Here is a 72,089-nt window from a genome sequence, read left to right on the forward strand (position 1 = left end):
TGGATATGAGTATTACAAGAGTTGATCTACCACGAGATCGTAATGGCTAAACCCTAGAAGTATAGCCTGTATGACTATGGTAATGAGTCCCTCCCTTTCCGGACTAAGTCCTCCGGTTTATATAGACACTGGGAGGATCTAGGGTTACACAAGGTCGGTTACAAAGAAAAGGAATCTACCTATTTGGTCGCCAAGCTTGCCTTCCACGTCAAGGAGAGTCCCATCCGGACACGAGTACAGTCTTCGGTGTTCGTATCTTCACAGCCCATCAGTCCGGCCCATGGCTAACAGGTCGGACGCCCGAGGACCCCTTAGTCTAGGACTCCCTCATTTATCGCCGGTCTACCCTGGACTCACCGAGGCAATGATGCTATATGGGTCATAGTGGACACGCTGACTAAAGTGGCTCACTTCATTCCTATCCGCACCACCTTTCGCGCTGATTAACTAGCGCAATTATATGTATCCCGGATTGTCAGTTTGCATGGAGTGCCAAAAACAATCACTTCAGACCGAGGTTCATTGTTTACATCCGCATTCTGGTCCCGACTCCATCAAGCTTTGGGGACCGCTCTCAAATATAGCACTGCCTATCATCCTTAAACAGACGGTCAGACTGAGCGGGTAAATCAAATCCTTGAAGATATGCTTCGAGCATGTGCCTTAGCCCATGGACCCAAATGGGAAGATTGTCTGCCATATGCGGAATTCTCATACAACAACAGTTTTCAAACCAGTTTGAAAATGTCACCCTTTGGAGCTTTATACGGCCGTAAGTGCCGCACTCCATTAAATTGGTCTCAAACCGGAGACAGTCGCATCTTCGGTACTGATCTGATATTGGAGGCAGAGAAACAAGTCAGGGAAATCCGAGATAGACTACAACTGGCTAAGTCACGACAGAAGAGTTATTATGATGCCAAACACCGACAAGTCAGTATTGAACCTGGTGAACACGTGTATCTCCGGGTAACACAATGAAGGGAATCAAGAGATCTCAGACCCGAGGAAAATTGGCACCAAGGCATATTGGTCCGTTCCTAGTTATGACACAAGTTGACACAATTGCTTATCAGTTGGAATTGCCACCCGAATTGTCGGATGTGCACAACATGTTCCATGTATCACAGCTGAGAAGGTGTATTTCGCCCCCCCCCCCCCCCCGAGAAGAAGACGGATATGTCAGAAATTGAGCTTGCCAAGGATTTAACTTATGAGGAGAGACCATTCAGAATCTTGGATGAGGCGGAAAGGGTCACACGCAGCAAAGCGACTAAATTTTACAGGGTCCAGTGGGAGCATCACACCGAAGAGGAAGCAACCTGGGAAAGAGAGGAATTTTAAGGACAAACTACCCAGAACTGTTTTCCCAAGCAACCGAATCTCGAGGACGAGATTCATCTTAAGTGGGGGAGGTTTGTGACAGCCTAGTTTTTGCCTTCTCTCTTTTTTCGCACTTTGATTTGCATTTGCTTTGGATTTGGAGTTTTTGAATCAATTCAAATGGACTTGAACACTTGGGCCTATCCTTGATTTTCACCCAAGTGACACATCCATCTCTAACTCACTTTTTCTTCTCTGAAAAATGCCATAAAAGCCCAAGGAATATTTTTCATAAAAGAAAAATATTCATTTTCTTCCCTGAAAAGCACTTCAGAGAAGTATGCTCCAAAGCAACCCTCCTTTTCTTTGCCCACAAAAATCTGAGAAAATTCCAAAATATTCTTGGAACCCTAGGGCACCTTCCTGAGCAAAAATATTGCATAACTTTTTGTAATATTTTTGCTACAGAAAATCATTTCTGTTCTGGGCAGAATGACCACTTTCTACAGCAAGTATATTTTTCCTTGATCCAATAAGGCTGATTTTTCTTGAGCATCATTACCCTCCTAAGAAACTGCTAACCACCAAAAATCAGCCATAAACCCTCTCTGGATTGACCACAGTCAAGCTCACAAGTTTCTGTCCAGAAACTTGCCGGCAAGAGAGCCACTCCCACAGCGCACCTGTGACCAAGCCAACTATGCAAAACGACCAAAACCACTAAGGACTAGCTGCCAGACATGGTGTTTAAGCTTAGCTCGGCCTGATGCCAAAGTTCACGCGATGACCATGAGAGTCCAAGGGGTTTGGCATGCGGTTGACGCGCTCTGGATGCCGCCGCGCGCTCTGTTCAGCGCGTGCTCGCTGCCCCGACCGCCGCACCTTGCCAAACCGCGCCACCATCTTCGTTTGAACCTCCTTAACTGCACCCTGGCGCTCGCCGACGCCGGAGCCGCTGCAGCAAGCACGGGCACGGCGCGGCCAAGGCAACAGTGCACCCGTGCCGCAGTGCTCGTCGCGTACCGCGCTCCTGTGCTTGTCGCAGCTCGTCTACAGCCTCCGTGTGATCCCCGGCATCTTTACCCTCTCTCACTGACGCCATTCGTCGTCGAGCCACGCTCCAGAGAGCTCCGTCGAGCTCTTGATCCCCCCTCGGCCTCGCCTATATATAGCCCCCTCTCGAGCTCATTTCTCTTCACTCACACACTCAGCACATCTCCACGACCCCGTAGGAAGCCGCAGCTCGGCCGGGCAGGCCTCTGGCCGCCGTCCATGTGCTGAGCTCGCCGGCGATCCCTGTCCTAGGCCCCGCCCTCTCCAGAGCCGCTCGTGCTCCACCGACTCCTCAGGCGTGTTCGTGGTGATCCACTGGTGCGAGCTGGTGCCGTTGGAGCTGTTGGACCGGCCTTCCCTCGCCGGAATCGCCAACTCCGACGAGCCCCGCCCGCTGCCGCCGATGGAGAGCTCAGTTCCGACCCCGTCCGGCCACCTCTAGCTACGCTATGGGTACGGGCAGGTGCGTCTCGACCCCCTCTCCAGTCCCGTCCCTTTGGATCGGGCCAAGGAGCCCTCCTTGCCGGCGTGCGCTCCGGCGGAGCCTCGCCGTGCTCTGTCTCTCTCCCTCTCTCCCTCCGACCTGACCAGCAGGGCCCGCTGTCAGCCACTCAGGCCGCGCCCGAAGCGGTATGAGTTGTGGCACCCGGGCGTTTTACGCCTTAGACGTCACCCCTCTGGATTTTCTTTTTAATTCAAATTTAGTTCAAATTTGACCAGAACTTTGACCAGCTATAACTCTTATTGTACAAGTCCAAATGATTTGATTCTTTTTGCATTCTATTCTTACTAGAAAATCCAAGCAGCACACCCAAGATGGGATTTTTCCTTGCTGTCTAGAATTTCTGGTAATTTTCAGAAGTGTTCTTGATATTTTCTTTTTGTCATTTGAATTATTTTCCGAAGGTGAAGCTTGTCTTCAAGGCATCCAGGAAGAGTGTGAAGCTCCTCTACACTAAGGCAAGCCACAACAACATTGTCATGGTGTCTTTGCAATATTCATGATTTTCTACTTGAATATATATATTATTCATTGCATATAGTATTAAAATCAATAATGCTTGTGTTATTTTGTTTGTCATGGTCAAAAGGCTTAGTTAACAGAACTAAATGCTTGAACTAGTGAGATGTAGCCTGAGTAGTTGATCTAAGTAAGTTTGTCATGACTTTGGTCATATGATTATTGGTCTTATTGTTGCTATATTAATGCTAAGATAAGTTTTATTTGATTAATGCCAACTAAAGTGATGAGTATAAATAACAAGTAAGAAAGGACCAGAAATGTTGAAAGTTAAGATTGTGCAAGTAGAACTTGGAATGAAGTTGATCTGTTGTGATTTGTGATGCATGATATATGGTTGCATAAGCATGGCATATTTTTGACTCGAGCATTTTATTTCATGTTAAACCTAATGATAACTGAACTTGAACATAAAGTTGGTCGGGTCATGGTGCCACTCAATCGGGCTGACGAGTGCAACCACATTTGCCTTTATAGGGAGGCCGGTAGTCGTCCGTTGTCATGCCTTTTGTCGGTGTCTCCAAAGAGGGAAGGTTATGGGCATGCGTTACCCTGGCCCGGTAAGCAGAAATAACCTTGTGAACCTGTTGTTATTATGGTACCGTGTCCCCGTTTGGGACTGTTTGTTTGCCACGACGGTGGTAGTTTTGCCTTTGGTAGGCTGGGTCACCCAGGACTAATCCCAGTGGGGAGTTGGTCGGAGTGGCCGTAAGAGTGTCATGGCAATGGGAGAGTTCTGTCGGAATGCCGTTGGTCCACCCGATTTCGTGGTGTGGGTAAAGTGCGCTACCTCTGCAGAGTGTATTAATCTATCGATAGCCGCGCCCGTGGATAAGGGCCCAGTTCGTAAGTAAGTCACACCATGGATCAACTGCCATTAATGAATCTTGCACACTAATCAACTTGCATTGCACTGGTTGGATGATGATGAAGTTAGTGAGGCTTACTGTTGTGGTATCATTTGTGATCCGGGAATGATCACGTTTTGGTTACAAGGTAACCAGTTGGACCAAGCATGGTTCCGTTCGTGCTTTGTCGCGAGCACTGTTTCGGTTGCGAGGCAACCGGTTGGTAAGAGAGTCCGTGTGACTCGATACACAAGTTTGGTTTCACTGCATGAATAACATGATGTTGTTTGCATTTAACTTGATTAAATGTCATGATGTTGTTTGTCATTATGGTTCTGTTTGCTATGAGCTTGCAAGTACATTCAATGTACTGACCTGGCGTGTTATGAAAGATTTCAGGAAAGTCTAACTGGATCGGAGAGCTGCCGTGTCTAGACCGTGTCCACATCGGTGTCCCTGTGCTATGGAGTCCTGCTACGTCGTTGTTCCACCGCCGTGTAGATGTCGTGCTCGAGGCCCCCTTTATGTCCACTAAATAATGTACATATTATTCAGCCGCACCAAGTGTGCCGCTTGGCCTCGCAACTTGTTGTAATGTCACTCTATGCTTCCGCTAGTTTCAATAAAGCGGTGATTTCTATACCAAGATGTTGTGTGTTGCCAGAAGACATGATCTCTGGCTTGGCAATACAGGGTAAACCGGTCGCTCTTAGCCAGGGTGCCACAGGATGGAGAGGTAGCTAGAGACTTTCTTGCTTGTAAGGATAGAGATGATCTTAAGAAATTATTATGCAAGTTGAAAGAAAAATCTTTGAATGCTAGAATGAAATGTGATCCTAAGTTTGCTACTTCACCTATCTTTGTTATTGATAAGGATTATGAATTCTTTGTCGACCCAGAGTTAATTACTTTGGTTGAATCTGATCCTTTCCATGGCTATGAAACTCAAACTGTAGTGGCACATCTTACACTACAAAAAAATGCACTTCCGTGATGATACGTGTTTGTCACAGTAGGTCATGTTTTTCTTTCATGCATGTACATCCATGACAAATTTATGACAGAATCAAGATAGTCATACATGTGCTGTCGTAGAAGTGTTCCATGACATTACCAAAATTATCATCACGGAAGTGTCCACTTCCGTGACGATAAATCACGCGTCACAGAAGTGCTTTCGTCAAGGGTGACCGACACGTGGCATCCACCGTAACGGAACGCCGTTAAGCTATCGGGTCCGGTTTTGGATCCGATAACCCGTTAACAACCCCAACCAATGGGGATTTTCCACGTGTAAAATCATCATTGGCTAGAGGAAACACGTGTCGGCTCACCATTGGGACAGATGTCATCCACTCATTGGACCCAAAGCGCCTATGATACGTCGACACATGGCACGGCCCAACAGAGGCCCATATAGGTTAAAAAGGCCGGCCCAGTCAAAGGCCCGTAGTACTTAGTCAGGTACTAGTGGGCCAGCCCAATAACGGCCTACTTAATAAAGGCCCATATACGGCCCGAAGCCAGATCTGGCCCGTTAATTGTTCGCAGAATATTTGGGCCCATTTACGGCCCGAAGCCAGATCTGGCCCGTTAATTGTTCGCCGAATATTTGGGCCCAATTACAGCCAAGTGACTTTCGGCCTGTTAGAGGCCCGATGGACATGGGCCCATTTTAGCCCGGTGTGACTTTCGGCCTGGGAATGGCCCGTGCTGCCCATGGGCCATATATGGTCCGACGGGACATCGGGCCCACTAACGGCCCGTGATAAAGGTGGCAACAGTTAAGCCCAACGTGACTTTGGGCCTGTTAAAGGCCTGTCGCATAATTCGGCCCGTTGATGTCTGTACTAAGCTTTCGGCCTCTTAAAGTCCCATGATATCAGTGGGCCAACTAAGGCCCGAGATATGTTTCGGCCTGGTAACTGCCCGTGATATAACTGGGCCCAAAAAGGCCCGGTCTACATTTCAGCTTGCTGAAGGCATGTCGACGACTAGTGAAAATTGAGGCCCAATATGCATTTCGGCCTGCTAAAGGCCCATGGTTTCATCTGGGCCGTAATAGGCCAGTACAATATTCAGCCTGTTAATGGCCCAACGCTACCTGGGCCAAACTAAGCGTTGGGTCCACAAAAGGCCCAACTAAAATATAGGCCGGTGTAAGTTGTGGGCCTCACGCAAAGTGTGAAGGCCCCAATGATTCGGGCCCAAGAAAGATGCAGGCCGGCCCAATTGTGGCCTGCTAAACACCAGGCCCGTTAGAGGCGAATGTTTCGGCCCGGTCGACTACATCTGATTTTTTTCAGATAGCGAATGATGGCAGTAACTAGTAGGAATTAAGAACAAACCTACTCTATACAATAAAGAAATTACGGCATAGTAACTAAGAATGAACCTACACTATACAATAAAGGATTTATGGTATATTACGTCCACTGGGCATCGAAGTTCGCCACCAGTGATCATAACACGCAACGAAGAAGCAGATTACAAAAACTGGGCACCATTGCAGCGTAACAAAATAATACTAAATCGAGACCACTTCCAAGACAGTTCAAGAAAGGTTAGCCTTGCGCGGGAACTACTGCGCAAGCTGCTGAGCAAGGCTGTGAGACCGGCCTAGCATGTCGGTCATAGCTTCTAGGTGTAGCTGTTTAGCGATGAGGTTCTCATTGGTGTTCTCCGCAATCTTTCTCAGAGATAGGACTTCAAGTCGAAGTTGAGTTGCAGAATGCCTTTCTGCTAGAACTTGGGACTGAAGAAGTCGAACTGATACAGACAACGAATTCTGTGAGCTTGTCTGACTGCTAGTCTCAAGTAACTTGAACATTGCATCAAGACAAGACTTTGGGGTTGTCTCGCTATCTTCAAGATGTTTTGCCTTCTTTGCTGCAATATATGTTGGGTTTGTCTCACAGCCTTCAGCAGACTTGTGCATGCCATCAGGCATATCACCCTGAAACGAAGCAGAGAGATGACAGGTTTTGCACGTGTATAAACAAAGATGATAAATGTGCTGTCAATTCCATCCAATTTCAAATTAGAAAATAAAGAGTAAGTTCCAAAATATCAATAGCATAATTTGGCATTGTTCATAATGCGGGGAGCTTCACCACACTACTGTATTACCATGTCAACATAACAAGCATAGATGAAGGGCAAAGAAAATCATTGTATCTATTTTGGTTAATGTGCATGGCATGTTGTTCATATCATTAGCCACATCAGTAAGATAAAACAGGAGATGACAAGGTGCAAACGTGGGCTACTTCACCACACACTGGATTATAGATCCACAAAAACAAGCATACATATAGGGAGTATTGAGTAATGTGCATGGTATGAATAAGGAATTTGGTTTTACAAGTAAAACTTAGAACTTATGATTCTTGCGAACATGCATTTTGGTAGAAACAGCAAACTAAACAGCAGTAAACGATAGGGAGTATGAGCAAATTAAATAGCAGTTGAGGATAAAGGCTTTAGAAGGACTGACTTACATTAACAGTTAACACCGGCTTTATAATGCCCTTCTCCATGTCAAGGGAAGGATAACTCAAGAATTTCAGCACAAAATCTTCTTCATAAGAATTGCTTGTACTCTACATTTTGTAGAGAGTAATTATAGATATGATAATACTGGAAGGGATAGAGGATAATGAAGATCAGATGCAGATTGATGCTACATAATCAACTACCAATCCCTGGAAGTGCAAGCATTACAGGACAAAATGTACTGACAAGAGCATGGGCTACACTTCTGCACTGGCACTGACTGTGTATTCTACTTTTTGGTAAGATTAAATATATATCTGATCTTTTTTAGTAAATGGTGGGCGAGGGAGATAAGATGCAGAATGCTACACGATGAACCAATCCCTCTTCCCATAATACAAGAGTGTTTTGAGCACTGGTGTATTATACAAAACATTCTTATATTATGGGACGGAGGGAGTAGCTGTTAATGTAAGTACAGTGATAGACGACGTTCAGTCCTTACAAGAGGACTGCAGAGCTAAACCTCTTCAAAAGCATTGGGTTGATTCTAAATTTATGTAAGAGTCCATACGGATCTTATAATGTCCACCAAATGGATGATAATGAGGCTAACATGTGCAGTGATGCTACATAATCAAACAGCTATGAAAGTAAGTATGGTCATACAGGGCAAGAGGTACTCACAAGAGCAATGTAGTGTGCAGTATAGTTGTGAGATTCTGTGGGCCCTTGAGAATGAATGTTCTTCTGCTAACAGTTTTCATACAAGTGAGACGTTAAGGCAAATGCAGAAATGTAGTTCAAATTGTGATGTGATATCATAGATAGTACCTTACGCTGCAGCCGAGACCAATGTGTAGCAAGATTATTCCAGTCACCGTCGGATAAATGTAGCACCGGAGACTTTACAGAAATTTCATTTAGAGGCTTGCCATCGAAGTGTGCTTGCCTCCGGTAGGAACGATACTTCATCAACGAGTGCTTGTAAAGCGCAACCAACCCTTGCTCGTCTTCACAATCTAGTTTGGTCCTCGCCTATTTAAAAGAATGAAATCTTGTGTCTTCTGTCAACAGAAACATATGCAGTAATGACCATGAATAACATTAGTACATTACTTACGCGTAAGTTGCGGAGGAAGACTGGAAATTATTCTGTGTCTGCGGTATAATCTTTCCATGAAGGAAAGATGCGCACAAAGTTCCTGACAACAATATAAGCTTTGTCTTCTAAACTGGGAAGAAATGGAACAGGGGTCCTATTTGCTGCAATTAGGGCTCTCTCTGGTTCGAAAAGGGATTTGGCAACTGGATTTGGTGTACTCTTTGCTGGAATGGGGGTTTTGCGTCGTAGAGCTGGTGCTATGTCAACTAGCATAATCATAATGCTTGCTACAGTTGGGGTCTGCTGAGTTGGGGCATCAGAAATGACCAGTGTAGTAGGGCTAGAGTCTGCTAGAGTTGGGGTGTTTTGTGGGTCAGGTGATATTGCAACTACACCTAATGGGCTATTTGATTTATCAGGTGCCACTATCTTTTCCAAATACTTTGCTTGTGCTCCTCCATGATCAGCAATCGTCCTCTTCCTTTTGAACGTCTGATACACAAGAACAGCATTTGAATGGATAAATATGGTATGATGACAGATGGAATATGTATTGAAAATGGATAGGCAGGGCGTATTCACATACACGATGTGTAAACTAAGCTAATGGCAGTTCAACAAAGTAGAAGCAATGCAAAGCATCAGTTGCAAGATATGTGCGACAAATATAACCTTGGAAGGTTAGAGCAAGCACCTTGATGGGTGAATAAGATAGGGCATCTTCCTCTGACTCCTCCACTAGGGAGCTACATTGACTTAGGTCTCCCTCTAGCTCAGAATCACTGTTAGGATCATATTCTGAGCATGAATCTATATGTGGAGAGCGTTTGCATTGCATTGCATCCAGACTTGATTTTAGTCCCTTAATGCCAAGTTTAACAGCCATGGCATTGTTCTGCTTTATTCTTTTCATGCACGCAAGCTCATAATCATTATGATGCCGTTCAGAATCTGAGATTCATGAAAACATAAAAAGTAGTCAGATTATCTATGGAATGCATTGCGGATTCAACTCGAAGAGTGTCTCCCTATAAACCCTTGCATATGCAAAGTTCACCCCCCAACCGTGCTGACCAGAGCACACACAGAAATACAAACCCCTTATGTCTCTATAATAGGCAGACACACATTTCAAAACTTAAGTAGGAATATTAGAATCATATGAAATTCGTATTTGAACAAATAAACTAAGGAGTTATGAGTGGCATAATGTTTAGCTTCAAGGGTGGAGTGTTGGTAGTGCGACACAAAGCAAGTAGGCAGATTGTATTCCATGTAAAAGATCGAAGCCTATGTAAAAGCTGGAAATGACACTTTCTTTCTATACAATGCAGTGTTCGTTGCCCACACATGATGGAAGAGATCACATAGAGAAATACTATTCACTCATGTCTACGGTTGCAGTATTGAGAAACAGGGTGGTCCACCCTAAAAGAATATTGGCAACAAATATGACAAGGCAAGCATAGATGTAGTGAATCAATCATTTACTTGTGAGCTTACAAGGACAAGTATGCAGAATTGTAACTGCAGTAAGAGACCGTCCAAAATCTGAATCAAGAAGTTTGTCTAGCACTTATTGTTTGCAACTAATCGACGTGAATAATTGGATATTATATCGAATGAGTAAGAAAGACAAGTAAAATTGTCAACAAACCTGGCATGCAGTAGTAATCTGGGTTAATGTCACTACGACCAACAATCCAAAATGACTAGTGTCTGTTCCTACGGCCGGAATTTTGAAAACCCTGTGAACTTTACAGGTACTAAAGATTACCGAAATACATCTAAACCATTAAGTGTAGGTAGCACTGAGCACACAAAAAACCGTAATGACAGTCCTGCCTAATGAGTAATGAATCAATTAGAAAATGGGTGATGAGGAGTGGCTGCTGAGTGTTGAGGACTTATCTCAGGATAAATCGGGTTGGCTTAGTGGGTGTTCCACGCCTGAGCCCTGAACGGACTGGGAAGGTAGGCACGGTGGCGCGCCCGGGCAGCGGTGACGCTGTTGGGCGAGCGGCTCCTGACCTCCTGTTAGTCTGGCGTCACCTCCTAGAGTCATGTCGTCCGGGGACGGCAAGTCGCCGGCGAGGCAAGCGGCTGGGGGCGAGTAGAGATCGGAAGCGCGCAAAAGAACAGAGGGGAATCGGGGCCTGGGACGACCCAAAATCCCAGGGTGGGCCGGCCCACCGTGGGCACCCTGTAGAGATACACACCCGAGCGATGAACATGCATTGTCGAAACTAATTTAGGAACATTCAGCTGACCAATTAAACGAATCTGTTTTAATAATATCAGATTCGTATTTGAACAATTAAGCTTGTTTAGCTTGATGGGTCGAGCAGTGCTATTATGACACGAAGCACGTATTCTGATCGTATAGTGATCATAAAAGGGGGAAACCGGAGAAATGATATTTAGCAGCCATTGTTTGCTTCGAACTAAGAACTAAATTCTAAGAGCTGAAAAGAAAGTAGAGTAACCAAGTTAAGATCTATTTTTTGGTTGAGATCAAAAAGTTGAGGAGATATGAAGTACCACCTCTCTTGCGGTGTCGTGTAGGCATCAGGGGTGCGATGGCTGTCGGTGGCGTTGAAGCAGATCTGCGACGGTAAACGGGTGCATCAGGGGATAAGTCCCGTTGCGGTGGAAGAGAAGGTCGTGTGAGCGGCCCCGGCAAAGAGGACGACGGCGCTCCAGCATGGTGGAGGACGGTGGCGATGGATGTGGTGGAGGACGGCGGTGATGGATGTGGTGGAGGACGGCGACGATGGATGGGGTGGCGGACGGAGGCTGGTGTGGGGATGGTGTTCTAGCGCGGACGGTGTATGAATGGGAAAATGGAGGCAGAGGTATGGGGAACCATGTTTTTGGGACACGCCTTTCTGAAATATGGGAAAGTTACGAACTTAGCCCCGTTTAAAATTTGGACGTCTCGTCGGTTGGGGATACGACGGTAATCTCGCATCTCGCCAATATTTGCCCAGAGCGATTTCGGGTGAGGAGAGGGTGGTTGGCGCCCATGGTTGGCGCCCACGGTGTATGAACGGGGCTGACAGGTAGGGCGGTTGTGTCACGTCTGAGTGAAGTTACAAACATGCCCCTATTGAAAATATTTGCCTACATCGATTTCGGCTGAGTCGAGTTTGTTTTGCCGCCCACCGTGTATGAATGGGGAAATGGAGGGAGAAACAGAGGTCTTTCGGACGAGCTTGAATCAAATGTGTTTTGCCGCCCATGTTTGGCGCCCACCGTGTCGGAATGGGCTCAGAGGCGGTCGTGTCACGTCTAATTGAAGTTACTATCCTACCCCTATTTAGAGCAGTGGAAATCGGGCCGATGGATTGTCCGTGTAATGGGTAGACAGTAATTTCCTTCTCCCAAACACTTGGCTTCGGGCAGCCGACGTGGAAGTGGACATTTTGCAGCTTCTTTTGAATTTTGGGACAATAAGCATCCACGTTTACCATGGCAACTAAATTCGAATCCATTTTGTATTCCTATACGAATCTTTATAAATCATTATATGTGTTTTTATATATCTTCAAAAGGACGAAAAAGATGTATTCCACTGTCATATATGAATATGGTTTACAAGTGCCAATACTCAACTTCAGAAGCTAGAATCCAGTTTAAGGTGAATTCGAATATTTGGAACACTTCATGTCCAACTCAAATGTCACACGCAGCATAATGTGTACTTCCAGTTAGATATGTACACAAGCGATGTATCTAGATTCAAATACCGAGTCAATCAACCAAGAATGTACAGAACTAACAGACATATAAACACTTATAGAGTATATGGATCAATAATATCAACTAACATACATAAGCCAGGCCGCTGTACTTTTCTTTGCTACAACAGCATTCTTTTTTTAGCCAAGCTACTACAGCATCTTGGCCCTTTCCGATGCGTGCCACTTATGGTCCATCTATACTATTATTTTTGTTGAATGCACATTCAGCCCAATTGGCATATTTGTAGGTTTGGCACAACAATCAAAATGAAATGTCTCCGAGTCTTATCAATTAATACAGACTTGTGCTCAAATAAAATTACAAACCAAAAAACAAAAAACAATTATTACATGATCTCTAAAACAAATGGTTTGATTGATTACATGAACAAACAACACAAAGGTTATTCAACGATGGAAAGAACATTTCACCTATGATTTACCAAGTGGGAATATAATTTCCTTTTTTCCTTTAAGACCTTAACAATGTGGTCAGTCTCAGCTTGCTTCGTTTTGAAATCCACCAAATATGTAATGGTTGTCTGAGTACTGCTACTGATTGTGCTGTTTGCTTCCTCAACATGTCAACTTCATCTCTAAGTGCAGAAGCAGAATCTCTTTCTACCACTAGTTTAGCCTCTAGAGCATCAGCAGTTGGCAATTCATAATGCATGATTGGGCCGGTGCCACTGCTGTGGGATGATACAACGTCCATGGGGACCTCGCTCTTTGATCTTGGGCTAACCTGTTTTGCCATTAAAGTTCCGATTGGATTCAGAAAAGTTGAAGTTAGCAAAACATCTCAACTGGGAGTTATAACAGCAAACCAGTTAAACAAACAAGGAATTAAAGAGTTTCAATTCGATGCTGAAAAGTAGTTATTAACATCATTGTAACCTGTTGTTGCAGCAGCAAAGCAGTTAAACAAACAAGTAGCCATTTAAGTTCAGGCAAACAGGTAATTCTTAACAGTAAGTATCAAACACATAGATAGGCGCGGTCTATAATAGGATTAACAGGCAGTGGCATTATGTAATCAGTAGCAAACTAAATTAAGCCAAGCAACGTAATTGAACAATTTTGCAATAAGTGGCTAACTAAAATTCCGAGAAGCAGGTAACTGAACTTACGCTGGTTCTTTCTACAGGCACACTGCAACTTCTTTTTCGCTTACAAGGTTGTATGAAGGAGTCCATGGCATCAATTGCTTGGATACGCAGTCCCAATACTTCTTTCTTCCCACACTGCATTGGTAAGTCGAATGGTTAATCTGGTAAGATGGTGCGTCCTTGATATGTTATATGAGGACGTGTAGTCAGACTAGTTGTAGCCACGCACATCACACTGGCTTTTACTGTATATTTCATGCGATTACTTTTGGCATATCGAGATCTAAGCAATCCACAATAGGATGAAAAGACCGGCATCCTTCACATTATTGGCGAACTCAGTTCATAGAAACAAGCAATTCAACCATTCTGTGGGTAAATCAAAAGCGCCACTGGAATATTTTTCACTACCCCTATCATACACGCAAAAAGGGGCGACGCCACCATAGGGGCTGGTATGGGCGGCCGCCTCGGGTGGCTCGAAAGTGTGCACCTAGTTTGAGTCGTCCAGGTTGGCCCAGGCTAGTTTTGTTCGTTCCAACGCACGAGCAAGCAATGTAAAAAATGAAGAAAAATGTTTCAATTTGGATAGGCCAATAACATAAGTGCAAGGCAGGCCCTATAGCAGGCTCGCGGCCCAAACGAGCGCCTCCCATATCGATCGACAGCAGGAAAAATCCCAATTCATCCGCTCCAGCCTGCAGTCTGGTTTGCTCCTAACCTAGCCGCCGCTGGACAGACTGACACAGCACTTCCTCGCTCCCTCGTTGGAGGCCGGCCGCCGGGCTTCAACCGAACGGAAGGACAAGAAGATGAAGATCCAACCCTGGGTGTAGCCTGCGTGGGAGGCAGCGGCGGAAGCACGGGCATGGCATCGAGCTTGCGCAAACGGACAGTCGCAGCTTGCAAGAGTAGCATGCGCAACGAGCAGGTACATCACATCCCTGATTATATCTAATTCAACTCTTCAATTTCTGGCCAATAGTTAAACCTGAAGGTGTTGTAAAACTGCTTGTATGTAGGGAATCTATGAGAAAATGAAACCAATTTCTACTTATTTTATAACTCCCCCAATCAATACTGAACTGACTGAATCTGATGTATCTAATCAAGTTTCCAGTGCAAACATCCAAGCTCATGTTGTTCTTGAGCCTGAAGTGTCTAATGAACGGACTGCTAATGAAGGATTTGATGCAAACATTTTACATGCTCCTGGTGATGAACATATAGTGTCTAATGAGGCATCTAATGCAAGCATTTTGCAAGCTCGCATTGAAGGATTTAGTGTCTAATGATGATCTGCTATGTTGAGAGAGACATAGAGATTTGCAGGCATTGATGACAAGCAAATTATAGTGCATTTTCATGGCTTGAGGAAACGTCGAGGCCATCTACCAGAAAGTCCCCGTATCATGACAATGTAGCATAAATACTTTTCTAATCTGTTGTTTGAACTATTGGCATACTTGTGCAGGATAATATATTGATATGCAGTTTGCGCACTGGTTATAGGTGCAATTACACTTCGATATTTTCAGCCAGAGAACGAATAATTCAAGCAGGTACAGACCATGTTTGTAGTCCTTGTACACCATGTTGCATTTTGTGTTTTTCGGTGCTTGCATCATTTAGTGTTTATAATCTGAACTACTTTGGATCATTAGCTGGTTTTCAAAGTGCATGTAGCTTCACATTTCTCAAGTTATGTTGATTTTTGGAGTGCAAGTGCCTTTGTATTTTTTAAGTTAAATGTTCGCCCCTGGTAACTTGAATTCGTGGATCCGCCACTGCACACAAATCATACACGAATGCCAGTACGAATTAATGAAATGCAGGGACTTACGCTAGCTCGTTGTACAGGCTCACTTCAGCTCTGCTCGCGCTTGGGATGTTCCATGTACAAGTCCATGTTACCACTTGCTTGGATGTGCAGGCCTTGTGCTCCTTGCATCCCCCTCTGCATTTTTGACACGGCGAATGGCTGATCAAATAAGAGGAATCGACCTTGCTATTGTACCGGAGGACAGGTACTTACAAGCTTATACGGGTGTGCAGGATGTGTACCAGATCCCGTAGCGCCGTCATGCTTCGCTAAAAAATGGATTTGCTTGTTTCAGATGATATCTCCAGAAGAAATAAGAGTTAAAGTCATAGTTGGATAGGCGTGTAAGCTAAGAGAGCAGTGAAAGGATATCCAAACATCATCGGAACAATGCACAAGGGAGTGATGTGTGGATACCTAGTTCGGGCCGGCGTTTGGGCATGCTCGCCTAGCTAGAGTGCGGGTCACTTCAGAGCCATTGAGGGTGATGCGCTGGCGTTGGCTGGCCGCGCACGGATGCAGATCTTGAGTGGCAGCGGAGCGCTACGATGCGGTGGACGAGACCGTTGGTGAAGCCCCAGCGCCCTCGGGGGGCGGAGGCGCGACGATGTGCTCGGTGAAGTAGCCCCGGTGAGCTGGGAGACGGCGTCGGTGAAGCGCACCTGATGCGGTGGAAGTCGGTGTCTGTGAGGCACGTCGGTTGCGGCGGCCGACGTTGTCGGTGGACCACCCAGTGTGGTGGACGAGGGCGTAGATGAGGTAGCTCCAGTGCGGTGGTGAAGCGCGACCGTCGTCTTCGTCGTCGTCGTCCGGCACAGAGGTGGGGAGAGAGACGAGACGAGGGGAAATTCAAACTTTGCTTGGGTTGGCGGCGAATTAGGGATTTGACCAATCTGGGCGCGGAAGGGGACGGTGGAGAAGGGAGATTTTGCAGGGCTGGAATTGGGGCCGCCAGATATTTCAATCCGAAACGTGGAAGCGCGAACTTATTTTGTCGTCGTCCTTTTTTTGGGGGGAGGGGGGTGGGTGGCTGGGTGCTAAGCGTCCGTCCGACACACGCGACCACCGCGACACAACCCTGGTCTGCCTGGTGCGCCTACATTTGAGAATGCTAACGAATCTTCTTTCATTTGCAAACGAATCTGTATGTATTACCATGCCCGTGTTTTCCTTGCAATAATTAGTCATTCGAAACGAGATACTATAAATTAATTAATGAGGAGTTATTTGAAAAAAAATCGAAACGGTATCCACGGTATCCACGCTAATGTGGATTAGACTGTGTGTCACATAATTAGTTATTTGAATTAGAGTGTGTGTCACATAGCGATCTCCAATTCTAACGTGGATTTCACAATTCATTGTATCCACACTACTTTTTTAATACAAATTCATATGTATATGATGAACACCATGGTAGTGAGAAAACTTTTGGATGGATTCAAACATATGACCTACAAAATAGCACAACAAATCGAGTCAATGTCAACTTTTCGAAACCTAGTATGGCACGAATTCGAAATAATTACCCGTATGCATGGTCCTCAGTTCAAATCTTACAATGTAAACCGAATTGAAACATCGATATTAAGTCTCGTACTATCTACATTCAAATGTTGTTTTTAGCCCCCCCCCCCCCGGCACACACGCTACATACTTCCTGTATCGGTCAATCTTCCTCTCCTAACCACCTTAGGAAGCTATCGGTTTCCAACACACATCCATTCTTTCTCTCCATGTTTCGATCTCTAACTCTCTCAACTACACAACCCCCCTTTTTCCACTCTCTTACGAAATGTATTTACCTCACACACCCGCCATTGCACCCCATGCCGAGCTCTCTCTCTCCCCCTCTCCCTCTCACCCTCTCGCGCTAAATACATGCATTGCCTATCTAGCCCCCCAACCTCTCGTGCGCATGCACGCACGTTGTCTATCTAGGTCACTCCCTCAAGACTGTCTCACTCTTTCTTCCGCATGGCGGGTCACACTCGCTCAATCTCGCTCTCTTTATCTGAGTCTTGTTTAACCTCGTTTTCTTTCACACACAAATGATATATCTCCCTCTTCGGGCCTCGATCCACACACTCTATACTCTCTCACGTAGATTGTCTATCTAGGTCAGTCCATCGAAGCCGCCCCCACTCTTTCGACCTCATGGCGGGCCACGCTCTCTCTCTCTCCCTCTCTCCCTCTCCCTCTCTCTCTCTCCCTCTCTTTGTATGTCTCGATTGACCTCGCTCTTTCTCGGACAAAAACGATATATCACCATGTTTGAGCCCAATTCGACTTATTCACATTGTATACTCTCTCATGCACATTGTCTATCTAGGTCACTCTCTCCAACCCGTCTCACTCTTTCGATCGCATGACGACCCTATGTGATCGATTGACCTTGCTTCCTCCCACGCACAAAATATATCTACATGTCTGTGACTGGATCATCTCTCAAGCTCTATCTTACAGCCCTCACCCTTGCCAAAAGCTCAATCGGACAATATCTCTCCAGAGCATATATATTTGTTCAATGAATGTCGGACCACACTCACTTTGTCTCTCTATCTATATGTCTCTCGATTGACCTCGCTTTCTCACGCCGTATCTTCCACACATTGGAGCTACCTCTCCATCCCTCGCAAAGCCGGAGCTATTTACATTTCGAGGGGCACTCCAACCTTGGATTAATTTGTGTAGGAATTTATTCCGGTTGGTTTAGATTATATTTTGGTAGCATTCGGCCCACAACTACTCAAAACACCGTTGCAACCCCCGCAACTCCCCTAGTTGATTTCCCTCTGGCTCGGTCATCGCTCTCTCGCACGTCCTTTCTCGCCTTCAACGTCGCACGATGGTATTATTGCAAAAAACTATGTTGTTCTCTTTATTTATTATAAATAAGCTACAAAACTACACACCGATAGTCCACTTGGAATGGAACAAATTTAGACCCACAAATTAAAGTGCTAGAAACTACACACCGAGGGGCCCACATGTCATGAAGCAAATTTGGACCCATATACAAATTAAAAAATAAAGGACGAGGATCGAACATGCGACCAGGGCCTTCAAGCCGCACGTCAATAGGCAACATACGTAGAACATCAATGTTTGTTGTACCTCCCTTTGATCACATAATGTTTTTATATTACCACAGCCTATTTAATTGATAACATGTAATATTATTTTTAGTACTATTCGCCTTCACTTACTGGTGGGTTCCATGTGTGCTCTCTCTCTCCTCCCCTTCTGCATTTAGACGCACGGGCAAACACGAAGAACTCGCGGGCGATGTTGCCGTTGACCATATCTGGACGCGTTCACAAGTTACGGCACCAGTTTCACGTGCTAGCAGCACTAGTCAGTGTGTACGTGTAATGCACGTTAATTTGGAAGTATATTAAGTGCATGCAGATATTATGTAGGATATTATTTGCGTGTTATTATGTGATTAGCACTATTTTTGGCACGAAATTAACTGCACGCTAAACGTGTTGAGCGCTCGACATTGAAGCAGTCTAGGTCGTTGGATGACAAGGAATACATGTGGCTTGATGACGTTTTATATTTAATATGATACGGCTCTAGCAGAACATTCAATCGATCAAACCATAGATTTCATCCTGTCTGACTCCGACTTTAAATTATACGACGATCGATCTAAAATAAACGGAAATGATAAACGTTCAGATTTTAAGCATGGCAATCCGAACGTTTTTCATGGCAAATTTAGATTACGCGGCGGCGGCGGGGGCGTCTTGCGGTGGGAAGCGGCTCCTCTGTCGTGCTCTGTGTGTCGTCGGGCCACTGACCGACGGCGATGGCGGCGCCTTGCGCCGTTGTTGGCGTACTCCTGGATGTTGGCCTAGCTTCAAGGAAGGCCAAAATGTTCTGGACTTCGGAGCGAGTCAACTGGCGGGAGGTGGCGACTGGCGTTGGTGCAAGGAAGCGGTCAACGGCGGCCATCCATGCCGCTGAGGGGGGCACTGGCACCCGCGCGGGGACAGGCGATGTCAATGGCGCGGCGGAGACATTCGTGTGCACGAGCACCGGCATGGGCGCGCACGTCAGTGCACGCACAGGCGCATGCGCTGGCAGGTGCACGGGCACTGGCACGGGCGTGCGCGTCAGTGCACGCGCAAGCGGATGTGCTGGCAGGTGCACGGGCACGTGAAAGTCGGCGGGGACCTCATGGAACCCCGTGGCATCAAGCTCGGCGACAATGTGCGGCTCCCAGCCCATCAATGCCACGGGGATGGGCGCTGGCGCAATCGGGGCGACGGGAGCCGGAACGGGAGCGGGGACAGGCGCAGCGTCTTCCCGCAAGGCCAGTTCAAGCTCGTCCCAAAGCGCCTTATGTTCTTGAGACTCCAGCTGGGTGTCTTCCTCAAGAAACTGGAAGACTAAGGGCAGACCATCGTGATGCGGCATGTCGTACGTTTAGGTCAGGCTGGTTGGAGGTAGACGACTGGAGAATCGGAGAGGAAGAGAGAAGATTGTAGCGATACCGGGTAGTACGGGGTTGATTTTAAACTGCAGCGCTAGCGACATTAAAAGTGGGAGCAGTTGGGACGAAGGTGGGCGGCGGAGCCTGGTCAAAGGGCTCGCCTCCCGGTGAGCCTGCACAGCGGTCTGCTCGCACGCCTCCCTGTCAGGCGGCGTAGCGGTCTGCTCGCACGCCTCCCATCGACTCACACGCTTGCTCGGACGGCACCTGCCGATGAGAAGCGGGACTCGTGGCGGCACGTAAACGCCCACGGTTTCAATAGTGAAAGCGTTCGCCTTAACATGACAGGTCTTTGTTCCAAAATACCTTGGCTCTTCATTTGTGCAACTTGTCATAAGCAGCTTGTCTCAAATTGAAGAAAAAAATTATGAAGTAATATTTGTGCCATATCACGTGACCATGCTCAGTTTCAAGAATTTATGGTCACTTTTGGATTTTCTGAAATTTAAGATCCAGGATTCGAAACAATATCATAACCTGCATCATGCAATAAATTTTCAAGCCATACATTTGTCCTGTTGTATTTCTTAAGAAAGGATTTGGTCAAACATTTTGCTTAGTTAGACTTCAGACAAGTTATATATGCAGAGCAAAAGGATAATCCCTCCGTACCAGTGCATTGCCTGATATATCAACTCAAGTACTAGGCACGAACAAACGGGCTCAATTCTGTGCTCATCCTGGTGTAGTAGTAGTAGTACTAGGCAATGCAGTTGACGGGTGACCTTGGCGAGCGGCGACCGAGGGAATTGAACCGTGCTCGGCACGGTAGGTAATGTTGTCTAGTTACTAAAGCATCCCTCCGTTGTTCATCGGTAGTCATTATGGACCGGGGACATGAGGGGAATTTCCTAGGGCTAGAATTCTGGCCGCCAGATATTTCAACTCGAAACGCGGAGGCTCGACTGGTTGGGGTTGCCTAATGTGCGTACCACGCACGCCACCAGAAGGACACGAGCCCAGTTTTTTTTAGGATCAACACTAGCCAAGGTCTGGCTGGTACGCCGTTGGGTCCTACCATTCGACAATAAGAAAGGAACCTTTTAAATTGCCGAACGAATCTATGTGTATTACAATGCCCGTATTTTCCTTGCAAATACTAATCTCAACGTGGTAATTGATTTATGACGAGTTGTTGAATTAGAGTGAGTTTGTGATATAGTGATCTCAACGTGGATTTCACATTTCATGGTATCCCTGTTAAGTTTTTCAATGCAAATTCAAATTTAAAAGATGAACAATATGGAGGTGAGAAAACTTTGTATGTATCAAGCATATGACCACACACACACACACACAGAGACACCCACACACGAACACAACAACAATCCAATAAGTATAGTGCATCTATTTTTCCAAACCATGCATGTATGACACGAATTCAAAAATACTCCTTCTGTTCCTAAATATTAGTCTTTTAGAGATTTCAACAAGCGACTACATACGGAGCAAAATGAGTGAATCTACACTCTAAAATATGTCTATATAGATCCGTATGTGCCAGTCCACTTGAAATCTCTAAAAAGACTAATATTTAGGAACAAAGCGAGTAAAATGTAAGACATGCATGGTCCTCAATTCAATATTTAAAACGAACATGAAACTGAAACATGAATATTAAGTCTAGTACTACAGTACATGCAAATGTTGTGTTTAATTAGGCGGAGCTATGATTGTCGGGGGTCACCCCCTCGACCTTAGATAAAATTGTGAAGCTCTGTTTAGGGTTGTTTAGATTATATTTGTCCCCACCCTCCCAACCACCGATTGGTTGTGCACCCCCCACCCCTCCTCCCCGGGAGAATATCATGTGCCCCCATACCTTAGATGCTATATGCCGATACGAGTTGCTTGGAGCTTGTAGATCTGAGATATAGCAGCTCACATGATGTCTTAATATTTTTACAAGAAACCTTGATGAGTTTGAGAATTGCACAGAATTTGTACAAAAACTACTCAGATGCCCTTGGATCCCATATCCAACGACCTCGAAACTCGTATCACCATAGCATCTAAGATGAAGGAGGACATCATATTCTCCTGTATGTAAGAATATCATGTGCTACTACACCTTAGATGCTTTGGTGATAAAAGCTCTTCGGAGCCGTTGGATTTGTGACCCAACACCTCCTCGGTGGTTCGAATGGTTTTCTGCAGAAAAGCCCCCAAAGAGTTCGACCACTACTTACAAGCACAAAGACTGCTCAGATGCCATTGGATCTCAGATCCAATGACCTCGAAGCTCGTATCACCGTAGCATCCAAGCTGCGAGAGCACCTTATGTTTTCTCGCACGGGAGAATATGAGGTGATCCCGCACCGTAGATTCTATGGTGATACGAGTTCACGGAGATCTAACGGCCCACAGTAGGAGGTTTGAATGTTTTTGCAATATACGGCTGAGAGAGTTTGGGAATTGCGCAGAAAGTACAAGTACTACGCATGTGCCATCTGATCACTGATCATACGACCTAGATGCTCATATCACCGTAGCGGGTAATTAAGCTACGGGGAGCACCTAATATGAGCAACGGGGAGCCGTTGGATCCAAGATGTAGCGGCACACACGAGGCCTGAATGTTTTATTTGCAAAAAAACCTTTGGAGAGTTTGGAAATTGCGCATAATTACAAAGACTACTCCCAAGCCATTGGATCTCACTTCCAACGGTGTAAAAACTTGTATCACCATAGCATCTAAGCTGCGGGGTGGATGTGATATTCTATGCCGCTGTCATTTTTGTTCGTAAACTTACAAAATACGTATAACTTGTGCCATTACTTGTCTAACCGCGCAAAGTGTTTTTTCAAAAAAAACCATCCTACACTGAAATATCGGAACAACACACGGGTCCCACTTGTCATTAATCAAATTTGGACCTAAAACTAACAAATCTGAAAGACGAGATTCGAACTGGCAACCTGGACTACAAAGCGTAAGTCGATAGCCTGAAACAACAACGGTTGTTGGCTTTGTCCCATAACTCGATTTTATACAGTATTACATTGAGTAGAGTAGAGGGAGTGCCTCGTCAACACGTGCATGACTGTTGACTCACTTACTGGTGGGTCCCAGGTCTGCGATCTCTCTCTTCTCTCCATCGTCTAACCTTTGCACGGGCACACACGAAGAGCGGCGCTAGCTTGCTGTGGTGTTATTACAACTAAAAAAAATCTTGGAAAATAGAAGAATCGCCTAGAACAAGAGACGTTGTGGCTGGTCGAGACGGAGCTAACCACACCTATCCTCCATGCCATGTTAGCATGATGAAGCTGTGTGGCTAGTGGGGTGTTTTCGACCGACTGGCTGGGTCGCGAGGTCAAACCATAGGCACTACGTCTGATAAAGTAAATTTTTACACGCACATTTTTCCTCCGTGCCGAGACATGGCACACCCTACCGCGCGGTTTTGGGGTCCTCCCGGGTGGTGCACGCATATATTCTTCCTGACGTGGGACGCCCTACCGCGCGTTTTCGCCGAAGCAAGTAAATGAGTCGTCAAATCATGAAAGACCACTTTTCCCACCGAGTACATCAGTGAAGCACGGTGGCTAGCTAGTTGGGCTAGTTCGGCCGATTAGCTAGGCCGCCGCCACATTTGTTTTTTCACCCCCTTTTTTATCTACTTGTCGGCAGGTAAATTTAAATATCCACCGCGGCGTTGCTCTGGTGTTTGAGTGCGGCAGGATTTTTAATTTTTTGATTGACGGGAGTTGGCGCGGCAGGATTTTTAATTTTTTGATTTACGGGAGCAGGCGCGGCAGCAATTAGTCATGATGACTCCGCCTGTAAAACCCACTGCTCCCTGATGTGAGAAGTCGTCGACTGGTGTTTTACCATGGTGAAAACCAAAAGATTCCCCGCTCCTCCGCTAGCTCCCTCTGCCTTCCAGTAGATTGCATTGCCTTTCAGCCGTTTCGCCCCCTGCATCACCAACGTCGTGCGCCTCGAGAAGCAGAGGGACTTCGGTGGTGTTTAGGCGCCCTCTGCATGGGCATGTCCATGTCTCGGCGCAACATGACCGTTGGATCAAACTCAGACGGTGCAGATCAGTCACTGTAGCACAAAGCGTGTGGGTGTGTTTGGTTGCATTCTCATCTCAATATAGTTATTTCCTCTTCATGTATTTGTGTTAACCTACTAGTGTCGACTCATGCACCCTTCATGCACTCTGCCAAACACCCAAAAGTGGGTCGAGAAGGGAACTTTTGCTCCCATCCCGTGCACCCTTCATACACCCTGCCTAACACTATTCGTGCTTCATATGGTTCATGTTTCATGGAGTACTGTAGCACCGTACTCTCCGTGCGTTGTAGACCTAGTTCTGTTCACATTGGTCTCACTGTTCATTCTCGACCGGACAGTCGAGAAAGTTGTACTATGTTACTACATTACTGTTCATGTAGTTGACATGCTCACAACATCATTTGTTGTCATCATATCTTACTACACTAGCAACAAGATTATGTAGTACTGACGTATGAACCACTGCACATGCCTAGTAGTAGGAGCACTGTGTATGTTCAAGTGGCTGCCGTGTTTCGCACTCCTCCGTCGTAAGAGTGGAAACGCTTGCTGTAATCTTTTTTTTCTTCAGAAAAATAGTGGACACGCTCTACCATGCGGATCCTCCTCCAGCCATGCACTAAATTATTCACTTTCGCCAACGTGTGGGACAGCCAACATCGGGGTCCACCAGCCATGCACTAAATTACTCCATAGTAGAGTGACGGTAGACTACCCCGATCGAAGCGCCGCAGTAATGCCCAATGAGCCGTCAAATCACAAAACCCCCTCATTTCCAGCAGTAAGTTGGACGAACGAAGCAACCATCATTTTACTCTTCTCTCTCAGCTTCCTCTCTACCCAACTCGCTTCTCCCTCATCTTGTTCCTCATTTCTTCAAGAAAACCCCGACCTGCTTCTTTGTTCTTCTCTCCCAAAGAAGGAAAGGTGAGCGCATCAATGGTGTTGATTCTGGCCAAGGCCCGGTCTTGCAACCTCGAGACTGATCCTATAACTCCCTCTCTTTTCTTCTTTTGGGTTTGTGATTATGGTTTCTTTTCTTTTATTTCTATTTGATAGTTTCTTGATGGACGCTGGAGCACCGGCCGAAGTGATGTCTATGGCTTTGGCCAAAACCGTCGAGGCTCATGGTACGAAGAAGCGCAAGCACCCCGCCGAGACTACCGCAGACAAGCTCAAAGCCATCGCCCTGTCCAAGCCCCCCTCTCCGGGATCCCTCATTAAGCAAGTCCAGGTAATATCTCTTCTTGACGATATTTTTCTCGATCTTGATCGTGTTTTTTCATCTAACACACAGTACTAGTACTAGTAGTACAACTTTCTGGGTGATCCTGCATGTGATTTTTGTGTGCCAAATGACGGTTCTAAATTACTCTTTTGACCAAAACATGCGAGAGGTTGACACTGATTTCTTATAGATTACTTTCGACTACTCCCTCTGTCCCAAATTTCTTGTCTTAGATTTGTCTAGATACGGATGTATCTAATACTAAAATGTGACTTGATACATCCGTATCTAGACAAATCTAAGACAAGAATTTTGGGACGGAGGGAGTACTTTATGAACATCAATGCTACCTTTGAAGAGGGTATATTTGCCTCAGTAACTTGTGTTATGGATATTGCAAGTAATCCCTCTGCTCTCATGCCTTTGAAGACATGTTCTAGTGTCTTTGTTCACTCATTTATGTGCGTATATGTAGTCATATATGGAGTATAATATCAAAAATCATCTTATATTTCTAAACGGAGGTAGTAATAAAATATGGTTTCTGTTTGAATTAGAACCAGGTCCGCGGTGGAGATGAAGTTCTCAAAGTCATGCCGTGTGAACTGGAAGACCTGAGGATGAGTTCTACTACTAAACTATCCAGCTGTAGTGTCCTTGTCGCCACGTGTCCTGAACTAGTGTTTTCATGTAGCATTGTTGTCAGGCGTGTTCTCGAGGCTGTACTTGACCACAACAATTTCCTGGCTGTGCCTTTGATTACGAAGGGTGTGGTTCTTGTAAAGCTTCCCAACAAATCTGATGCGTCCTGTCTTCATGATCATGTTTATGAGTGGAAAGACCACTCTGTTAGGTTCTCCAAGGTTGACGAGATGGTGATGGTGCATGTAGACATCTCTCATGAAGTCCATGGCCTAGTCAGTTATGCGGGGTTCATCCCGTAGGTCGGTGGCAAGAAATAGTCTGCAGAGTTTAATTAGTGCAACTTTGCTTGTCTGTAGTAAGTACTATTGTTCAACACTTGATTTGTGTTTGTGAACCCTGTATTGTTTATTAGTACTGCCGCTTTTGGTGTGTGGTCAGTCCTGAGAACGGTCTATGTTAATGTTTGTCCACTCAATTCAGTCTGTATATTTTGAAGTATCCAGATCATCTTTTTTGTGAGGACGGTTTATCAACTACGGTTACACTCCAATATCTGTATGCATTGCAGGGTTTATCGCACCCACCAGGATTTCCAGTCCCATGGATGTTTGATCCATATGATTTGTCACGACCTTTGGACTATCCTGCTTGTGGGAGTAGGCGAGGCCCCCTGCATGCCACCCGTAGTTGGACGATCAATCTTCTGTTTAGTACTTCAACATAGTGATTTCCTGGTAAGGATTCACTCGTGTCACATCAAGTAAATCTTATTGATTTACTGTCTAAATCTTATTGATTTAATGTCATGTTTTCTTTCTTTTCCTGCAATTTTACGATGCAGGTTTTCCCATGTGACATTCATCACAGAATAAACTATTTGGTTTGCTCTACGATGGCTATTTTTGCAGGTTTCACTTCTTATGTCGTGTCAGTAATGAAGGCACTGTCCATCACTTATATTACTGGAAAAAATTGGATCAGTCTGTTGTCTGAGTACAAGCTGAATCCCTATGATGAACTGCAGTTTGGTTTAACAAAAACGCCACAATTAGTCCTTCTCGCGTTTAAAAGAAATGAAGAAAAAACTAGATCACGGTCACGAAGCCTAGTCAAGTTAGAAAGCTGATCATAGCAGACCAGACACGATCGCCGCTGTCTCGCACATCGGTACCACCTTCAGCAACGGATCGAGCACCGGCAGTTGCTCTAGCACTGACAGCGGTAGCAGCTCAGTCTGATCCAGCTGAGGATTGGGCACCGACCGCGTCAGCGGACAGGCTGATCTACCAGAGGATCGGGCATCGACACCGGCACCTGCTCCGTCACCGGCACCAGCTCTACAAGGAGCACCATCTCTGGCAGCAGCAGCGGCTTCGGCACCTGCAGCAACACTTGCACTTGCATCTGCTCTGGCCCGTGCAGCGGCAACCGAACGAGCAGTTGCACCGGCAACAGACTGGGCTACAGTTCGCACTTCATATACCAAAGTCCTAACAAAAACCGACATGTCCACCTTCTTGGTAAGCATTGGCCGCCCAAGTGTTTCATTCTTTTTTCTTTAAATGTTGTTTCGCATGATTCACTGTGTTGATCAAACTGTTTGGGTATGTCTTCTTGTTTGCAAACAGAGAATTACTAGAGCAACGAGGGAGTCGTTCAACAATCCGAGCGACAGCGGCCAAGTTTCTCTTACCATGCGCAGCCTTGGTGTGAATGAACCTGCTCAATATACCGTAAGTACAAAGGATGGTCGCATGATGATTGATGCTAAAGGATGGTCAAGGTTCAAATCTAAATCATATCTTGCGGTAGGGGATGATCTCAAAATCGAACTTTCTCGGCAAGGAGAGCTGGTCCAAATCAACTTTGAAATTCTTCAGTAGCAGCACGCAACTGCCGAACTGATCTGTCCTCCGAGAGATTTTGATGTAATAATCTGGCATGGTGAAACAAGTGTCCTGTGTGTATAAGTAATACGACAGTATTATTTATCACATGGTATATCGTTGATAGAATTGCAACTCTCATTGCTGGTTAGGAACTGTCGTTCGATTTCATTCCAACAGCTGTCGTGCTTTATTCAATTTTGTGTATTCTCCTTGCGACAACATCTAAAACCAGCGCCGTACCGATCGCTTGCAATATGAAAAGCGCTGAGGTAGAACACATGGGCCCCCAAACATGCAGGGTGGGCCTGCGGCCCAAAGTCCAGAACCGTGAGCCTGTCTGAGTATTATATTCTCAGCTGAACCCCCATAATGCCCATGCGTTGCACGTAACATCAAGATGCATTTGTATGAGTATTTTATCTTGTGAGAGAAAAGGATGAACGAGGGAAGGCCTTATTTGCAAATGTGGAGAGGTGTGTGGGTACCTTCTTGCAAAATTTCCATAGTTTCCTTCCTATCCGTCAGATATAAATCGGACGGCCTATATTGCAGGATGGCAGGCACACCATCATCACCAACTCGTCTATACTGTGTTAAAAACAACTCTGTTTTTTATAATTATATATGTTATATATATTCCCCTTGATTTTTCTTATGTATAAAGTTGTGATATAAAAGATTTGTATATTTCTTTACAGTGGGAGTATCTCTCTGTCAAAAATATATTTTTGTGTAACTAGTTACTCATGTCTTTCTACTTCCTTTCGCTGATATGTGGGGCATCCGGCAACGGGGTCCATGTGCCATATGCACAAATTACAGTGCACAACTGCATGGTAGACACACCCCGGTCGTAGCGCCGCAGTAATGCCCAATGAGCCATCAAATCACAACCCCCCCCCTTACAGCTTTAGCAGTAAGCTGGACGGATGAAGCGGCAATATTTCACTAGGCCTGAATCCCCTTCTCCCTCGTCTGCTTGTTCAGAGAAAACCCCCTCTCGGCGATTGCATAGGGTTTTCTCATGGAGAACCAGGTACGAATTCTTCATCCATCCCCGATAAATCCAAGTCCCTTGGTCGCGGGTAATCCTAGGATGGCAGCCGCCGCCGTTGATGCATTTTTCTTCCTACTGAATCTAGTGTGTTTCATTTGCGGTGCCCAAAGTGCGAGGACCCTACCGGTTTCTGCGCCCTCGGCGAGACGCCACACTTGTTCCTTCTCATCCTAACACAGGATTTTAAAACGCGCACAGTATGTTCCTAGAATCCTCTTTTCTATCCGGGAGGGTGGGTTTTTTTTTTGAACATGTTGTCGACTAATTTGGAAATTTGGATTGCTATATTTGGATAAAAGGTACTGCCAGTACGATGGTCAACACTGGCGTGAAGGAGGAAGTTATTTCTAGATTTGGATAGGAAATACATTGTGTTCTCATATTATTTTTCCTGCAGTGCATTATTTGCTCTGCCAGAACACATGTACTCAAGATGCTCGGCCTTGCCATAACTGAATACACCAGTTTAATGGTCACAGTGAAGACATGCCATGGATATAAGTTCCGAGTTAGGTTCATGAACCAAGAAGATTGCTGCTTTTTTTATGGCCGAACTTGGATAAAATTTCTCAAGTGTTACGGACTGAAAGTTGGCGCACGAATGTTGATGGAAATAGCAGAACCTAGTCTCATCTTCACTGCAATCTTCCACCCCGACGTCATTCCAATTGTTCATCCATGTTAGTTTTGTATCTGGTTCTTGCTTGTTGCCTCGATTACTTCTTAATCCACCTATTATGTCTAACTAATCACAATTTAACTTTAGAAGTAGCAACAAATTTCTCACGAAGATGCTACTTCTAACTAAAATTTTCTTATAATTGGTGGCACGTGTAGGTTTTTTCAGAGTTAAGTAGGCTGCTCGTTTGTTATTCTGTAACAACTCGGCTGTTACTGATGGCACTGAAGTTGACTGGGACGACATCCACAAGTTCCTACACTTCATTGATCGTCTTGAGGTCCTTGTGGGGCGTTTCAATGGTGGAAGGCCACGTGGGATATGTGTGCCACTGCTGCACTCGTTGAACAGGTCCAACTGTGTCGAGAAACTTATGGTACGAGCTGTTTTCTGTTATATATGTTGTTCATAAACTATTGCTTATACACAGTTTTACAGCTGTGATCTTCTTGAAACAGAAACTGCCCAGTTCTATTGTTCCTATACAGATGCCTGACCATGGTCGGGTCAGACTTGCGCTTGGTCACAACATGATGTTTATGTCGACCTACTCCATTCCCCTTGGAGGTGAAAAGATACTTATTCATGGGTGGTCTCAAATAATGAAGGCACGTCCATCTTGGAGAATAGGACAGAAGATTATGTTCCTGCTTTCCCATGGCTCTAAAGCGAATATCCTGTTTATTGACCACATTGCGAGATGAAGCCGCTTTCAGAAGGTTGTGGATGCGTGGGGTGGCGCATGGGCCTTGTCCTGGGGTTGGCGGCCTCACCCTTGGTTAACTGTAGGCAAAGTAGCATTGTTCGAGGCATGCTTTGTATGGTTGAACCTGTATAAGTACTCATACTGCTTTCAGCTATGGTTGTTAAGTGCCCCTGCTGGTTTCAGTTAAGGTTGTTAAGTACTCCTGCTGCTTTTATAGTCTATCGTGTTTCTTCAGTCTTGTCTTCCTCCAGCCGCCAAAACCAAACTAGCGCCGGCGGGGCAGCCTTCTTCTGCCTCCCACGGCTGGCTGCGCCTCAGCGCACGCATCACCGCCCCACCGTCTCCTAAATCGTTAACGCCGACGTCCGAGGCCTCGCCGTCGTCCTCCGCGCTCTTTGGTGCGCTCGCCGTGGCGCCACCCTCTCGCGTTGTCAACATGGCCAACAAACAACAGGAATCGGCAGAAGTATGTGGAGAGGATGACAGTATGGGCCCACCATGTCAACGTATGGAATAATGAAATGCTTCCTCCTAGTGTTTTCCTGACATCTGGGACCCACGGCATTGTGAGCATATATAGTCAATAGACAAGAGAACAGCACAAGATCGACTGACACCTGGGACGTAGCTGCTCGAGCAGTATTTTTTTTGTTATTGTTGAGACGGAGCAGGGTTTGAACTGGGCTGTGGCCCGTCTAGCCCAGGCTTATATTTTATGTTCACCATGTGACCAGCCCAGCTACTTTTTCTTTGTGAAAATGAGCCCAGTTTATTTTTTCTGAAGAATACCCAATCCAGGCCTACTTATTTTTCTACGCCCTAATGGGCTGCAACTCTTTCAAGACGCCAGCAAATCTTGAAAGTAATATGAAATGGGTTGTAAATATAAAAACAGATGACAAATTGGCAATTACTTTATAATTTCTGAATTTTTTCACATTTTCAGATTCCTATTTCACTGGGCATTAGCCTAATTTAAATATATCTTCAAAGTACTTTAAATCTGGCTCGACATTTCAGTATTAAAAATAGTTTGGAACCCGCAAAAATATGCGAAATTGGCCCTGGCCAACCAAAAAAACAGACTGCAATAAATTGCATAAGAAGTCGCAATGAGCTATATATAAATTATTAAAAAAAGAGGGAATGGTCTGACTTATGGGCCTATTAAGTTGACGCGTATGCAAGATTTTTTTAGTTATTATATACTTCAACAAACGATTCTAGCAGACGTAACCGATGGATGTCAATCCAACGGCCGTCGTGTTTCTTCAATCTCCGATCTTCTTGCTCCAGCCGCCAAATCCAGCGCCGGCGGGACCGCCTGCTCCCGCCTCTCGTGCAGGCCTCACCGCCCCCTACTACTCCCACCGCTGGCCAGGGCATCCCTCTACTCACCCACACCCCCTGTTATTCTGTGGCGACGGCAGCCTCACACCGCAGCCGAACCAGTGAACCCTCGTACACCTCTCCGCGTGGGCATCCACTGCCGCGTCTTCCCCGGCTCCGCATCGTCCCCTTCCTAGGCCTCACCGTCGTCCACCGCCCTGGTGCTTTTGGCGCGGCGTGGTCAACGTGGTCAAGAAACGACTTCCATCGGAAGAATACTATCGTGGAGAGGCTGACAGCTGGGTCCACGGCAGCCGCAAGGAAGTGCCTCCTTATTACGTGGAAAATAATTATTCCTCCACCAGACAGCAGGGACCCAACGGACGGGACACCGTATTTGGCGAAAAAACGTTTCCCCCCTGACTGCTGGGACCCACCGGATGGGACACCGTATTTCGCGAAAAAAACGTTGCTACCTCTTGAGCACTGCGTTGGTTTTCCCTTGAAGAGGAAAGGGTGATGCAGTAAAGCAGCGTAAGTATTTCCCTCAGTTTTTGAGAACCAAGGTATCAATCCAGTAGGAGGCCACGCACGAGTCCCTCGCACCTACACAAACAAATAAAATCCTCGCAACCAACGCAATAAAGGGGTTGTCAATCCCTTCACGGTCACTTACGAAAGTGAGATCTGATAGGTATGATAAGATAATATTTTTGGTATTTTTATGATAAAGATGCAACGTAAAGAAAGCAAAATAAAAACGGCGCCAGAAATAGCTTGTTGTCGGGAGATTAAATATGATGGAAAATAGACCCGGGGGCCATAGGTTTCACTAGTGGCTTCTCTCGAGAGCATAAGTATTACGGTGGGTAAACAAATTACTGTTGAGCAATTGACAGAATTGAGCATAGCTATGAGAATATCTAGGTATGATCATGTATATAGGCATCACGTCCGCGACAAGTAGACCAACTCCTGCCTGCATCTACTACTATTACTCCACACATCTACCGCTATCCAGCATGCATCTAGAGTATTAAGTTCAAAAGAACAGAGTAACGCTTTAAGTAAGATGACATGATGTAGAGGGATAAACTCATGCAATATGATATAAACCCCATCTTGTTATCCTCGATGGCAACAATACAATACGTGCCTTGCTGCCCCTACTGTCACTGGGAAAGGACACCGCAAGATTGAACCCAAAGCTAAGCACTTCTCCCATTGCAAGAAAGATCAATCTAGTAGGCCAAACCAAACTGATAATTCGAAGAGACTTGCAAAGATAACCAATCATACATAAAAGAATTCAGAGAAGATTCAAATATTGTTCATAGATAAACTTGATCATAAACCCACAATTCATCGGTCTCAACAAACACACCGCAAAAGAAAATTACATCAAATAGATCTCCACGAGAATCGTGGAGAACTTTGTATTGAGATCCAAAGAGAGAGGAGAAGCCATCTAGCTAATAACTATGGACCCAAAGGTGAGGTAAACTACTCACACATCATGTGAGAGGCTATGGTGTTGATGTAGAAGCCCTCCATGATCAATGCCCCCTCCGGCGGAGCACCGAAAAAGGCCCCAAGATGGGATCTCACGGGTACAGAAGGTTGCGGCGGTGGAATTAGGTTTTTGGCTCTGTATCTGGTAGTTTGGGGGTACGTAGGTATATATAGGAGGACGAAGTTCGTCGGTGGAGCAACGTGGGCCCCACGAGGGTGGAGGGCGCGCCCCCTACCTCATGCCCTCCTGGTTGCTTTCTTGACGTAGGGTCCAAGTCCTCTGGATCACGTTCGTTCCAAAAATCACGTTCCCGAAGGTTTCATTCCATTTGGACTCCATTTGATATTCTTTTTCTGCGAAACTCTGAAATAGGCAAAAAAACAGCAATTCTGGGTTGGGCCTCTGGTTAATAGGCTAGTCCCAAAAATAATATAAAAGTGTATAATAAAGCCCATTAATGTCCAAAACAAAATATAATATAGCATGGAACAATAAAAAATTATAGATACGTTGGAGACGTATCAAGCATCCCCAAGCTTAATTCCTGCTCGTCCTCGAGTAGGTAAATGATAAAAACAGAATTTTTGATGTGGAATGCTACTTGGCATAATGTCAATATAATTCTCTTAATCGTGGTATGAATATTCAGATCCGAAAGATTCAAGACAAAAGTTTAATATTGACATAAAAATAATAATACTTCATGCATACAAACTAAGCAATTATGTCTTCTCAAAATAACATGGCCAAAGAAAGTTATCCGTACAAAATCATATAGTCTGGCTATGCTCTATCTTCACCACACAAAGTATTTAAATCATGCACAACCCCGATGACAAGCCAAGCAATTGTTTCATACTTTTGATGTTCTCAAACTTTTTCAATCTTCACGCAATACATGAGCGTGAGCCATGGACATAGCACTATATGTGGAATAGAATGGTGGTTGTGGAGAAGACACAAAAGAGAAGATAGTCTCACATCAACTAGGCGTATCAACGGGCTATGGAGATGCCCATTAATAGATATCAATGTGAGTGCGTAGGGATTGCCATGCAAAGGATGCACTAGAGCTATAAGTATATGAAACCTCAACAAAATAAACTAAGTGGGTGTGCATCCAACTTGCTTGCTCACGAAGACCTAGGGCATTTTGAGGAAGCCCATCATTGGAATATACAAGCCAAGTTCTATAATGAAAATTTTCCCACTAGTATATGAAAGTGATATCATAGGAGACTCTCTATCATGAAGATCATGGTGCTAATTTGAAGCACAAGTGTGGTAAAAGGATAGTAACATTGTCCCTTCTCTCTTTTTCTCCCTTTTTTTTATTTGGGACTTTACTCTTTTTTATGGCCTCTTTTTTTTAGTCTGGAGTCTCATCCCGACTTGTGGGGGAATCATAGTATCCATCCTCCTTTCCTCACTTGGGACAATGCTCTAAAAAATGATGATCATCACACTTTTATTTACTTACAACTCAACAATTACAACTCAATCCTTAGAACAAAATATGACTCTATGTGAATGCCTCCGGCGGTATACCGGGATAATGAATCAAGAGTGACATGTATGAAAGAATTATGAACGGTGGCTTTGCCACAAATACAATGTCAACTACATGATTTGTGCAAAGCAATATGAAAATTATGGAGCGTGTCATAATAAACTGAACGGTGGTAAGTTGCATGGCAATATATCTCGGAATGGCTATGGAAATGCCATGGTAGGTAGGTATGGTGGCTGTTTTGAGGAAGGTATATGGTGGGTGTATGATACTGGCGAAAAGTGCGCGGTATTAGAGAGGCTAGCCATGGTGGAAGGAAGAAAGTGCGTATAATCCATGGACTCAACATTAGTCATAAAGAACTCATATACTTATTGCAAAAATCTACAAGTTATCGAAGCAAAGTATTACGCGCATGCTCCTAGGGGGATAGATTGGTAGGAAAAGACCATCGCTCGTCCCCGACCGCCACTCATAAGGAAGATAATCACTAAATAAATCATGCTCCGACTTCATCACATAACGGTTCACCATACGTGCATGCTAAGGGAATCACAAACTTTAACACAAGTATTTCTCAAATTCAAAACTACTCAACTAGCATGACTTTAATATCACCATCTCCATATCTCAAAACAATTATCAAGTATCAAACTTCTCATAGTATTCAACACACTCATAAGAATTTTTTTACTAATCTTGAATGCCTATCATAATTAAAGCAAATTACCACGCTGTTTTGCGGGACTCTCAAAATAATCTAAGTGAAGCATGACAGAACAATAGTTTCTATAAACAAAACCACCACCGTACTCTAAAAGATATAAGTGAAGCACTAGAGCAAAAACTATATAACTCAAAAGATATAAGTGAAGCACATAGAGTATTCTAACAATTTCCGAATCATGTGTGTCTCTCTCAAAAGGTGTGTACAGCAAGGATGATTGTGGCAAACTGACAAATAAAGACTCAAATAATACAGGACGCTCCAAGCAAAACACATATCATGTGGTGAATAAAAATATAGCTCCAAGTAAAGTTACCGATGGAAGTAGACGAAAGAGGGGATGCCTTCCGGGGCATCCCCAAGCTTTGGCTTTTAGGTGTCCTTAGATTATCTTGGGGTTCCATGGGAATCCCAAGCTTAGGCTCTTGCCACTCCTTGTTCCATAATCCATCAAATCTTTCACCCAAAACTTGAAAACTTCACAACACAAAAGTCAGCAGAAAATCTCGTGAGCTCTGTTAGCGAAAGAAAACAAAACACCACTCCAAGGTACTGTAATGAACTCATTATTTATTTATATTGGTGTTAAACCTACTGTATTCCAACTTCTCTATGGTTTATAAACTATTTTACTAGCCATAGATTCATCAAAATAAGCAAACAACACACGAAAAACAGAATCTGTAAAAAACAGAACAGTCTGTAGTAATATGTAACTAACGCAAACTTCTAGAACTCCAAAAATTCAGCCAAAATAGGACGACCTAGACATTTTGTTTATTGATCATCAGCAATTTGAATCAATATTTTATCACGTTTTGGTGATTTTGAACAATTATTTTCGTGAACAGAAAGTTTCTGGAATTTTCAGCAAGATCAAATAACTATCATCCAAGAAGATCCTATAGGTTAAACTTGGCACAAACACTAATTAAAACATAAAACACATCTAACCAGAGGCTAGATGAAATATTTATTCCTAAACAGAAGCAAAAAACTAAAAAAAAACTAAAAATAAAATTGGGTTGCCTCCCAACAAGCGCTATCATTTAACGCCCCTAGCTAGGCATAATAGCAAGGATAGATCTAGGTATTGCCATCTTTGGTAGGCATTCCATAAGTGGCTCTCATAATAGATTCATAAGGTAATTTTATTTTATTTCTAGGGAAGTGTTCCATGCCTTTCCTTAACGGAAATTGGAATCTAATATTCCCTTCCTTCATATCAATAATTGCACCAATCGTTCTAAGGAAAGGTCTACCAAGAATAATAGGACATGAAGGATTACAATCTATATCAAGAACAATAAAATCTACGGGCACATAATTCCTATTTGCAACAATAAGAACATCATTAAATCTTCCCATAGGTTTCTTAATGGTGGAATCCGCAATGTGCAAGTTTAAAGAGCAATCATCAAAATCACGGAAACCTAGCAAATCATACAAAGTTTTTGGGATCGTGGAAACACTAGCACCCAAATCACACAAAGCATAGCATTCATGATCTTTAATTTTAATTTTAATAGTAGGTTCCCACTCATCATAAAGTTTTCTAGGGATAGAAACTTCCAACTCAAGTTTTTCTTCATAAGATTGCATCAAAGCATCAACGATATGTTTAGTAAAGGCTTTATTTTGACTATAAGCATGTGGAGAATTTAGCACGGATTGCAACAAGGAAATACAATCTATCAAAGAGCAATTATCATAATTAAATTCCTTGAAATCCAAAATAGTGGGTTCATTAATATCTAGAGTTTTGAGCTCTTCAATCCCACTTTTACCAATTTTTGCATCAAGATCTAAAAACTCCGAATTTTTGGAACGCCTTCTAGGTAAAGGTGGATCATATTCAGTCCCATCATTATCAAGATTCATATTGCAAAACAAAGATTTAATAGGGGACACATCAATAACTTTTAGATCTTCATCTTTATTTTCATAGAAACTAGAAGAACACGCTTTCATAAAACAATCTTTCTTAGCACGCATCCTAGCGGTTCTTTCTTTGCACTCATCAATGGAAATTCTCATGGCTTTGAGAGACTCATTGATATCATGCTTAGGTGGAATAGATCTAAGTTTAAAAGAATCAACATCAAGAGAAATTCTATCAACATTCCTAGCTAATTCATCAACTTTAAGCAATTTTTCTTCAAGCAAAGCATTGAAATTCTTTTGCGAATTCATAAACTCCTTAACACTAGTCTCAAATTCAGAAGGCATCTTATTAAAATTTCCATAAGAATTGTTGTAGGAATTACCATAATTATTAGAGGAATTACTAGGATACGGCCTAGGATTAAAGTTTCCTCTATACGCGTTGTTACCAAAATTATTCCTACCAACAAAATTCACATCCATAGATTCATTATTATTCTCAATCAAAGTAGACAAAGGCATATCATTAGGATCATAAGAAACACTTTTATTAGCAAATAATTTCATAAGTTCACCCATCTTTCCACTCAAAACATTAATTTCTTCTATCGCATGCACTTTTTTATTAGTGGATCTTTCGTTGTGCCATTGAGAATAATTAACCATAATATTATCTAGGAGTTTAGTAGCTTCTCCTAAAGTGATTTCCATAAAAGTGCCTCCCGCGGCCGAATCTAAAAGATTTCTAGAAGCAAAATTCAATCCGGCATAAAAAATTTGTATAATCATCCACAAACTCAAACCATGAGTAGGGCAATTACGTATCATTAATTTCATCCTCTCCCAAGATTGTGCAACATGTTCATGATCAAGTTGCTTAAAATTCATAATATCGTTTCTAAGAGAGATGATCTTAGCGGGAGGAAAATACTTAGAGATAAAAGCATCTTTGCACTTATTCCAAGAATCAATACTATTTTTAGGCAAAGACGAAAACCAAGCTTTAACACGATCTCTAAGCGAAAAAGGAAATAGCTTCAATTTAACAATATCATTGTCCACATATTTCTTCTTTTGCATATCACACAAATCAACGAAGCTGTTTAGATGGGTAGCGGCATCTTCAGTAGGAAGGCCGATGAATTGATCTTTCATGACAAGATTCAACAAAGCGGCATTAATTTCACAAGATTCAGTATCGGTAAGAGGAGCAATCGGAGTGCTAAGAAAATCATTGTTGTTGGTATTGGTAAAGTCACACAATTTAGTATTATCTTGAGCCATCATGACAAGCAAGCAATCCAACACACGAGCAAACAAGAAGCAAGCGAAAAAGAGGCGAACGGAAAAGAGAGAGGGCGAATAAAATGGCAAAGGTGAAGTGGGGGAGAGGAAAATGAGAGGCAAATGGCAAATAATGTAATGCGGGAGATAAGGGTTTGTGATGGGTACTTGGTATGTTGACTTTTGCGTAGGCTCCCCGGCAACGGTGCCAAAAATCCTTCTTGCTACCTCTTGAACACTGCGTTGGTTTTCCCTTGAAGAGGAAAGGGTGATACAGTAAAGCAGCGTAAGTATTTTCCTCAGTTTTTTAGAACCAAGGTTTCAATCCAGTAGGAGGCCACGCATGAGTCCCTCGCACCTACACAAACAAATAAAATCCTCGCAACCAACGCAATAAAGGGGTTGTCAATCCCTTCACGGTCACTTACGAAAGTGAGATCTGATAGGTATGATAAGATAATATTTTTGGTATTTTTATGATAAAGATGCAACATAAAGAAAGCAAAATAAAAACGGCGCCAGAAATAGCTTGTTGTCGAGAGATTAAATATGATGGAAAATAGACCCGGGGGCCATAGGTTTCACTAGTGGCTTCTCTCGAGAGCATAAGTATTACGGTGGGTAAACAAATTACTGTTGAGCAATTGACAGAATTGAGCATAGTTATGAGAATATCTAGGTATGATCATGTATATAGGCATCACGTCCGCGACAAGTAGACCGACTCCTGCCTGCATCTACTACTATTACTCCACACGTCGACCGCTATCCAGCATGCATCTAGAGTATTAAGTTCAAAAGAACAGAGTAACGCTTTAAGTAAGATGACATGATGTAGAGGGATAAACTCATGCAATATGATATAAACCCCATCTTGTTATCCTCGATGGCAACAATACAATACGTGCCTTGCTGCCCCTACTGTCACTGGGAAAGGACACCGCAAGATTGAACCCAAAGCTAAGCACTTCTCCCATTGCAAGAAAGATCAAACTAGTAGGCCAAACCAAACTGATAATTCGAAGAGACTTGCAAAGATAACCAATCATACATAAAAGAATTCAGAGAAGATTCAAATATTGTTCATAGATAAACTTGATCATAAACCCACAATTCATCGGTCTCAACAAACACACCGTAAAAGAAAATTACATCGAATAGATCTCCACGAGAATTGTGGAGAACTTTGTATTGAGATCCAAAGAGAGAGAAGAAGCCATCTAGCTAATAACTATGGACCCAAAGGTCTGAGGTAAACTACTCACACATCATCTGAGAGGCTATGGTGTTGATGTAGAAGCCCTCCGTGATCAATGCCCCCTCCGGCGGAGCGCCGGAAAAGGCCCCAAGATGGGATCTCACGGGTACAGAAGGTTGCGGCGGTGGAATTAGGTTTTTGGCTCCGTATCTAGTTTGGGGGTACGTAGGTATATATAGGAGGAAGAAGTATGTCGGTGGAGCAACGTGGGCCCCACGAGGGTGGAGGGCACGCCCAGGGGGGTAGGCGCGCCCCCTACCTCGTGCCCTCCTGGTTGCTTTCTTGACGTAGGGTCCAAGTCCTTTGGATCACGTTCGTTCCAAAAATCACGTTCCCGATGGTTTCATTCCGTTTGGACTCCGTTTGATATTCTTTTTCTGCGAAACTCTGAAATAGGCAAAAAACAGCAATTCTGGGCTGGGCCTCCGGTTAATAGGTTAGTCCCAAAAATAATATAAAAGTGTATAATAAAGCCCATTAATGTCCAAAATAGAATATAATATAGCATGGAACAATCAAAAATTATAGATACGTTGGAGACGTATCAAACGTTCCCCCCGCTGTCAGCTCGGACCCACCGGAAGTGCCTCCTTATTACGCACAAAAAAATGAATACTCCCCCTGCTAGTTGGGACCCACCTTGGTGGGAGGCTGACTTGTGGGCCTACTAAGTTGACGGGGACGGAGTGCTTTGTCAACTTAGTCAATATGAACGATTCTAGCTCCAGTGACCGTATGATGTCTATCCAACGGCCGTAGTGCTTCTTCAACCTCTGGTCTTCTTGCTCCAGCCGCCCAAAGCAGCGTCGGTCGTGCCGCATGCTCCTGCCTCCCGTGGACGGCTGTGATGTCGCAAAGGCCTCACCGCCCCCCTCCCACCGCTGGCCAGGCCATCGCTCTACTCACCCACACCCCCTGTTATTCTGCGGTGACGGCAGCCTCACACCGCAGCCGAACCAGTGAACCCTCGTACTCCTCTCCGCGTGGGCATCCACTGCCGCGTCTTCCCTGGCTCCGCGTCGTCCCCTTCCTAGGCCTCGCCGTCGTCCACCGCCTTGGTGCTATCGGCGCAGCGTGGTCAATGTGGTCAACGACCGACTTCCATCAAGGAAGTGCCTCCTTATTACGTGGAGAGGCTGACAGCTGGGTCCACGGCAGCCGCAAGGAAGTGCCTTCTTATTACGTGGAAAATAATTATTCCTGCACCTGACAGCGGGGACCCATCGGACGGGCCACCGTATTTCACGAAAAAAACATTTCCCCCTGACTGCTGGGACCTACCAGCTACATCTTCGCACGCAAGGAAGTGCGTCTGGGCAAAAAAAACGATTCGCCCCCCTGACTGCTGGGACCCACTAGCTACATCTTCGCACGCAAGGAAGTGCCTGACAGTCGGGACCCACCTGGTCGAAGCGTACGTAGCGTTGTCATGCTGGTCGCGAACGTGTACGTACATACTGGTCGATGTAGAGGCACGCACGTGTCGTAGTAGAGGCGCACACGTAGCATGTACACGTACGTACAGCGGCCAGGGTGCAAGAAAGTAAATACGACCACGTACGTACATACGGGCGGGGTCTCGAACGCCTACTCACGCGTACGTACGGCCAGGGCTCGTGTACATGGCTGGGTCAGAACGGAGAAACTGCATCGTCGTCGTGTTCATGGGGAGGCAACGGAATGCATCGTGTTCATCGGGAGGCAACAGAACGCGTGGGAGCCAACCGGCTTGGACGGAACAGCCGATGGAAACGACGCATGGCGTACCGCAGAACGGAGGAAATGGCCTTGTGTTCGACCGGCCACGTTCGAAACGGGATCCTGTTCATTGGGAGGGGTCTGGCGTACCGCAAAACGGAGGAAACGGACCTCCTACGGTCGAAACGGGGGTCCTATTGATCGGGAGGGGTGTGGCGTACCGCAAAACAGAGGAAACGGACTTGTGTTGGAGCGCTACGGTCGAAACGGGGGTCCTGTTCATCGGGAGGGGTGTGGCGTACCGCAAAACGGGACCCACGGGATACTGTTCATCTCCACCGTCGACCCCCTCCAGCCTCCACGGGCTACTGTTCATCCACCGTCGACCTCCTCCAGTCTCAACCTGCGACTGTTCATCCACGGGCACCTGTTCATCTAGCCTCCACCGCGCGCTACTCCACCGGCTACTGTTCAACCAGCCCTCTCCACGGGCTCCTGTTCAACCACCCCTCCACGGGCTACTGTTCATCCAGCCCTCCATCGCCTACTGTTCATCCAGCCCTCCACGGGGTGGTCCTGTTCATCCAGCCCTCCACGGGGTCCTGTTCATCCAGCCCCAACCGACTCGATCGATTGGGGTCCTGTTCATCCAGAGGCAACACCACGGGGTCCTGTTCATCCACCCCCACCGGGAACTGTTCATCCAAACCCCCCAGCGATGCTCACTATTCATCCAGAGGCAGCATCGATCGGCTTCAGTTAGCAGGAGTAGCGAAGGAATCACTCGATCGGGTTCAGTTAATAGCCATCGATCGATCGCTCGGGTTCAGTAACGCATAGCCTGCAGTGCAATCACTCGGGTTCAGTTAGAGCCCAACGCCTCGCTCGGGTTCAGTTAGAGCCCAACGCCTCGCACCCACGTGTGTGCGTGTACGAGAGAAACGTGCATCGCTCGGCCTCGACCGCCCACCGTAACTGGGAACACCCCGATATTTTCCTCGCCCTCGCTTCTACCACGGTTTTTTCCGTCATGGACGGCCCAAAGAATGTCATGCAGCTGCATCTTCGGCCCGCCCAGGACGAAAATCCCATTTTCTGTCATGCTTTTTTGTCATAGAAGTAGGACCCCACCACATCTATGATGATACCGGGTTTTTTCACAATTATCGTCATAGAAGTGTCATAAGTATGACAGAAAAAAAAATCGTTCGGCCCAAAATGTCACGGATGAGTCGTTTTTTTTGTAGTGTTGCTAAATTAAATGATATAGCCACTCTATTTGCTCATGATGAGAAAATTCGCTACTATTATATCCTCAAGTTATTCCGTTCTCATTAAGGGGTGATGCTAAGACATGGTACAATACTCTTGCTCCTGGTTGTGTGCATAGCCCCCAGGATATGATTTACTACTTCTCTGAAAAATATTTTCCTGCGCATAAGAAACAAGTTGCCTTACAAGAAATATTTAACTTTGTGCAAATTGAAGAAGAGGGTCTCCCACAAGCTTGGGGGGAGACTTCTCCAATTGCTTAATGCTTTGCCTGATCATCCTCTTAAGAAATGAAATACTTGATATCTTCTATAATGTACTAACCGATGCTTCTAGGGACTTCCTAGATAGTGGTGTCGGTTGTGTTTTCAGGGAACGAACTGTTGAACAAGCTGAGAAATTATTGAATAACATATTGAAGAATTATTGTGATTGGACACTTCCTGAACCACCGCCTAGACCCACTCCAAAGAAGAGGGGTATTCTATTTCTCAGTCCTTAAGATATGCAAGAGGCAAAGAAATGTATGAACGGAAAAGGTATTAAAGCTGATGATGTTAAGAATTTACCACCTATCAAAGAAATACATGGTCTTGACACACCACCACCACAGGTGGTAGAGGTAAATTATTTATTAAAGTTTTATGAAGGTGACATCCCCTACAATAAACATACTAGTCAATGCTTATATGAATTTGACAACTACGTTATGAAACAAGATCACTTCAATGCAAATGTCATGAAACAACTTAAACAAAATTCTGATATAATTGCCCGCTTGAGTGACTTGTTGTTTTGAATCACTAATGATGTTAGGGGTGTAGGAAAACATGCCTCTATGGTTCAAACTCATTTAGAACAAGTAGCTACATCTAAAAAGAATTGATTAGTGAAATGAATAATAAGATGAATGGTTTTGCTATTAGAGTAGCAACTAAAGGAGGCAAAATGACTCAGGAACCACTCTATCCAGAGTGGCACCCTAAAAGAATTGAACAAGACTCTCAAAGAATTAACACTGATGCACCTAGTCATTCTAAAAAGAAGAAGAAAAAGAAAAATGATAGGACTTTGCATACCTCTAGTGAACCTGAAATTGAAAAACCTCCTAAAGATAACAATGATGTATCTATCTCAGATGCTAAAACCCAATCTGGTAATGAACATTCACCTAGTGATAATGAAAGTGATAATGATGATGTTCATGAAGGTCATCAACCAGACAATGATAAAGAACCAGATAATGACGTTGAGATAGAGCCTGCTATTGATCTTGATAACCCACAACCTAAAAATAAACGATATGATAGGAGAGACTTTGCTGCTAGAAAACATGGCAAAGAAAGAGAGCCATGGGTTCAGAAACCCATCCCTTTCCACCCAAACCATCAAAGAAAAAAGATGTGAGGAATTTGAACACTTTGTTGAAATGCTTAGGCCAGTCTTTTTGCGTATCCGCTTGACTGATATTTTAAAGATGGCCCCTTATGATAAATACATGAAAGGCATTATCACTAATAAAAGAAAATACCTGAAGCTGAAATCTCCACCATGCTTGCTAATTATTCCTTTAAGGATGGAGTACCTAAAAAACTAGGAGATCCTGGAATACCAACTATACCATGCTCTATTAAAAGAAATTATGTCAAAACTGCTTTGTGTGATTTAGGAGCTGGTGTTAGTGTTATGCCTTTCTCTTTATATAAAATACTTGATTTGAATAAATTCACATATACTGAGATATCTTTGCAAATGGCTGACAAATCAACTGCCATACCTATCGGTATTTGTGAGGATATGCCCGTTGTTGTTGCAAACGTTACTATCTTAAACAGACTTTATTATACTTGAGATGCCCGAGGACGACAATATGTCGATTATCCTTGGTAGACCCTTTCAGAATACTGCAGGGGCTGTTATTGATTGCAATAAAAGCAAAGTCACTTTTCATATCAATGGTAATGAGCATATGGTGCACTTTCCAAGGAAAAAATTTCAAGTGAATGGTATTAATGTCATTGAAAAGTCTCCGACAATTTTTATTGGAAGTTTTCAACTCCCTTTACCTACCGCCAAAAAGAAATATGAAATACTTATTGTTGGGGATATGCATATCCCCCTTGAGGTAACTTAGTGTTTTATGAAAGTACTTCGGGTTCTTGCTAATTGAAAGTGGTTGTTAATAAGACTTGATCAACCTTATTAATGGACTATTTTCGAGAGGCATGTGGTCGATGAATTTAGTAGCCACAACCTACTGTCCCTACTTTTGTTTTCTGTTTTTCTTAGTTAAATAAAATAAAAGGCCATGTTTAGTCTGTTTTCTGAATTTTCCGTGCAATAAAAAAGTGGTCAAAAATAAAAGTGCTCAGAATGCCCTAAAATTTTAAGACACTTTTTTCTGAATATTTAAGAATTTCTGGTACAAAATAACATCACGAGGGGGTGCCCATGGTGCCCACAAGACACCAGGGCGCGCCAGCCACCCCACGTGCGCCCTGGTGGGTGGTGGGCCCCACGTGGCTCCCCTCACTTATCCCTTTAGCCCATGTCATCTCCTACCCCGAGAAAAAAATTCACAATTGCTCTCTCTCTCTCTCTCTTGTGGTCTTGCTCTAAAACCCACGGATTTCGATCTCTTTGCTCGAAGCTTGTTTTGCAAAACTGTTTTGGGGGATTGCTACTTGGTATGTGACTCCTCCATTGCACCAATTAGTTTTTGATCTAGAGGTTTATATTTTGAGTAATTAGCTACTCTTGGTGCTGCTGTAAATGGGCTTGCATGTTGAATTCTTAGAGTTCTAAGTAGTTTGAATGCTTGATTTGGCCTCTAGGCACCCATATGAGTAGTTGCTATCAATGCTATCAATCTTGTAAAGTTTTGTTAACAAAAAATTTTGACCCAAAAATTTCAGAAAATTGTTCGCGAATAAAGTGCACCTCTTTAAGAGTTCTTCGAGGAGGAGGTCCTCGGAGACATCATCGAGTGGTAGCTCGATACGACAGTCCTATGTTGAGCCAAGTGCAAGCTCGACGTGGGATGCCGACACCAAATCATGCCTATAGTCATGTAACAAGTTCATGGTTGGTGCAGGTATCAAGGAAGAATTTGAGCAGTTTGTTCACAACACTGAGATCGCTCCTTTCATAGCAGATAAGTGCTTCCAACATCTCAACCTCACAGAGATGTTCACTAAGAAATTTAAATATTTTCCTCATGAGTCTAGAGTTTCATTTAGCCTTTATAATAACTAGTAGACCGAAGTTTGTTTTTTCTTATTTTGACTTGAGCCCGAACCATGTCAGGATTTCCTCTGTTACGTGATTTTGAACATATATGTGTCAGACGCAAAATATATGTACATAATATTGTTCCACGTAACTTTTAGATTCTTTTAATCTTGGCTGTCAAAATCAAGATCGGCGGAGCATATATTTTTAACCTATGTGGATGAACCTGGTGCCTTATTTTACTTTTGTTTTAAGTATATAATAGATGCTTTCACCATGCCTCTAGACGCATTTTGTGTTGCTTGTAAAATTCCATATTGGGGTTCGCTAGACGAACCACCAAAATCTGAGTATGAGTCATTTTTTACTAGTCTCTGTTACGGTGAGGATAGAGGAGTGACACAAGCTAGAATAAAAAGCTTACATTTTCCATCTATTCATTACTTTGCACTCTTTAGTGGCAAATGCATCGTGGGCAAACAGGATAGCAACACACTATGTGCCCCTGACTTGAGCCTCATACACACTACTCTGACAGGAATTAAATGTTATAATCTTGGAGCGATCGTTGCACGGAGGTTGCAAAGCAACGCTGATAGTGGTAACTTTTATGGTGGGATTTATGCCTCTCATTTAGCTAAGGACCTGGATGTGTCACCTTGGCCTAGTCATCCAATTCTATCCACTCAGTACTTAGACTTTGAGGCCATGAAGCGCTATAAGTTCTTTAAAGGCACAACCACTAATTATACTTACAACTTGATGTTCAATAGAAATCCCATTGTACCTGTTATTTTGCCTGCACCTGCTCTCTTTGATTATCACAGAAAAGGAAGATATTATGTTCTCGAGAGCGAGGCCCATGATTACAACGCGGCAGTCGAGGCTGCTCGGCGGGCTGAGGAGGCCGCACCAAGAGCCTCCGTGAGTTATCACTCTGACTATTATCCAGGCTACGGATGGTGATTACCAAGCCAGGCCAAAAGCCTAAGCTTGGGGGAGTATGTATTTCCACCGACATTACATTCATGTTCGCACATTTCATTCCAGTTGTCGGTGACCACACTTTTTTATTGTATTATCCATGCTAGATTTATTTTCTCGCTTTCTTCTTGTGTGTTTGAAAAACTTTGAGAAAAATCCAAAAATATTTCTCACTTCTTTTCGGTTTTCTTTTTTAGTTTAATTTAATTGTAGTATTAAAAGAAAACCCAAAAAGATTTCCCGTTTCTTTTTGCTTGTTGGGAGCTTTCCTGTGTAAATAGTTTTTCTCGTTCTTGTTTTTCTTTCTTTAAATTGCTTTCTTAAAAAAACTAAAAACTCCAAAAATATTTCAGTGTGTTTCTCTGAAGTTCTTATCCTTTTTTGTTGAGTTGTACCAAGGAGAAGATCACGATGAAAATGTTGAGTGGCTCTCTTATGCATTATTGTTGATCTAACAAAGAGCCCAAATTACCTTGTTTTCTCCTTTTGAATAAAATGTTTGCAGATTCCAGCTTAGTCCACGACACTCTTGCACTATTATTATTTTCGTATCATTCGGTCGTGCAAGTGAAAGGCAATAATGACGATATTTGATGAAGTGACTATGGCAGAGAAAAGCGGGTATGAACTCAACTTGTTTTTGTTTTTGTAAATTTGTTTAACTCAGTATCCATGATTCAGCACATTATGATCAAACATGTTTGCAATGACAATTAGAGATTATTGTTGCTCATGCCATGCTTAAGTAGCTAGGAGTGGATAATGATTTATCTTAGGTGTCAACATGCATTAAAATGATTGTAATGTAGTATGATGAATGTTTCAAGTGGCGTGACTTGGCACATGTTCACGCATGTAGTCGAATCAAAACCAACATAGCCTCCATGATATTTATGTTCATGGTGTTCATATCCTACTTATGCTAGTACTCAATGTTGATTATTATTAATGCATGTTGATGACCGTTTTCGCTCTCTAGCTGGCCGCTTCTCAACCTATTTGTTAGCCTTCGCCTGTACTAAGCGAGAATACTGCTTATGCATCAAAATCCTTAAACCAAAGTTATTCAGATGAGTCCACTATATCTACCTATATGCGACCCTGCCGTTCCAAGTAAATTTGCATGTGCCACCTCTAAAATTTCAAATGAACATCTGTTTTGTGTGCCTGGACCGCTCATGGAGCGACATGGGGTGGTCAGTACCTTCTATGCTAAGCGGGTTATTCTCATGATGAGTGTTTATTCACTTGTCCTTGCACGAGATGGGCCGGTAATAGGGATTCCCAGTCCCGAAATACGAAATTGCAAATAATTAAACAAAACTCCCCCGGGACTATTGTTGGTATGGACGGCACCCGTGGATTTGGTTAGCCATGGCTTGTGTTTGTTGGTGGAGGGGGAGTAAACTTTTACTTTTACCGCTTGGGAACCTCCGCTAATTTGTTTAGCATGGAAGATATTGAAAACTCTTGGTCGTAACATTGACAGGAAGGGTGCACCTCCCAAAATTATATTTATCTCTGATTTAAGCTTTGAGCTCCGGCACCTCTGCAAATCCCTGCTTCCCTCTGCGAAGGGACTATCTATTTAATTTTATGTTGTGTCATCACCTTCTCAAACAAGCATCAGACCTGAGAGCACTATTGTCATCCTTATGCATTGTGTATAGTTAATGTTGAATGCATCATGACTGGACCTTTTCTACCATGAATTACAATGTCTAGTCGCTGCTTGAACTTTGGAGGTGCTCTGCATTTATGTTTTGCGGGCTCAGAAAGGGCTAGCGAGATACCATTATTGTCATATTATATCATGATTGTTTTGACAAAGTGTTGGCATTTGATATATCTTATTATTGCTCGCTAGTTGATTATGCCATTGATATGAGTTAATATAATTTCTAAGAGTTATTGTTGGCATGGTTAGTCATGATCTTTGCTGAAAACCTGGGTGCTATTTAAGCATATATATGTAAACAAGAACAAAAGAGTTTGTAAAAGTTTTTCTTTATCACTTTCAGTTTTTCAACTGAATTGCTTGAGGACAAGCAATGGGTTAAGCTTGGGGGAGTTGATACGTCTCCATCGTATCTACTTTTCCTAACGGTTTTGCTCTTGTTTTGGACTCTAATTTGCATGATTTGAATGAAACTAACCTGGACTGACGTTGTTTTCAGCAAAACTACCATGCTGTTGTTTTTGTGCAGAAATAAAAGTTATTGGAATTGGATGAAACTTTTTGGAGAATTATCTTGGAACATATAATAATTTCTGGAACCAAGACCCACTGGAGGGGGGGCAGGCTGCCCACAAGACACCAGGGCGCGCCCCCTCTGGCGCGCCCTGGTGGGTGGTGGGGCCCTCGGGGCTTCGCTGACCCTAATCCCAACTCTATAAATTCCTATTTTCGGAGAAAAATAATTAGAGAGAAAGTTTCATCGCGTTTTACGATTCGAAGCCGCTGCCACCTCTTGTTCTTCATCGGGAGGCCAGATCTGGAGCCCGTTCAGGGCTCTGGAGAGGGGGGGTCTTTGGTCTTCGTCATCACCAACCATCCTCCATCACGAATTCCATGACGCTCCCCACTGGGAGTGAGTAATTTCTTCGTAGGCTCGCTGGTTGATACGTCTCCAGCGTATCTATAATTTTTTATTGTTCCATGCTATTATATTATCTGTTTTGGATGTTATATATGCATTAATATGCTATTTTATATTATTTTTGGGACTAACCTATTAAGCTAGAGCCCAGTGCTAGTTTTTGTTTTTCCTTGTTTTTGAGCTTCGCAGAGAAGTAATACTAAACGGAGTCCAAACGGAATAAAACCTTCGCAACGATTTTTCTTGGACCAGAAGACACCCAGGAGACTTGGAGATCAAGTCGGAGGAGCCACGAGGCGTCCACAAGGGTGGAGGGCGCGCCCCCCTGTCTTGTGGGCCCTCCTGACTCCCCTGGCCTAATTCTTCGTCCTATATATTCACATATATCCCCAAACCACCAGAAGCATCCACGAAAACACTTTTCCACCGCCGCAACCTTTTGTATCCGTGAGATCCCATCTAAGGGCCTTTTCGGCATCCTACCGGAGGGGGATTCGATCACGGAGGGCTTCGACATCAACTCTATTGCCCTTCCGATGAAGCGTGAGTAGTTTACCTCAGACCTACGGGTCCATAGCTAGTAGCTAGATGGCTTCTTCTCTCTCTCTTTGATTCTCAATACCATGTTCTCCTCGATGTTCTTGGAGATCTATCCGATGTAATCTTATTTTGCGGTGTGTTTGTCGAGATCTGATGAATTGTGGATTTATGATCAGATTATCTATGAATATTATTTGAATCTTCTCTGAATTCTTATATGCATGATTTGGTATCTTTGTAATTCTCTTTGAACTATCGGTTTAGTTTGGCCAACTTGATTGGTTTTTCTTGCAACGGGAGAAGTGCTTAGCTTTGGGTTCAATCTTGCGGTGTCCTTTCCCAGTGACATTAGGGGCAGCAAGGCACGTATTGTATTGTTGCCATCGAGGAGAAAAATATGGGTTTTGCATCATATTGCTTGAGTTTATTCCTCTACATCATGTCATCTTACTTAATGCGTTACTCTGTTCTTCATGAACTTAATACTCTAGATGCAGGCAGGATTCGGTCGATGTGTGGAGTAATAGTAGTAGATGCAGAATCATTTCGGTCTACTTGACACGGATGTGATGCCTATATTTCATAATCATTGCCTTAGATATCGTCATAACTTTGCGCTTTTCTATCAATTGCTCGACAGTAATTTGTTCACCCACCATATTATTTGCTATCTTGAGAGAAGCCACTAGTGAAACCTATGGCCCCGGGCTCTATTTTCCATCATATAAGTTTCTGATCTACTATTTTCCATCATGTAAGTTTCCGATCTACTATTTTGCAATCTTTTACTTTCAGATCTATAAACCAAAAAAACCAAAAATATTTACTTTATCTTTTGTTTAGTTTCATCTATCTCTATCAGATCTCACTTTTGCAAGTAACCGTGAAGGGATTGACAACCCCTTTATCGCGTTGGGTGCAAGTTGTTAGATTGTCTGTGCATGTATTGGTGATTTGTGCATTGTCTCCTACTGGATTGATACCTTGGTTCTCTAACTGAGGGAAATACTTATCTCTACTTTGCTGCATCATCCTTTCCTCTTCAAGGGAAAAACCAACGCAAGCTCAAGAAGTAGCAGGAAGAATTTCTGGCACCGTTGCCGGGGAGATCTACGCCAAGTCAAGACATACCAAGTACTCGTCATAAACTCTCATCTCTTGCATTACATTATTTGCCATTCGCCTCTCATTTTTTTCTCCCCCACTTCTAAAACGATTTTCGAAAAGATTTGCCTTTTTCTTCGCCCTTCTTCCGTTCGTCTCTTCGTGTGTTTCCCTCATCTTTACCTTTTCTCTATGACTACCGCTTTTACTCTTCCTTTGTCTCATGACTTTGAAGTTCCTCACTTAAAACATAAACAAGGAGAAAATTTAAAGGATGCTTGGTATAGGATGATAGAATCCTATCGCAATTGCACTATAGAGGGGGATTTCAAAATTTTACTCCGTAATTTTTATGTTGGGTTGACCATCTCCCATAGACAACTTTTGGATTTCGCTACTAAATGGAATTTTATTGAAATTGATCCCATCATTGCATATGAGATAATAGAAGGAGTAGTAGGAATATCACCCCCTCAAAAGGGATTACCTCACACTCAAGAGGGAACTCAAGTTTTCGAGAAACTATGTGAACTAACATTTTTTTTGCAAAAATCTCTTGAACCCCTAAAAAGTGTTAGTGGGAACCTCCACCGCATGAATATGTTGATCACTCTTTGCAATAAGCGGTTGGATGCTCTAGATTTAAAGATTTCTGAATATGAGGAGAAACGCGAAGAACCTCCTGGATTTGAGCATAACTCCATTAAAAGGATAAAGACCAAAGACGATTATACCTAGATCTATTCATGTTTTTATGCCTAGCTAAGGGTGTTAAACAATAGCGCTTGTTGGGACGCAACCCAATTTTATTTTTGTTTTTGCTTTTTGTTCCTGTTTTTCTTTGAATAATTCATCTAGCCTCTGGTTAGATGTGGTTTTGTGTTTTAATTAGTGTTTGTGCCAAGTAAGACCTTTGGGATGGCTTACGGTGATAGTTGTTTTGATCTTGCTGAAAAACAGAAACTTTTTCACCCAGGAAAATAATATTCATAATTCGCACAAGCTTGATTTTGATCTGATTCTTTTTGTACAAGATTGGTACACAAGTTTCCCAGGTTTTCCTAATTGTTCAGAATTTTTGGAGTTACATAAGTATTCGAGAGTTACAGATTGCTACAAACTGTTCTGTTTTTGACAGATTTTGTTTTCTATGTGTTGTTTGCTTATTTTGATGAATCTACGGGTAGTATCGGGGGGTATGAACCATGGAAAAGTTGGAATACAGTAGATATTACACCAATATAAATAAAGAATGAGTTCACAACAGTACCAAAAGTGGTGATTTATTTCTTATACTAACGGAGCTTATGAGATTTTATGTTGAGTTTTGTGTTGTGAAGTTTTCAAGTTTTGGGTAAGGATTTCATGGACTATGGAATAAGGAGTGGCAAGAGCCTAATCTTGGGGATGCCCAAGGCACCCCAATGTAATAGTCAAGGACAACCAAGAGCCTAGGCTTGGGGATGCCTCAGAAGGCATCCCCTCTTTTGTCTTCGTCTATCGGTAACTTTACTTGAGGCTATATTTTTATTCACCACATGATATGTGTTTTGCTTGGAGCGTCTTGTATGATTTGAGTCTTTTCTTTTTAGTTTGCCATAATCATCCTTGCTGTACACACCTTTTGAGAGGGACACGCATGAATCGTGATTTATTAGAGTACTCTATGTGCTTCACTTATATCTTTTGAGCTAGGCAATATTGCTCTAGTACTTCACTTATAACTTTTTAGAGCACGACGGTGGTTTTATTTTATATAAATTTTTGAATCTCATGCTTCACTTATATTATTTTGTGAGTCTTTTTAAATATCATGGTAATTTGCTTTGGTTATAAATTTACTCCTAATATGATAGGCATCCAAAAGGGATATAATAAAAACTTTCATATAAAGTGCATTGAATACTATGAGAAGTTTGATTCCTTATGATGGTTTCGAGATATAAAGATGGTGATATTAGAGTCATGCTAGTGAGTAATTGTGAATTGGAGAAATACTTGTGTTGAGGTTTGTGATTCCCGTAGTATGCACATATGGTGAACCGTTATGTAACGAAGTTGGAGCATGAGATATTTTTTTATTGTCTTCCTTATGAGTGGCGGTCGGGGACGAGCGATGGTCTTTTCCTCCAATCTATCCCCCTAGGAGCATGCGCGTAGTACTTTGTTTTGATGACTAATAGATTTTTGCAATAAGTATGTGAGTTCTTTATAACTAATGTTGAGTCCATGGATTATACGCACTCTCACCCTTCCACCATTGCTAGCCTCTCTAGTACAGTGCAACTTTCGCCGGTACCATACACCCACCATATACCTTCCTCAAAACAGCCACCATACCTACCTATTATGGCATTTCCATAGCCATTCCGAGATATATTGTCATCCAACTTTCCACCGTTCCGTTTATTATGACACGCTTCATCATTGTCATATTGCTTTGCATGATCATGTAGTTGACATCGTATTTGTGGTAAAGCCACCTTTCATAATTCTTTCATACATGTCACTCTTGAGTCGTTGCACATCCCGGTACACCGCCGGAGGCATTCATATAGAGTCATATTTTGTTCTAAGTATTGAGTTGTAATTCTTGAGTTATAAGTAAATAAAAGTGTGATGATCATCATTATTAGAGCATTGTCCCATGTGAGGAAAAAAAAGCGGCCAAAGAAGCCAAACAAAAAAAGAGAGAAGGGACAATGTTACTATCCTTTTTTCACACTTGTGCTTCAATGTAGCACCATGATCTTCATGATAGAGAGTCTCCTATGTTGTTACTTTCATATGCTAGTGGGAATTTTTCATTATAGAACTTGGCTTGTATATTCCAATGATGGGCTTCCTCAAATTTCCCTAGCCCTTCATGAGCAAGCAAGTTGGATGCACACCCACTTAGTTTTTCTTTTTGAGCTTTCATAAACTTATAGCTCTAGTGCATCTGTTGCATGGCAATCCCTACTCACTCACATTGATATCTATTGATGGACATCTCCATAGCCCGTTGATACACCTAGTTGATGTGAGACTATCTCCCTCTTTTTGTCTTCTCCACAACCACCACATTCTATTCCACCTATAGTGCTATGTCCATGGCTCGCGCTCATGTATTGCGTGAAAGTTGAAAATGTTTGAGAACATCCAAAGTATGAAACAATTGCTTGGCTTGTCATCGGGGTTGTGCATGATTTGAATATTTTGTGTGATGAAGATGGAGCATAGCCAGACTATATGATTTTGTAAGGATAAGCTTTCTTTGGCCATGTTATTTTGAGAAGACATAATTGCCTTGTTAGTATGCTTGAAGTATTATTGTTTTTATGTCAATATTAAACTTTTGTTTTGAATCTTATGGATCTGAACATTCATGCCACAATAAAGAAAATTACATGGATAAATATGTTAGGTAGCATTCCACATCAAAAATTCTGTTTTTATCATTTACCTACTCGAGGACGGGCATGAATTAAGCTTGGGATGCTTGATACGTCTCCAACGTATCTATAATTTTTTATTGTTCCATGCTATTATATTATCTGTTTTGGATGTTTTGTATGCATTAATATGCTATTTTATATTTGTAACATCCCAAATTTTCAATTTGGAATGTTATACATAGATCATCATTGCATATCATGTTTTATTGCATTTTGACAAATCCTCGATAAATCCTAAGCAACTCAAGGACCCTCGGAGAGAGTTGGGGATTTTCTCGAATTTTCTTATTTGATTTTTCAAACGAGGATTGGGATTTTAATTATTTTTCTCTCCGAAAAAAATATATTTCATTTTTAAAATAAACGAGAGGAGAAAATATGACTTCTCCAAAACAATTGAAATACTGGAGGAAAAATGTTAAAATCATTATTTGGAATTTATTGGAATTTATTTGCAATTTTTATTGCATTTAAAATATGCATGTTTTGAAAATGTTTATTTTTGATTTTAAAAATGTTCACCCTACTCTAGATTTTCTAACTAGACAGGGAAAATTTATTTCATATTTTTCTGATTTTTATTTATTTTTCTATGCAATTTTCTTCGCGGAACTTTAAAAAAAAAAGACGCCCACGCCGACTGGGCCAAAGGCCCAGCCGACGGCCCGCCCCGCCGTGACCTCTCCTTCTTCCCCACGCCGCCGGAGTCCGGCCACGCCATGGGAGCTCGCCTCCGCCTCGGTGCCCCCTTCCCCAAGCCTCTAGCCCCCCCTCTCCATATATACCCCCCCCCCCTCTCCGTTTTCGCCATCACCGCCGCCGGAGAAGCCGCCGCCGCCGCCGCATCTAGCCCCGCCGCCGCCCGCCGTTTTGCCTCGCCGCCCGTCGCCGGGAGCCGCGCCCGAGCCCCGCCCTCGCCGCCGGAGCCTCCGCCCCCGAGCCCCGCACCCCCGCCGCCGAGCCGCGCCCGCCGGAGCCCTCGCCGGAGCGAGCCCCGTCGAGGTACTGCCGCCGCCGTTCCCGTCGTGTTGACCGGTTTTCTAAAAAAAACCTTTTGTTTAAAAAAAAACCCTAGATCGGTTTTTTTTTGGTTTTTCTTATTTCACGAGCGTTCACCGAACCGTTCGTTTTGACGAACGCGTTCGTCGGTTTTTCTCTGTTAACGAACGTCCGTTCTTTAACCATTCGTCCGTTTTTCTTTTTCGGCGGATTTTTCCCGTTATTTTCTCAGATTCGATTTCTGATCGAATCTTCGTTTCTGTTTAACTTCTCGCTCGTTTATCGGAATCAGGTGATTCAAGCGCCTAGAGTTTCGTCTCGAAATTCTCTTTCCGTTTAACCTACTCAAACAAGTTTTTGCTACAGTAAAATTTGACCTAGATCCAGATTAGCAAACGAAGTTTCTTTCTTCCGCCGTTTGACTGTCGTTGCTTCTTTCGAGTTGATTCTTTTTGCAAACCGGAGTTCTTAAGTTGAACTTTCTGGTTGGATCTTTCATTCGAGTTTTACCTGTGCATTAGTTGAGTACTGATTGTATGCTTGTTTGTTTGCGATAGAGTACCCGGAGTGTGCCGCTTGTTACTTCGAATCGCTAGGTTTTGCGGATCATCAGCAAGGCAAGTAACACTTTGATCATACCCCGTTCATACCCAGTTTTATTGCATTAGATCTATTCCTTCAAACACATTGCATGATTAGGATCTAATAAACTGTGGGTATTGGGAAGTAGTTGAGGTAGTACCTATTACCTGTTTTTCTATCAAACCCTTGGGAGTTACTTCTACGTTGCTTTTATTATTGCCATGCTATGCTCGTAGACGTGGATTGGGTTTGAGTGAAATTCATGACAGATGTGAGATTGTTAATTAATGGTTTACTTAAGGTGGCAACTTAAACTCACATCTGGGTGGATTGAGGTACCTGGGTATTCCAGGATTGCCTGTTTTTCTTTTGGACCGCCACCCAGGTTCAAAGGGATCATGAGATTTTTCATGCTAGAAACTTCCGTGTGCAGCCGCAAGCTATTATGGGCTCTAGCATAGTTGATTAAGTTGTGTGAACTCTTACAGTGGTAGACTAGCAGATGTAGGGGAAAGTAGGTGTAACGGTCTACCCATACGTAAGGTGCAAACACTTCTGAAAGACTGTGTCTTGGTCATCCGTTACTCAAACACCATGTAGTGCGAGTAATCCAACGGAGGAGATCAAGTCTTGTGGGAAAAGTGCACAAACCTCTGCAGAGTGTACAAACTGATCATGATTAGCCATGTCCCCGGTTATGGACAACTTGAGTATCTAGTACTTGGATTATCATGTGAATCTCAACACTATGTTACTTCTAATTAATTTTGTTGGGTTATTGATGACTTTTTAAATGGGATTGAGATGCTGTCAACCATCTCAATGTTTCACAACCACCATGATAGTTAAATAAAATTTATTCCTTTGAAGTAGGATAAAATTGGCTTTTCGCAAAACTGTAACCATAGAGCTTTCCACCAGCCACATATGCATGTAGTATAGCATTATTATTGTTCATTGCTCTCTATGTGCTACATTGCCAGCATATCCTATGTGCTGACCCGTTTTCGGGCTGCAACGTTTCATGTTGCAGATTTTTCAGACGACGAGTAAGGTGCCTTAGGTCGTGGTCTTATACTCAGTGATGCCGCTGGAGTTGATGGACTCACTTATCTTCCAAGTCTTCCGCTGTTATCGTTATTAGATGGCCTTAAGCCATGTTTATTATACTTAGTCTCTATGGAGATATCCGATGTAATAAGTGTGTGATTGCTACTCTGTTATAAATCCTCCATTTGTACTGTGCGTGTCAGCATTACTGATCCAGGGATGACACTGGTGCACAGCAGCACAGGCCATTTGAGGTCTGGTCGCTACAAAGTTGGTATCAGAGCACATGCTGACTATAGGACACGACCACTAAGCTTAAGCCCTAGAAAGCTTCTCTCTTCTCGTTTCTGACTCCTCTCCACTTTCTACTCTCTTAGGAATGGCGAATGCAAGGAGCAAGTTCATGCAACCAGATGAAGACACACCATTTGGACGACACCTGAAGGAAGTCACCAAGTACTTGAACATAGGAATACCAAGCGTCACCGGAACTTGCAACGCTACCTTACCAGAAGAGGAGAGATGGAAGATTCAAGTTATCATTCCAGGAAGGACGTTTGCGCCAATTACGGAACCCATAAGATTGGTTTTCGAAGCACCAACTTGGAGTTTAGGGAAGAGCATGGCCGCACACATCGCCATGGGACGCATTGGAGAAGTCTACCACCAGGAGCTTAAGGATACGATTTATCAAATTTGTGGACGTCGAGACGCGCAATGGGAGATGATCAAGACCAAGAAGGATGGATCAATTGCAGCTTTCATCCAGGAGCAGAACCAACATATTCGACGCCAGGAGAACCAGATATGCACGGACAAGGAAGAACTGAAGAAGGCATTCACGAAGATCAAGGAACTCCAAGAAGAACTCAAGACTACACGCGAAGATTATTTGGAGGAAATCAACGCACTAGTAGGGAAGATTGACGATCTGGAGAATAAGATTGGAGCATTCATGGGAAATCCAGTGCCAAAAGCAGAAGTCGACGAATGCACTTGTCCGAATAACTACATCATCATTGACGACACCGACTCGGAACCAAGTGAAGACGAATGGATTGATGAAGCTGGAGCAGACATCATGGAGTCTTCAACGGATCAGAATTTTTAGTAGACCCCCATATCAGTAGTAGTTTTCCCCCATTGAATAGTATAGTTCAAGCACTTTGTACGCTAGTTAGATCGATTGTTTTGTCTTGTTTGGATTGATTGAGTGATATTGATTGAATTTGTCTCATGAACATATGGGTAGTGTTTTCTCTCTAGACCTCATTCTATTCTTAATTCTCATCTTTTCTAAACCCATCAGATGCCTCCGAGACGCGACACCGGATTTGTTTTCCCGCCAGAGATCACCCAGTTGATTCAGCAACAGAATGCCTTGATGCAAGTGTTAGTTCAGAACCAAGGCAACAACAACAACAACCCACCGCCACCACCACCTGTTGATCACTTAGCCCGTTTCCTAAGGTTAAATCCGCCGGTGTTTTCCAGTAGCACCGAGCCGATTGTTGCAGATGATTGGCTCCGCAAAGTTTGAAGGGAGTTGGCCACTGCAGGATGCACAGATGTGGAAAGAGTGCGTTTCGCCGCACATCAGCTTGATGGACCCGCAGCATCATGGTGGGAGAATTACACAGCCACGCACCCTATTGACACTGTCACATGGGACCAGTTTCAGCAAGCTTTCCGTACAGCTCATGTTTCAGCAGGAGCTATGGCTATGAAGAAGCGTGAGTTTCGTAACCTACGCCAAGGAGGACGCACCGTAGGCCAGTATGTGGAGGAATTCAGTAAGCTAGCACGTTATGCAGCAGATGACGTTGCTACAGATGCAGCCAAGCAGGAAATGTTTCTGGAAGGACTGAATGACGAGCTGAGTATGCAGTTGATGATAGCAACCTTCAACAACTACCAGGAGCTGGTAGATAGAGCTCTCATGATTGAAGGGAAGCAACAGCAAATTGAAAACCGTAAGAGGAAGTATGGACAAGGGAAGTATAACTCTGGAGCCCAGCAGAAGCCACGTTTTACCCCGAAGCCGGGAGGACAGTTTCAGCATACCCATGGAGGAGGTAGTTCGCACAACCATAATGGCTCCAAGAATGGTAGTGGGAATGGAGGAAGCAACGGACAGAACCGCACCAACCCATCTACCCCAGCCAAGAGGGACCTGAGCCAAGTCACTTGTTTTAAGTGCCAGAAGAATGGACATTATGCCAACGAATGTCCCGAAGCCCAAAATGGAAATGGCAATGGAAGCTCTGGAAAGAAGCCGAACCCGTTCAACAAAGGACATGTGAACCACGTGAGCGTGGAGGAGGTTGAAGCTCAGCCTGATGCAGTAATAGGTAAGTTTTTGGTTAAGTCATTTACTGCAACTGTTCTTTTCGATACTGGTGCATCGCATTCATACATATCAAGGGGATTCGTGAATAAGTTTAAGATGTCCACCAAAGTTCTCAGAAACCCTATGTTAGTAACCTCGCCAGGAGCAGAGTATATGGCCACCCAAGGATGTTTTCAGATACCATTGGCCATTGGTAGGCATGTTTTCCCCTCAGACCTCATTGTTTTGGAATCGCAAGGTTTGGATGTGATTCTGGGAATGGATTGGCTATCGTTGTATGGAGGAAACATCGATTGTGCCAGCAAGATGATTTTGCTTACCACCCCAGAAGGAAAACGGATCAAGTATGTATCCAGGCATATGCCGAAGAGGACTCAAGTGAATTCCTTATCAGGAGTTGTACAGGAGGAAGTACCAGTGGTGAAGGATTATCCGGATGTATTTCCAGAAGAGTTGCCAGGCATGCCACCGGATAGAGACATTGAGTTCTTGATTGAACTTTTGCCAGGCACCGGGCCAATATCTAAGAGACCGTACAGGATGCCCGCTAAGGATTTGGAGGAAATTAAGAAGCAGATCAAGGAGTTACTGGATAAAGGCTATATTCGCCCAAGTTCGTCACCTTGGGGATCACCAGTACTTCTAGTGGAGAAGAAAGATGGATCACTAAGGATGGTTGTTGATTACCGAGGATTGAATGAAGTGACCATCAAAAACAAGTACCCACTGCCAATGATAAATGATTTGTTTGACCGCCTGCAAGGAGCTAAAGTATTTTCCAAGATCGATCTACGATCAGGATACCATCAGTTAAAGATTCGAGAGCAGGATATACCCAAGACGGCATTTACCACCAGATATGGATTGTATGAGTATACCGTTATGTCATTTGGACTGACTAACGCACTTGCCTATTTCATGAACCTGATGAACAAAGTATTTATGGAGTTTTTGGATAAGTTCGTCGTGGTATTCATTGATGATATTTTAATCTTTTCCAAGGATGAGGAAGAGCATGAGGAGCATTTGCGATTGGTACTTGAGAAGCTCAGAGAACATCAGTTATATGCCAAGTTCAGCAAATGTGAGTTTTGGTTGAAGGAAGTTGGATTCCTTGGACATGTTATTTCCGGAGAAGGAATAGCAGTAGACCCTGCCAAGGTTGACACAGTGACAAGTTGGGAATCACCCACGACAGTTGGAGAAATCCGGAGTTTTCTTGGACTTGCAGGATACTACCGGAGATTCATCGAGAATTTCTCGAAGATTGCTAAGCCCGTGACTGAGCTATTGAAGAAGGACACCAAATTCAATTGGACTGAGGAATGTGAAGCTAGTTTCCAAGAGTTGAAGAAACGATTGGTTACATCACCAGTGTTGATTCTGCCAGATCAACGCAAGGACTATGAAGTTTATTGCGACGCTTCTCGTCGAGGACTTGGAGCAGTGCTTATGCAGGAAGGAAGAGTCGTTTCGTATGCTTCACGACAACTTAAACCCCATGAGAAGAAGTATGCTACGCATGATTTGGAATTAGCAGCCGTGGTGCATGCATTGAAGACATGGAGACATTTTCTCATCGGAAACCATTGTGAGGTGTACACGGATCACAAGAGTTTGAAGTACATTTTCACGCAGAAGGAGTTAAACCTCAGACAGAGGAGATGGTTGGAGCTCATCAAGGATTATGATATGAGATTGCATTATCACCCCAGAAAGGCTAACGTAGTAGCAGACGCGTTGAGCCGCAAGAGTCATATCAGCACCCTCATGACAGGAGAGTTACCTCAGGAGTTAGCCGAGGACCTACGCGAGCTATGTTTGGAGATAGTCCCGAGAGGCTATTTAGCGACATTGGAGATTCAGTCTACCTTGATGGAAAAGATCAGAGAAGCTCAGAAGACAGATAAGGAGATTGAAGAGATAAAGGAGAAGTTGAGCAAAGGAAAAGCCAAGGGATTTCGTGAAGATGAGCACGATACCTTATGGTTTGAAGACCGTGTATATGTACCAAATGATCCGGAGATCAGGAAGTTGATTTTGCAAGAAGCCCATGATTCACCGTACTCGATTCACCCAGGGAATACCAAGATGTATTTGGATTTGAAGAACACTTTCTGGTGGACCGGAATGAAGAAGGATATTGCGGAGTATGTAGCAGTTTGTGATGTATGTCAGAGAGTGAAGGCAGAGCATCAGAAGCCAGCAGGATTGCTGCAGCCATTGCCGATACCCGAATGGAAGTGGGATAAAATAGGCATGGATTTTATCACAGGATTACCAAGGACTCGTTCAGGCTATGACTCGATATGGGTTGTAGTCGACCGTTTGACGAAGGTGGCTCATTTCATTCCAGTAAAGACCACTTACACCAGTGCTAAGTTGGCAAAGATATACATGACCAGGATCGTATGTTTGCATGGAGTTCCGAGGACCATTGTATCAGACAGAGGAACCCAATTTACCTCGAAGTTTTGGAAGCAGTTACATGAAACATTGGGAACCAGGCTGGAATTTAGTACAGCATTTCACCCACAGACAGATGGACAGACCGAGAGAGTCAACCAGATTTTGGAGGACATGTTGAGAGCATGTGCACTAGATTATGGATCTAGTTGGGACGACAATTTGCCATATGCGGAGTTTTCATATAACAACAGTTATCAAACCAGTTTGAAGATGGCCCCTTTCGAAGCTTTGTACGGAAGGAGGTGTAGAACACCGTTGCTATGGGACGAAGTTGGAGACCGTCAGTTGTTTGGACCAGATTTGATTAAGGAGTCTGAACAGAAAGTAAGGTTGATTCGCGATAGGCTCAAGGTAGCCCAGTCCAGGCAGAAGAGTTATGCTGATTCTAAACGAAAAGAGACAGTTCACGAAGTCGGAGACCGAGTGTATCTTCGAGTATCACCCCTTCGAGGAGTGAAGCGCTTTGGAGTTAAGGGAAAGTTAGCGCCCCGTTTTATCGGACCATACAGAGTGTTGGAACGTATGGGAGAAGTTGCTTACAAGCTGAAATTGCCCGAAGGATTGTCTGAAGTACATGATGTATTTCATGTTTCGCAGTTGAAGAAGTGCCACGCAGAGATGGCTGAGATACCACTGAGAGATAATGTGCCACTGGAAGCGATTCAGTTGGAAAGTGATTTGACTTATGAGGAGAAACCAGTTAAGATTCTCGAGTATGCCAGCCGAGTTACCCGCAGCAAGGTTATCAAGTTTTGCAAAGTTCAGTGGAGTCACCACACGGAAGATGAGGCCACCTGGGAGCGAGAGGAAGATCTACGGAAAACCACTCCCACCTGTTTTCTAGCCAACCCGAATCTCGAGGGCGAGATTCATCTTAAGGGGGGTAGGTTTGTAACATCCCAAATTTTCAATTTGGAATGTTATACATAGATCATCATTGCATATCATGTTTTATTGCATTTTGACAAATCCTCGATAAATCCTAAGCAACTCAAGGACCCTCGGAGAGAGTTGGGGATTTTCTCGAATTTTCTTATTTGATTTTTCAAACGAGGATTGGGATTTTAATTATTTTTCTCTCCGAAAAAAATATTTCATTTTTAAAATAAACGAGAGGAGAAAATATGACTTCTCCAAAACAATTGAAATACTGGAGGAAAAATGTTAAAATCATTATTTGGAATTTATTGGATTTTATTTGCAATTTTTATTGCATTTAAAAATATGCATGTTTTCAAAATGTTTATTTTTTATTTTAAAAATGTTCACCCTACTCTAGATTTTCTAACTAGACGGGGAACATTTATTTCATATTTTTCTGATTTTTATTTATTTTTCTATGCAATTTTCTTCGCGGAACTTTAAAAAAAAAGACGTCGCGCCGACTGGGCCAAAGGCCCAGCCGACGGCCCGCCCCGCCGCGACCTCTCCTTCTTCCCCACGCCGCCGGAGTCCGGCCACGCCACGGGAGCTCGCCTCCGCCTCGGTGCCCCCTTCCCCAAGCCTCTAGCCCCCCCCTCTCCATATATACCCCCCCCCTCTCCGTTTTCGCCATCACCGCCGCCGGAGAAGCCGCCGCCGCCGCCGCATCTAGCCCCGCCGCCGCCCGTCGCCGGGAGCCGCGCCCGAGCCCCGCCCTCGCCGCCGGAGCCTCCGCCCCCGAGCCCCGCACCAACGCCGCCGAGCCGCGCCCGCCGGAGCCCTCGCCGGAGCAAGCCCCGTCGAGGTACTGCCGCCGCCGTTCCCGTCGTGTTGACCGGTTTTCTGAAAAAAAAACCTTTTGTTTTAAAAAAACCCTAGATCGGTTTTTTCGGTTTTACTTATTTCACGAGCGTTCACCGAACCGTTCGTTTTGACGAACGCGTTCGTCGGTTTTTCTCTATTAACGAACGTCCGTTCTTTAACCGTTCGTTCGTTTTTCTTTTTCGGCGGATTTTTCCCGTTATTTTCTCAGATTCGATTTCTGATCGAATCTTCGTTTCTGTTTAACTTCTCGCTCGTTTATCGGAATCAGGTGATTCAAGCGCCTAGAGTTTCGTCTCGAAATTCTCTTTCCGTTTAACCTACTCAAACAAGTTTTTGCTACAGTAAAATTTGACCTAGATCCAGATTAGCAAACGAAGTTTCTTTCTTCCGCCGTTTGACTGTCGTTGCTTCTTTCGAGTTGATTCTTTTTGCAAACCGGAGTTCTTAAGTTGAACTTTCTGGTTGGATCTTTCATTCGAGTTTTACCTGTGCATTAGTTGAGTACTGATTGTATGCTTGTTTGTTTGCGATAGAGTACCCGGAGTGTGCCGCTTGTTACTTCGAATCGCTAGGTTTTGCGGATCATCAGCAAGGCAAGTAACACTTTGATCATACCCCGTTCATACCCAGTTTTATTGCATTAGATCTATTCCTTCAAACACATTGCATGATTAGGATCTAATAAACTGTGGGTATTGGGAAGTACTTGAGGTAGTACCTATTACCTGTTTTTCTATCAAACCCTTGGGAGTTACTTCTACGTTGCTTTTATTATTGCCATGCTATGCTCGTAGACGTGGATTGGGTTTGAGTGAAATTCATGACAGATGTGAGATTGTTAATTAATGGTTTACTTAAGGTGGCAACTTAAACTCACATCTGGGTGGATTGAGGTACCTGGGTATTCCAGGATTGCCTGTTTTTCTTTTGGACCGCCACCCAGGTTCAAAGGGATCATGAGATTTTTCATGCTAGAAACTTCCGTGTGCAGCCGCAAGCTATTATGGGCTCTAGCATAGTTGATTAAGTTGTGTGAACTCTTACAGTGGTAGACTAGCAGATGTAGGGGAAAGTAGGTGTAACGGTCTACCCATACGTAAGGTGCAAACACTTCTGAAAGACTGTGTCTTGGTCATCCGTTACTCAAACACCATGTAGTGCGAGTAATCCAACGGAGGAGATCAAGTCTTGTGGGAAAAGTGCACAAACCTCTGCAGAGTGTACAAACTGATCATGATTAGCCATGTCCCCGGTTATGGACAACTTGAGTATCTAGTACTTGGATTATCATGTGAATCTCAACACTATGTTACTTCTAATTAATTTTGTTGGGTTATTGATGACTTTTTAAATGGGATTGAGATGCTGTCAACCATCTCAATGTTTCACAACCACCATGATAGTTAAATAAAATTTATTCCTTTGAAGTAGGATAAAATTGGCTTTTCGCAAAACTGTAACCATAGAGCTTTCCACCAGCCACATATGCATGTAGTATAGCATTATTATTGTTCATTGCTCTCTATGTGCTACATTGCCAGCATATCCTATGTGCTGACCCGTTTTCGGGCTGCAACGTTTCATGTTGCAGATTTTTCAGACGACGAGTAAGGTGCCTTAGGTCGTGGTCTTATACTCAGTGATGCCGCTGGAGTTGATGGACTCACTTATCTTCCAAGTCTTCCGCTGTTATCGTTATTAGATGGCCTTAAGCCATGTTTATTATACTTAGTCTCTATGGAGATATCCGATGTAATAAGTGTGTGATTGCTACTCTGTTATAAATCCTCCATTTGTACTGTGCGTGTCAGCATTACTGATCCAGGGATGACACTGGTGCACAGCAGCACAGGCCATTTGAGGTCTGGTCGCTACAATATTATTTTTGGGACTAACCTATTAACCTAGAGCCAAGTGCCAGTTTCTGTTTTTTTACTTGTTTGTGAGCTTCGTAGGGAAGGAATACCAAACGGAGTCCAAACGGAATAAAACCTCCCCGATGATTTTTCTTGGACCAGAAGACACCCAGGAGACTTGGAGATCAATTCGGAGGAGCCATGAGGCGGCCACAAGGGTGGAGGGCGCGCCCAGGGGGATAGGGTGTGCCCCCTGTCTTGTGGGCCCCCGTGACTCCCCTGACCTAATCTTTGTCCTATATATTCACATATATCCCCAAACCACCAGAAGCATCCCCGAAAACACTTTTCCACCACCGCAATCTTCTGTACCCGTGAGATCCCATCTAGGGGCCTTTTTCGGCATCCTGCCGGAGGGGGATTCGATCACAGAGGGCTTCTACATCAACTCTATTGCCCTTCCGATGAAGCGTGACTAGTTTACCTCAGAACTACGGGTCCATAGCTAGTAGCTAGATGGCTTCTTCTCTCTCTTTCATTCTCAATACCATGTTCTTCTTGATGTTCTTGGAGATCTATCCGATGTAATCTTCTTTTGCGGTGTGTTTGTAGAGATCCGATGAATTGTGTATTTATGATCAGATTATCTATGAATATTACTCTCTGAATTCTTATATGCATGATTTGGTATCTTTGTAATTCTCTTCGAACTATCGGTTTAGTTTGGCCAACTTGATTGTTTTTTCTTGCAATGGGAGAAGTGCTTAGCTTTGGGTTCAATCTTGCGGTGTCCTTTCCCAGTGACAGTAGGGGCAGCAAGGCATGTATTGTAGTATTGCCATCGAGGATAAAAAGATGGGGTTTACATCATATTTCTTGAGTTTATTCCTCTACATTATGTCATCTTACTTAATGTGTTACTCTGTTCTTCATGAACTTAATACTCTAGATACAGGCAGGAGTCGGTCGATGTGTGGAGTAATAGTAGTAGATGCAGAATCATTTCGGTCTACTTGATATGGACGTGATGCCTATATTTCATAATCATTGCCTTAGCTATCGTCATAAATTTGCGCTTTTCTATCAATTGCTCGACAGTAATTTGTTCACCCACCGTATTAGTTGTTATCTTGAGAGAAGCCACTAGTGAAACCTATGGCCCCCAGGTCTATTTTCCATCATATAAGTTTCCGATCTACTAATTTCCATCATATAAGTTTTCGATCTACTATTTTGCAATCTTTTACTTTCAGATCTATAAACCAAAAAACCCAAAAGTATTTACTTTATCTTTTGTTTAGTTTCATCTATCTCTATCATATCTCACTTTTGCAAGTAACCGTGAAGGGATTGACAACCCCTTCATCGTGTTGGGTGCAAGTTGTTTGATTGTTTGTGCAGGTATTGGTGATTTGTGCGTTGTCTCCTACTGGATTGATACCTTGGTTCTCTAACTGAGGGAAATACTTATCTCTACTTTGTTGCATCGCCCTTTCCTCTTCAAGGGAAAAACTAACGCAAGCTCAAGAAGTAGCACTGGTCGATGAGGAGTTGGATGAGATTCATCATGTAATCGAGTTAGTTTTGTTAGGGCTTGATCCCTAGTATCCACTTTATTCTGAGATTGATGTTGCTATGACTTTGCTATGCTTAATGCTTGTCGGTAGGGCCCGAGAGCCGTGATTTCAGATCTGAACCGTTTATGTTTTCATCATTATATGTAAGTTCTAGATCCGATCTTGCAAGTCATATGCACCAATTACGTGTTATGATCCGTAAACCCCAGGGTGACAGTAATTGGGATACTTTCCGGTGATGATCGTAGTTTGAGGAGTTCATTTATTCACTATGTGATATGCTTTGTTCCGGTTCTCTATTAAATGGAGGCCTTGACCTGGTGTTACTGGTCTCATGTGCGAGGATATGTAAGGTTGGTCTGAGCCGCTTCATCCCACAATACTGTCGAATACAAATAAGAAAGGGAGGTAAGCAATCTGAACATCAACGCCCACAACTACTTTGTGTTCTACTCGTGCATATACATCTACGCATAGACCTAGCTCATGATGCCACTGATGGTTAACGAAGCATGAAAATAAAAAAAATTCCTACAAAACACCCAAGATCCAATCTAGGAGATGCATAGCTACGAGAGGGGAGTGTGTCTACTTACCCTTGTAGATCAAAAGCGGAAGCGTATATAATGCAGTTGATTTAGTCGTACTCTTTGCGATCCAAATAGATCTAGGGTCGAACAGAAGCACCTCATAGTTTAGCACACATACGTCTCAGTGACGTCCTCTCCTTCTTGATCTAGCAAGCAAGCGAGAGATGGTAGATGAGATTGGAACCGGCCCAACGGCGAGGTGGTGGCAGCGGAATTCTGGCAGGGCTTCACCAAGCACGTACCGGAGGGACGTGGGAGGAATTGGGAGCAGGAACGGGCAAGGGTGAAGGTGTGGCTGCCCCCATGTGCCTCCCCCATCTATATATAGGCTAGGGCCAGGGGAGGGCGTCCAAAACCCATCCAGGGCCGGCCACAAGGTTGAAATCCCATTAAACTTGGAGATAACATCTTATCTCTAGATTCAACCCATTAAATTTAGATATAAGACCTTATCTCTAGATTTAAACAATATGTGCCTTGGGGAATGGGGCGGCCAGCCTATGTGGGTTGTATCCCCAATCCTTGATCCATGTGGGCCGTTCCTAGGTTGTTGGGCCCCACGGTGGAACCCCCACAACCTTCTAGAACCTTCCCGGTACAATACCGAAAAAACCAAACTTTTTCCGGAACCCAAAATATGACTTCCCATAGATAAATATTTACCTCCAGACCATTCTGGAGCTCCTCATGATGTCCCGGATCCCATCCGGGACTCTAAAAAAACCTTTGGACTTTCCACTATTATGATCTCAATACTACCCTAGCGACATCAAACGTTAAGCGTGTGACCCTGCGGGTTCGAGAACTATGCAGACATGACCGAAACTCCTAACCAAGGGCAGAACCTGGATGCTCATATTGATTCCTACATATTCTACGAAGATCTTCATCGGTTGAACCACGATGTCAAGGATTCAGTCAATCCCGTATTCAGTTCCCTTTGTCACGCAATATGTTACTTGCCCGAGATTCATTCGTCGGTATCTCCATACCTAGTACAATATCGTTACGGGCAAGTATCTTTACTCATTTCGTAATGCAAGATCCCGTGACTAAACCCATTAGTCATATGAAGCTTCTTACGATGTTGTATTATCGAGAGGGCCCACAGATATCTCTCCGTCACACGGAGTGACAAATCCCAGTCTCGATCCATGCAGCTCAACAGACACCTTCGGAGATACCTGTAGAGCACCTTTATGATCACCCAGTTATGAAGTGACGTTTGATAGCACACAAGGCATTCCTCTAGTATTCGGGAGTAGCATGATCTCATGGTCGAAGGAACAGATACTTGACATGAAGAAAGCTATAGCAAATAACTAAACGATTTGATGCTAAGCTTACGGTTGGGTCTGTCCATCACATCATTCTCCTAGTGATGTGATCATGTTATCAATATGGTCTGTAAACCATAACCATCTTTGATCAACGAGCTAGTCTAGTAGAGGCTTACTAGGGACACTGTGTAGTTTATGTATTCACACATGTATTTAAGTTTCCGGTCAATACAATTCTAGCATCAATAATGAACATTTATCATGAACGGGAAATATGATAATAACTAATTTATTATTGCTTCTAGGGCATATTTCCAATAGTCAACAACAACAAAAACAAAGGATATACTCTGTTTTCTATCCCTACCGCCACAGGCTCCGGCGGTAGGCGTAGCTGGCCTACAGCCATGGACCTCGGCGGTAGGGTAGGCGCCGTGTAGTGTAACCTATGACACGAGGAAACAATTTTTTTAACGGTAGGGGTAGCCAGCCTACCGCCACAGGCCCTGACAGTAGGGTTAGCAAGCCTGCCGCCATGGACCCTGGCGGTAGGGTGGGCGACGCGCATTGCACCCGTGCTGATATGGGAAACAGGGATTTTTTGGTAGGGTAGGCTACCCTACCGCCAAGCACCCTGGCGGTAGGGTACTGGTTATCCTCCTATGCATTTTTCTATCCTCTTGTTTGATTTTGTAAAACAATCAACACATGTTAAATGACATATCATTCATTACATCAATAAATGACATATGCTCAAATAACATAAAACACCTCATAATTCAAATGACTTAGAGCATTAGTACAATTACATGAGTTCAAATGACATGAGCATTAGTCCAATTACATGAGTTCAAATGACATGAGTTGAAACTAGAGAAGCACAAGCATAAATGTTATACCCCGGAAAGTAGCCCTTAATAAGAGTAATATGTTCGGCTTGTGCATCATGCTCTGGATTAGGCTTCGGTTGATACTCCATGAACCCACCCAATGGAGCATCGAACCCTTTTCCTTGCAGAACCAGGCCCATCGAGCACGTCGGTTTGGATTCTTGGACACTCCTTGTTTGATTGCCCATCCAGTGACCTGCCTGGGCCTTCCCAAGTCTAGCTCGCAGAATTCATCAATGCTTATGGAGAACCCTATCTCCATTGCCAAACTGTATCTACAATCATCTTCCTTCTCCTGCAGCTCACGAAGTATCTTCTCTTTTTCTGTCACGAGCTTCTTAGGGTACTTACAAAATTGATACTTGTTGAAATCCCTCATGGATGCATTTGCCTCATCACAACTCTTAATCCATTTTTAAAGCTCCCTCATCATACTATGGTGTCGTTCTCCTTCACACTTCTCATATTCTATCTGCACCCGGGACTTGTTTTATATGCTACATTACATAGAACAAAACAAAACTTAAATCAAATGATATAAGACAGACACAAAACATAGCTTACTTAAAATGACAAATAACAAAACACAACTTAAATCAAATGACATAGAACAGACGCACAACATAGCTTATTTAAAATGACCTAAGACACGAAGTTCTTGCAGGTTCAAATGACATAGGTTACATAACATAAGGACGAGTTCAAATGAAAGAGGTTACATAACATAAGGAGGAGTTCAAATGACATAGGTTACATAACAAAGCAAATGACAAGGGATACATGCCATATAGTTCAAATGACACTACAACATCATGTAGTTCAACCCCCTTTATTCATCCATCAACACAATATATTTGTCGTACGGTCCCGGGTTGCAACAAATGACATCATTTCTTTCAAGGACCCAAGCCCAACGAGAAGCCTGGCTACGTATCGGCGATGATGGGTGCCTAACTACCCAGTCAATGATCTGACCAGGGGTTTTTCAAGTCCATGTGACACACTTCATCCCTTGTTCCACACAATGCAATTTGCCTTGCAAGAGCACATCTATGAAATTTCTCGCTCTTCTTGAGCTTGCTTATCTTTTTCTCTTTAGCTTAGTACACCTTCTCATTGTCGTCACGCTTGGACACATAGTACTTTGAAAAGTCTCTTCAAGCCGCATTCGACGCATCGACAGCTTCGACCACAGCTTCATTTTTTCCTCGACGACTTCGCATTCACGCTTCGCCACTACCTCAGCGGAAGTCTCAAAGAAGATGATCGGTCCCATCCTACAAGTCGAGGGATAACTATAACGATCGTCGAAGGCAAAACCTTAACCCTAACCCTAACCATTTCCTAACAAAACCACTAACCCTGGCACTAGATCAAGCTACCCCCAACAATGATAAGCACATAATACATAGTGTAAACACAAACATAACCCTAAATGCATCATATAAAATGATTTCACCACAACACAATGATGAACTAGGGTTTGAAACAATGTGAGAAATCCAACAAAGACACATGATGCCAACCAACCAACATGAGGAGAAGTGAGAGAGGTGCCTTGGGTGATGAAAGTGCTCCGAATCCACTGGTCAAATCTCAAGAAAATGAGAGAGATCTAGTAGGACCTTGAGTGAGGAAGAGAGGAGGAAGAGGGCTTGAGCTCGGGGGAGTGAAGAAGAATGGGGGTGAATGGTTGGGTGGAGGGCACAGCGCCCACCACACAATCTTATCCATTGCAGCACCCTACCACAAGGGATCTGGGCGGTAGCCTTACACACCCTACCGCCAGGGTCCCCGGCGATAGGCCCCTTTGCCACGTAAGCACATGAAGACGACCGTCGGGGCCTGCCGTTACACCTATTGCCGGGGTCCCCAGCGGTACGGTGTGTTAGGCTACCGCCCAGGTTGGTGGCGGTAGCAAAAGGGTCAGATCTCGAGATACTTTTAGGGGCCAAATCCAGCTAAACATTGTCAAAAGGGTTAAAACACCAAATTTGGACACCGCCCGCGTGCCCCATGCCTCCGCCATCTCGCTGAAGAGGTAAGACAGCTCTGAGGGGCCCCGTGGCTTCCCTCCT

The sequence above is a fragment of the Aegilops tauschii genome, chromosome 4 (genome assembly GCF_002575655.3).
Source record: "Aegilops tauschii subsp. strangulata cultivar AL8/78 chromosome 4, Aet v6.0, whole genome shotgun sequence".
NCBI lineage: Eukaryota > Viridiplantae > Streptophyta > Magnoliopsida > Poales > Poaceae > Aegilops > Aegilops tauschii.